We start from the raw sequence: 60,948 nt of genomic DNA on the forward strand, positions 1-60,948 counted from the left end.
CAATAGCCAGACAGACAAGACGGGGCATCCCATGGTAACAGCCCACCTTTCTCCAGGTCCTTCCTGAGCTATCTCAGTGTACCCGTGTACGATTCAGACACAGTGTGGCCAGAACCAAGCTGTGTCTCCAACACATAGACTCAGCTTCACCAAGCCTACTGGGCTTGTGCCAACATAGCTTACCTGTTATCAGCAGAAACATTAAAGACCTAATATGTCACCCCTCCACAGTGGACCCCAAACCCCCTGGTGTCAGGTGGGTTCCACTGGACTCGTACCAGCATGGGGGGAGCATGGCTTAGCCTCACCAACAAGCACAGGACATAAGAGTCCAGGAAGGCAAAGAGTGGCCCTCTCCCCATGGTATTCATTTCACCCATAGTATTGATTTCTGTGGCCACTGCAGTGAGTCACTTTAAACTTGGTGGCTTGAAACAACAATAGATTCTCTCACAGCTCTGGAGGGCAAAGGTCAGTTTCACTAGGTCTCAGCCAAGGTGTGGGTTCTCCCTGCAGAGCCTGAGGGGAGAACCCGGACTTCCAGCTGATGGCTGGTAGCAGCCTCGCCTCTGTGTCTGTCCTCAAATCACCTGCTCTTTTGTGTGCTCGATCTCTCCTCTGCCTTTCTCTTAAAAAAGACACTCATAAGACTGGAGGCCTGCCTTAGGGGCCAAGTGCTTGCCTGGTATGTGAGGGGGGCCCTGGGATTTTATTCTTAGCAGTACCACTATCTCATCAAAATGAACAAACATACAAAATGTTTTTAGGATTATATTCAAGGCCTATCTCTAACAAAGGATGGTTTTCTCCTGTCAGGGTCCTTAATCACAGGCTATAAATCCCAGCATTAGGGAGGCTGAGGCAAGACAATCAAGAGTTTGAGGCCTTGGGGCTGGGGATTTAGCTCAGTGGTAGAGCGCTTGCCTAGCAAGCACAAGGCCCTGGGTTCGGTCCCCAGCTCTGAAAAAAGAAAGAAAGAAAAGAAAAGAAAAAAAAGAGTTTGAGACCTTGGGAGAGAGAGATGGCTCAGGGGGTAAAGGCACTTGCCACCAAGCCTGACGACCTTATTTCAAACCTCAGGCCCCACATGGTGGAGGGAGACTACTGTAATTTGTCCTCTGACTTTTGCAAGCATACTGTGGATGGGGTGTTTGCATTTGTGTTCGTACACATCAATAAGTGGAGGGTTTTGGTTTTTAAAAGTCTTGAAAGTCTGAGGCCACCCTGGGCTATGCAGTAAGCTTGCCTCAGGAAAAAATAATAAACAAAAAAATCTTAATTTAATATACCCTCCCTCCCTCTTCCTTATGAGGTGAAAATCTACAGAGATGAAAAGTTCTCCTTTTTAGTGACTATTATTCAACCTGTACACACACTGACCAAGCTTTCGCATTTGGCTCCTGTAACGTTGGCCCCTGATACATTGGAAGTCTTCATCTTCGGGGGAAGAAATGAGTTTGTAACGCATTTTACCTCCTCATTGCCACATAACTGGCAATCAAAGGAAGAGGTGATGTCCTGGAGCATGGACTCACTCCCTATTAATAGGGAAGCTGAGTTGCTGCACATCAGGGCAGGGTGGAATCCAGGGGATGCTCTAAGGCTCATCTTAACAGTCAGCCCTCCATCCTCCATATCTGTGGGCTCTGCATTCATACTTCCAACCAACTATGGAGACAGATGATGTATGGGTAAGTAGATGGATGGATGGATGGATGGATGGATGGATGGATGGATGGATGGATGGTTGGAGACGGCAAATGGATGACGAATAAATAGATAACAGGTATATAGGTGGTAGCCTATAGATTTATAGACAGATATTAGATCTAGATGATGGATGGAAGATGATAGATAGAGAGATGCATATATACATACATACACACATACACACATATATACATGCATACATACATACACACATGCATACACACATACACACATGCATACATACACACATGCATACATACACACATGCATACACACACATACACACATGCATACATACACACGTGCATACATACACACACACATACATAGATACACACACACATAGATACACACGTGCACACATACACACACATACATACATACACACATACACAGATACACACGTGCATACATACATGCATACATACACATACATGCATACATAATACACACATACACACATACACATGCATACATACACACATACATGCATACATACACATATGAATACATACAGACACACATGCAAACATACATACATGCATACAAAAGGATAGATAAATGACAGTGGATGCTGTCTGGACACTGCTTTTATACTGGCCAGGTTCTAGCTTTTCTCTCACTGTTACTCCTAAACAATATGGTATAACAGCGACTTCATGCGGCATCTACACTGTGTTCCGGGATTATACGGTAGAGGTGATTTAAGGCATGCAGGAGGGTATGCATCAGCTAGGCTACATTCTTTTATAAAGAAAATGAAGTTTCCACAGTTTTAGTCTCTATAGCGGACCCTGCACCAACCTTCCATGTTTACTTTACTTCCACGGACAACAATAAAAGTTAATGAAAAACTACAGCACCCCAAAAACTATAACACCTCAAACCATGCAGGGGCACTAAGGAAGAGAGAGTAGCCCCTGCACCTTGACTGTGAATCAGGGAAGAGCTGTGTGCGTGTGTATGCGTGTGTGTGTGTGTGTGTGTGTGTGTGTGTGTGTGTGTGTGTGTTGGGGGGGGTGGTGCCTGTGAACCTGTCCTGTCCTGAGGGTGTGAGAGTGGGAGAGCTGGCAGGCTGACCACTCTCCCTCAGGCCCAGATCCAGGGCTTTGAATTGGCCCACCCCAACATCCACCCCATCGATGAACTGCTGGGGTGCATGAAGGGGCTGATCCTACAGATCCAAGACACCAGGATCTCCATGACACAGGGCGACAACGGGAGATCCAAAAAGAGTCCCAGTGAGGTTCCAGTGTTGATAGTGTAGCGGAAGCCAGAGGCCTGGAACCAGACCAAAGAGTCATTGCAATGGACATTTGCAAGCAAAGAAGTGTGGACAAACGGGTACACTGTGGGACACACTGTGACACACTACAGCTTCCACGAGATTTTTCTCCCTGTTGAGGGGAGGCTGCAAGGGTGGAGGGTAGGTACAAGGGAAGAGGAGGATGTGTAGGATTGGGGAGCATGACCTGAAGTTCAAAAAGGACCAATAAAAAGATCTTCTTTAGGGCTGTAGAGATGACTCAGCAGTTAAGAGCACCAACTGCTCTTCCAGAGGTCCTGAGTTCAAATCCCAGAAACCACATGGTGGCTCACAACCATCTGGAATGAGATCCAATGCCCTCTTCTGGTGTGTCTGAAGACAGCTACAGTGTACTCATATACACAAAATAAATAAATCTTTAAAATTAAAAAAATAGTTTTTTAGATGGGTGTGAGTAAGGAGAAATATCATATACCAGTTATGGTCTATTTTGCACAAAGAAGCATGTATTTATGAAAGACCAGTAACCACAAAAAATAAAAGTCTGCTTTCTCCTTTGCTTGGCTTGTTGTGGCATTATTTTTTCTTTTTCTTTTTGGATTTGGAATTTCAATAGCATTAATTTTTCCTGCCCCCCCCCCCATTTTATGAACTAAAGTTCCTTTTAAAAAGCCACATCTGTGTTGAACAGTCTGCAGAGTGATTGACTAGAACTCGGATTGTGCAGATCAGAATGCGGCAGATCAAGAGCCACAATTATCCTGTGCTATCTTTGGTCTCTTTAATCACCATTTATTACTGTTAGGGTTTGAATGTAAATGCCCTGCACAAGCTCGTGTGCTTGAACACTTGGTCCAGAGGGTGGCGCTGTTTCAGGAGGTTGTGAAACTGGATTTGGAGCCTAGCTGGCAGACACGCGTGGCCGCAGAACCAGAGCTTGAGAGGTATAAGCTATATAGGTTCTAAGACCTCCCTCAGCCACGTGAACTCCACCAAACCTTCCCTACCAGGGTGGACTACATGTGTGACACCATGAGCCAAGATAAATCCTTCCTCTTCTAAGTTGCTCTGTCAGGTGCTGTTAAAAGGATGAGAACCATTAGTTGCTGCCCTCTGGGCCCGGGATGTAATTCCACTGGCAGAATGCTTATCAGGCACACAGGACATGTTAGGATTGATTACTGGCACCTTATGGACTGAGTCTAGTGAGCATCCTTAGAGGTGGTGGTAGGAGAAACAGAAAGGTCTCTGTCAGTCTTAGCCCCTGGTTCTCAACCTGTGGGTCATGAGTGACCCCTTTGGGGACCAGGTATCAGATATTTACATAACAACTCTTAACAGTAGCACCATTACAGTTATGAGGTAGCAACGAAATAATTTTATGGTTGGGGGTCACCACGACGTGAGGAACTGCATTAAAGAGCTGCAGCATTAGGAAGGTTGGGACACTCAGCTATGAGTTTGAGCCCAAGCTGGGACACATGAAACCCTGGGGACAGGAGTGAGGAGGGGAGGGACAAGGAAGAAAGGGGAGAGGGAGAGGGAAGGGCAGAAAAGACGGGGAACAGGGAGAGAGAATGGGGAGAGAGGGGGAGGGAGCAGGGGAAGGAGAGGTAGAGAAATTGAGAGAGTAGAAAGAAAGAAAAAGATCGACACAAAAGTTGAGAATGACGTCAGATCAGATCAGATCTGAAACTTGTGCAAAGATGTTCCCGCTTTGCTGTATCCATCCACCTACCCCGTCCCTAGCAACATATTTAGAAAACGCGTTGATTTATGGCTGTCTTTTGGTCTATGACTATAAAAGCTGTAACCGTTTCCACAATAAAGATGTCATTCGGGACAACCTGAACTCGTATCCCTGAGCAACGGCCACTCATACTTGGCTCAGAAGAAGCCCCTTTTCCCTTTGGAGCAAGAGTGAGTGGTCCTCTTGCAGACATTTTTTTTCCAGGAGACTGTAGTGTGAAGTGAATGTTTGGCTGTACATCGGATGGCCACTGAGTCAGAAGAATGGCTAACACATCCCAGGAAGGATTGGCTGGATGGTTCCTGGATAGAAGTGCTTTTGTTAGCCTGAGACTTGGGGCCTGGAGACACGATAGCTCAGTGGTTAGTGTGTGCACTGCTCTTCCAAAGGACCCGAGGTCACCTTCTAGCACCCATATCTGTCTGTTGGCTCACAACTACCTCCGGGGTTGGGGAGGGGGTTGTCTGAAGTCTCTCCCCTCTGAGGGGCCTTCCCATGCACATACCCACACAGAGACATGTCCATACACATAGTTAAAAGTAACACAAATAAAATATTTTTAGAGGCTGTGGGACTGTGTGTCCCCCCCCCCTTTTGCAGGGAGAGAGTCAGAAGGACCTTGTTTGTATGATGCATAGATCCCTTGTATTTGCTGGGAGACAATTGCTGTCATTACATGGATGTGAGTTGATATGTACGGCCACTGCCTGTTCAGGGGCTCTGTGGTCATCAGGAGATTTCCAGAGCATCTGTGATACTGTGGCTTTAACAAAAAGGAATACCAGGGAGAGATCAGAAGCAGCTGTGGAAACTTTCAAACTTTCCTTCCCATTTAGATCAGCAAGGCTGTGGGGGTGGCAACATTCGGGGTGCACACCTAGGCAGGCCTCACAGATCCCCAGACTTCTCGCCCTCCATCCCCCCCCCCTCTGTTTGTGCTAGGGATTGAGGTGGGACTTTGCACCTGCCCAGCAAGAGCCCCACCATGGGGCCACATCCCAGCACCAACCTCATGAGTTTTGATGGTCCCAGTGGCTTCCTGCCTTCTTGCAGTTCCAGGAAAGACTGCTGTGTTCGGCAACTTTCTTTTGGTTACCCTGGGTTTTCTGTTCTTTTGTGTTTCCTGCAGCACTGTGTGTTTCCCACTCCCCACTGTAAATCCTCTGTGTTGCCATACCCATTCTGGGTCTGGTGTGAATTTAGAAGAAACATTCCATCTCTCCAGTCATCTGGACTACACTGATGGCTAGAGAGTAGTGGGTACAGACCCAGAGGAAGCCCTCTGGGTGGTAAGGATCATTTGACAGGATCCACAAATGTCAGGGTAGCGCTTCCCAGGTGGCTCAGATTTAAATGAGACCTTTGCTTATATGAAGAAGGGTAAGGACAAGTGATCTTCCTACCACCGAGCCTTTTTGGAGAATCACTGAAATGTTGACAATGAGTTGGAAGATTAATGCCTTTTAATTCCTGCTCTGTCCCTACCGCAGGAGAATCACATGGCTAAGGAGCCCTAGGTATACAGGAAACCTCCCTAGGAGTTGAGGTTGATGCTTCCAGAGTCAACGGAACAAAAGGCTGTGCTGGGCAGTGACCGCACTTAAGATCATGGCATGTTTGGGGCCAGCCTGGGCTACACAGCAACACCATGTCTAGAAGAACACAGGGCTCAGTGCACTGCTGTCACGATGCTAAATATGCAGTCACATTCTTTTCTTCTCACTACCAGTGTTTCTGTGTGTAAATGAACAAAAGCAACTAACTGTTGGAAATTAAAAGGAAAAACCTATGGCTATATAAGGCTGAGATCAGTACCACTTCCAGTTCAAGGCCAGCTATAGGCTATGGACAGAGATTATCTCAAAAAAAAAAAAACAAAAAAACAAAAAAAACAAGGGGTTGGGGATTTAGCTCAGTGGTAGAGCCCTTGCCTAGGAAGCGCAAGGCCCTGGGTTCGGTCCCCAGCTCCAAAAAAAAAACAAAAAAAAAAAAAACAAAAAAACAAAAAACAAAACAAAAAACAAAAAACCCTACAAACAAAATGTCATTGTTTCTGGTTTCCTCACAGGATGAACCACCAGGAAATTGGTATCCATTTTTCACTGGTTCTCACAAGAGCTCAACCAGCCTGTGAGGCGGGCAGAGCAGACAACAGGTTAGCATGTGTTTGAGCACCTAGATGTACCTGTCCGTGAAGCCAAATTCATCTCCTAGACGCTTTAGTTATCTAGGACAATGTGTCTGTCTCTTCTTTTCCCTTGAGTCAGATGGAGCTGGGCTTTTATGGTTTACAATAAATCCAAATCTCCTTCCCACCATCAAAGCGGGAGCCTCAGCCCTCAGCCACTGAGCACAGCCAAGACCAATCGCTTCCTACTGAAAACTTTAATGAAACCCATAAGTTAATTAAGTTAACAAAGTGAGGTACTTGCATATCTGAGAACCGGGTTGGTGGGGGACCCTCGGTCGTGGAAGTGGGGGGCTTCTTCCCATGTCTCCTTTGGTCACAGGATAACCTTATTCTCCACACCCTCTGTACAACTCCATCTCTGAGGTGGTGGAGGGGCTCCCCAGGGGGCAATACAATGCGAGTGAAGTGAGAGCCAGGATGGGCTCCCTCCAGGGCATGATGGTACATGCAGATGGCAGGGCAGAGATTGGGCACCATAGGGTTGAGCAGAATTCAACCCAAGCCCTGGCACTGGTACATGCAGGTCCCAGTATGAGATGCAGACAGTTCGGCCTCAACCCCTTATTCCCATCACCCCCCAGAGTGTTGTCATTGGAACCCCACCCCTCACTCTCTTGACACCTGCATTAGCTTAGCAGGAGAGGGACAGAAGGGTAGGAACCTAAAACGGGTGATGGGGCCTGCAGTGTTTGAGCATTTGTGCCAATATGCTGTGCTGCCAATAGAAACGAGAAAGTGGGGCAGAGACCGGTGCCCATGAGAGCCAGGTGCAGTGGCTGTAGCACTGGATGCATGTGTCCTCGCTGAGACTAGGCCTGAGTTACACTGTGGGGACACCAAGGTAGTCCTTAGGGCAACCAGAGGACTCCTGGAACCTTTTTTTGAGGAGGGGAGCAAGTCAAACTCTGAGGCAGGGCCTGGGGAGACATGTGGATGCTCTAAATCCTCCTGTCCTTCCCGGGAAAGATCAAGTGGCTTTGTGTTCACGCCTTCAAGTGTGTGTGGTGTCGTGTGCATCGGAGTGCGTGGTGTCGTGTGCATCGGTGTGCGTGGTGTCGTGTGCATCGGTGTGCGTGGTGTCGTGTGCATCGGTGTGTGCGACATTCTGCTGGAGAAATAAAAGGGCCATGCTTGTGGTTTCTGGTGGTCGGCCACTGTCTGGTAGGTTTGGAGAAAATACAGGAACTAGTGCTGTCAAAACGGTTTGGAGGGCCGATGGGAATGGACATCCAGCAGCAAGAGGAAGCCCCTGAGGTGACACCTCCAAAGGGGCAGAAGGGCCCGGGTACTGCCCTCGGGAGAGGACAGAGAGGTTTAGGCCCCATGCTGGGTGAGGATGGATGATAAGTCAAAGAATGGGGGTGGAGTATGGCCAAGCAGCCTGAGACCAGCTACTGCTGGGGTCCATCTCCCAGTGAGGGAGGGGCAGAGGAACCCCATGGGGGTCCCTAAAGTTGCATATTTAACATAGTTTGCATATATGATGCCCATCTACCTTATGGCAGAGTCCTGTGCTTTGTGGGCACCTGTGGGGGCACCTTGGGCCCGTCCCCGGGTGGGGCGGGGCTTGGCAGGAGGGCTTCCCTGCTCTGCCTGGAAGGGCGGGCCTGGAGACCTCACCTTGCATAGCTAGAAGCTGGGTCGGGGACGCGGCCCCAGAGCTCTGCTCACATTCCTAGGGCAGAGCCCCTGCCAGGCGGGCCACATTGTGCCTTGATGGAGTAGGCAGGGTCCGGGACCGCCCAGAGGCCTCCGGTCAGCCATTGCTGTGGCCCACCACGTGGCCTGGCATTTCATGCTCCTGGGGCGCTGGCACCCGGCATCGGGTATCTCGCCCACCCAGACAGCTCAATACTGCGTATGGCCTCTCTCCCTGGCAGGGAGCGAGTTCAAGTAAGAGAGGAGTCCAGAGGCCTCCGGGTGAGTCCGAGGGGCAAACCGAAGGCTGCCCCGCCCCTGAGAAGCCCTTCAGTCCATGTTGGTGCTGACTGAGCGAGAGATGCTGAGCGTCTGTGCCGAGACAGAGATGTCCTCGTGGTCTACAGGGCTGTGGTAGTCCGAGGTGATGTCGGGGTCGAAGAGCGGCACTTGCACGGTGCCCAGGCTGGCCGAGGTGCCAGAGCGTAGGCAGCGCGAGTAGAAGCCCAGCAGCAGATCAAGCTTGTGCTCGATGGACTGCACCTGGTGGGCGGAGCGGGACGAGGCTGGGAGGTGACGTTGAACCCAGGAGCCGGTAGCCCCTAAGGAAGGAAGTTGGCCTAGACGGGGCGGGGCTTGGAAACCGTAGGGATGCTAGGTAGGAGGCGTGCTTAGGACAGGCTTACCCGTGAGATTCTTCAGGAATGATTGATTGTGAGTGGGCTTTCTTGGAGTCGGGCTTGTTTGTAGGGTGGAGCTTGACGGAGCAGAACTGAGCACGTGAGCCCTACTAGGCCAAGGCTCTGCACTACAGCAGTGCCGAACCCCTTGACAGCTATTTCAGCCATTGGGTAGAAGTCCTTCCCACACTCACCTGCTTTTCCACCTTGACTACGCGCCCCATCATGCTGATTTCATCCACTGCCTCCGTGTCTGATGGACCCTTATCGCCCTTCTCCCTAGTCTTGCGGTCCCCCGGCCCTCGACCCACAATTTGGTCCACCCTGTGGGGGAAAGAAACCATCCAAGAGGCTGAGTTAACACTGCACCTCCTCCCACCAGAACCCTAGGTTGACTTCTGACCAGGAAGACAGAATGCACTAATGGGAAGAAGCCACTTCCCCACCCAAGGGAGGTGAGCCTGGAAGACACCAAGCCCTGCTCTGAAAGGTCTCCACATAACAAGCAGAGCCTCCGAGGTGGAAAAACCGGCTGGGAAAGAGAACGTTAGATGGTGGACAAGGCCAGAGATGACCCCACCCTATCGTGCTCTCTGCCTGCAGTCCTGCTTCTTTTCCCTATAGTCACTGTAGTCAGCCTTCCCCTCACCCAACAGAACTCTACATGGCTAAATCCAGTGATCAACTCAGTCAGTCCTAAGCACAGCAGAGGTCACATCAGATCACTCCTTCCCACAATACTTGTCCTTTTTTCCCCTTTAGACAGGCTCTCTTGTAACCAGCTGTCTAAACCGCCAGTTGGACTCCTCCTGCCTCTAATCCACCACCTACTACCTACCCCAACGCTGTGGTGATCGTTGAGACTGAGCCTCCTTACATCACCTTGGCTGACTTGGAACTCTCCGTGTAGACCAGGCTAGCCTCAAACTTAGAGATCTCTTGCTTCTGCCTCTTCGATGCTGTGCACCAACCGTGCCCCACCTTAACTGTTACTTTCTTAAGTTTGTGAATGAACATTTGATGAGAGGGTACAGGAGAGGGAACACTCTAGGCATCTAAGACTTGATATAAAGGCCCTCCCTCATTCCTGGACCTAGTGGATATGCAGGGTTCTAGAGAAGCAAAGGGTGCCTTGCTTCACTTCACACTGCTACTTGGGGAACGGGAAGCTAGTGATTACTATACCCCAGTTACTTTAGGCCCTGGAGACAGGCACTGGACTTAGCCAGGGCACTATAGCTGAGCTCATTTTGGTTTTCAGCCTCCAAGCAGCCTGTACACTGGAAGACAGGGTTTGAGTTTGATTTCTGATGATTTCTTTGTTCTTTTGAAGTAGAGTCTCATAGCCTAAAACTTGTGGTCTTCCCTCCTCTGTCTCCCCAGTGCTGAGATCACAGGTGTACCACCAGGCAACACCCCTAACAGCACAGATGGCCTTAGCTCCCTCACCTGGGCCAGGACCCTCAACTCCCCAGCCCTCCCTCCTCAAAGCCCGAATACCCACCGAGCTTGCAGGCTCTTGATCCGCCCCAGCATATCCAGGTGTCCCGCTGAATACTGCTCGATGACGTCCTTCACATCGTATGGCCGAAGTGTCTCCTTGAATTTCCTTTTGGCTACCAGGAACTTCAGAATCCTGTTAGGGGAGGGGGATCTTGGGCAGATGCTCCTGTTCCCGTGGGGGACTCTTCTAGTCCCTTCTCTTCATCTTTGTCTAGGTCCAGGTTATGTGCCTGGACCACTCTCTCCAACTCTCTCTGCTGGGTCCCTAGCTCTTTAACTAACCACCATGTTCCCCTTTGCCCTGCACATCCAGAGGCTGGCTTGGTGTTTTGTTTTGTTTTGTTTTTAAAGATTTATTTGTTTATTATATATGAGTACACTGTAGCTGTCTTCAAACAACACCAGAAGAGAGCATCAGATCTCATTACAGATGGTTGTGAGCCACCATGTGGTTGCTGGGAATTGAACTCAGGACCTCTGGAAGAGCAGTCAGCGCTCTTAACCACTGAGCCATCTCTCTCCAGCCCCTTGGTGTTTTCTCAAATGCCTCTATGGTGGCGTTAACCTAGGAGGCAGGAAATGGCCCTGCTGTCTCTGAGCTCAGTGGGACATGGAGCTTCTAGAACACCAACTACTGCTGCTGGCTTAGGGGGAGAAATGCCGTATTCACTCTATGCATCCTTGGCAATTGGGTGCATGTTCTTGGACACCCAATGGGAGTTATATCCAACCTCTGGCTACAGGGAGGCCAGGTGTAGAGAGAATCTCTTATAAGCATTACCTACCCCCCCCCAAAAAAAACCCAACCTGGCTCTAGGGTTGGGAGGTAAGTGTAGGGTGACAAGAGCCAGGTTCAAGGATAGGAAAGGAGAGCTGAGGGCCATGAGAAGGGCCACAGTAGGTAGAGCCTTGGGTGGTATTTTTCAGCCAGGGGCAAGAGAGCTTTTCTTGCTCTGAAGAAAGGGGCCTCCCAGAAACAGGCTTGGAAGTGTGAAAAGGCAGAGCTCTGAGGGGTGGGAGAAAGGGGACAATGCCCGGGAGTGGTGGGCAGTGTGAGAAGCCAGGAGTAACCGTGAGGAAGGGCTGGGGTGGGGGCACCACCACCCCACTTCGGCTTGCTTGCTTTGCCAACTTCTAGAATGTGTTGGGGTGCTCCATGCTCTAAGCACTAAGACAAGTTCTTGGGATGGGCCTGAGTTGGGAGGGGACAGATTCAAGCAACTCAGAGTTTAGACAAGAGACTTGAATCCAAATCCAAGTTGACTCCTATGGCTGGAGCCAGGGCAGACAGTGGTACTGACTGCCTGACTTGGGGAGGTTGGCAGAGGAGCAGTTTGGCAGCATTCTGGGTGTATGGGGGCCATGGGGATGTTAAGGAGAGCTATCCTGGCCTTCACAACTCAGAGACTGTGTCCAAGATGGTGGCCACAGAAAGGGAGAGATGGGACGTATAGAAAGCGGGGAGGAGAGGCCTGACTGGGGGGGGGGGAGGAGGAGCCCAGCTGGCTGATCTCAAAGGAATACAGGAAAGAGGCTGGGGTCAGGTGCGGGAGCCAGGGAACCGAGTCCAAGGAGCTGAGCTCCAGTGGCCTCAGCAGCCCAGCTGCAGGCTGGAAGTGGAGACCCAGCCAGGACTCCTCGCCAGGAAGCTGGGGCCAGATCCACACACAGCTACAGGGTTTGGAGATCAACACCTACTTAATTATCACAGCAGCCAGTAATAAATATATCATGGCTTTCAAACTGTTTGACCAAGACATAAGAAATGCATCTTATCCTGCAAACCAGTACTCATTCACACACAGATTAAAATACACACTTCATAAACATAATCACCCTTAGGGGCTGGGGATTTAGCTCAGTGGTAGAGCGCTTACCTAGGAAGCGCAAGGCCCTGGGTTCGGTCCCCAGCTCCGAAAAAAAGAACCAAAAAAAAAAAAAAAAAAAAACCAAACAAACAAAAAAAAAAAAAACATAATCACCCTTAGTGTGAGACATTTAGTCTCACACATTTTTCCTTTTGTATTTTGAAGCAGGAGGTCAGTAGCTCAGGAGACCCTTAAACTGTCTGTGTAGCCAAGGTTGATCTTGAATCCCCAATCCTCCTGTTTCTACCTCCCAAGTGTTAGAATCACAGAAGTGCCACTCTGCCCAACTTCACTTCCTTTTTATGCTGACCATGACACCCTGACTTAGTTTCACTGAGTTCTTGACCTACGGTTTGAAGAGTACTGCTCTTAAGGATGTCCTAGGAGAAAGAGAGCGAGGCCAAGACACCCAGGGAGAAAGACTTCGTGATATGGAGACAAAAGAAGCTTGGGACTGAGACAGATACAGAAGAAAAGCACATGTGGAGTAGGCAGAGACTACAGCAGAAGCCACCTCTGCCTCTGGCGCAGCTAGGGAGAGAGAAGGAAAGAGGCCACCGCAAAGTGTGAGAAGGAAAAGCGGGAGGGAGGCAGAGAGCCTGAATTAGAATGAAGGGGAGTACACTGTATGTGAAGGACAGAGACCCCGACGGGCAGCTATGCCACTGGCCACCGGCCACCAGAGCCAGGGCCTCTGGATGTGAGGTGTGCTGTGTAGGAGCAAACGGGCCTGGGAGCCATATGCTTCCTGTCCACACCTCCTGCACTCCAGGCAGGTAGCAGCTGGCACCCTGGGACCTGTGCCAGGGCCGGCCATGAGGGCAGGCCCAGATGGGGAACAGTGACGGGTGGCAGGTGGGACGGAGGGCTGCTTACCTTGGGTCTTAGCCTCACCTGACAGAACGGATGACCGTCTTCACAGCGGGCATGACATCATCCACCGTGAGCTCACACTGGTAGCTCTTCTCCTCAGCTACTTCCTCCGAGGGGCCCTCTGGAAATACAGGAATGGCACATGAGGGCCAAGAGTGATAGCAGAAAACACTCTCAGCCCCCACCTCCATTAGTAGTACTCGATCTAGAAAGAGCCCAGAACCTTCCTGAGGCTCAAGGCAGACAGGAATCCTGCCACACTGGCTGTTGCCTTTCAGTGTCCTGTGTTACATGTCATCCGTTTGCCTCTTCCATGGCTGGGCAGAGCAGACATCTGCCTGGTGACAGGTGAGTGCCAGCTGCTTTAGAGGACATATGGTCTAGCCTAGGACAGTGATGGTGCATGCAGCCTTTGAGGACATGCTATGTGTTACCCCTTACAGAGCAGGAAGCCCCAGGGAAAAGGCATTTATTTGGTGCTCTTCATGGAGTCTTTGTGTGGTCTCCTCTTCCAGTTAGGAGCAAGAGGGGTTTGGAGGGAGGCACTCCAGCTAGTGCCAGATCTGCTACAAGGAAGGCCCTTAAAGCGAGGATGGAGAAAAGCTCTGAGGCTGCTCCCCTGTGCTTGAAGAGGGTGATATTTTCCTCACCGCACCGGAGGATCCCAGGCACCATCAGGCCGAGGCTTCCATGACTCAGGACCTCCCAAAGAACCACTGATCTATGATGTTCAGTAACTTTCCAGGAAACGGCTGAGTTCTCAGGCCTCGGCATCTTGGCACAGTACAGGCAGAAGCTCTGAGCCGGGCTCTCTCTCCAAGAACAAAGGGAGCATCCTGTCCTCATCCTCACTGGACCTACTGACCCTTTCTACCCTCTTGCCTACCAAGAGCCTGCAGCACGTTTAACAGAGGCAAGGGGTCTCTTAGGAGACCCCATCCAGCCCTCCCATTTTCCAGAAGAGGCGCAGAACAGGGCCGCTCCTCGCCCAAGTCCTGGTGAAGAACTTGAACTCAAAGGGACCATCTTCCTCTAGCAATGGAGAAACGGTCCCTGCCAGACCCTCAGCCACAGTGACAGCAGACTGGGCTGGTACAAGGTGACAGCAGAGCGCACCATCTTCAGAGCTGGCCAGCCTTGCTTCAGGCTAAGAGTGTTCCCACTCACGTGCTGGAAGTCTCAATCTGCAGGTCTACTGGAGGCAAATAACAGGGTAGCTAGGAGAAACAATGGAGACTGTCCAGAGGACAGTTGCACACAGGACTCCTTCCAGAGGGCCCTCTGCTGAGCTCCTACCATGCTGTGGCCTATCCCACTACGGATTCTTCAGAATCTTTATCTGAAATAGATACTATTGTTGCCTCCATTTTACAGATGGGGAAAGTGAGACCCAGAGAGATGTGGTCCTTATCTAAAAAGAAAAGGGACAGAGGCCTTGTGTGACTCAGTAGCTAAGAGTGCTTGGTGTGAAGGCTGATGATTAGAGTTTGATCCCTGGACCCGTGTGGTAGCGGGAGGGAGCCAACTCTTACAGCTTGTTCTCTGACTTCCACCAGCACAGGCATGGACACTTTACACACACAAAATAAGTAAGAGAGGGGACTGGAGACATGGCTCAGTGGTTAAGAGCACTGTCTGCTCTTCCAAGGTTCCGAGTTCAATTCCCAGCAACCACATGGTGGGTCACAGCCATTTGTAATGGGATCTGATGCCCTCTTCTGGCCTGCAGGCATAAGTGCAAGTAGAGCACTCACGTATAAAATAAGTAAAATCTCTTAAAAAATAAGATATAATTAGAAAACATTAAAAAGGCAGAATCAGAAATCTGAGTCCTATGCTCTTACCACCAACCAGTCCCCCCCCCCAAATTCTCATTATATTTGTCATCAGTCTGGAGGCTGGATTATAGTAAAGGAGAAATCAGGATGCCCGTTTCCTAGGGCAGGTGATCTGAGCCAGTCCCCACCCATGCTTCCTCCAGCAGATGCACAGCCCGTGACCTCGGGGTCTTACCCTCAGTAGAGCAGCGGGGCTTGAGTCTTAGAGAGGCCCGGAAGCGGGTGCGGTCATTGAAGCTCCAGCTTTTCTGCACCTTGCTGGGGCTGGATGCTTCACCCACCTGCTCACTGCTTGGAGAGGTGGGAATCGGTGGGGGTGCCAGATGCTGCTTGGAAGGGCCTGTCCGCTTCTGGGAGCTGCTCATTCGGATCCGGTCTTTGATGCCCATCCGGCTGCTGCCAGGGTGGGGCACGGCAGAGAAAGAATCAAGTGAGCTGGCTTGGAGTAGGTAGGTGAGGACAGAGCTGACCTAGCTGATCTAGGGGGTTGATATTGGGTCTTGGTTTCCATCAGTTATTTCCTTGGGTGTTCCCGGAGGGCCCTGATGCCTACGGGAAACTAGATAGGTCAATGGGGACATATCCCCTCCCCATCCCCGCCTCCCATCCTCATCCCCAGACAGATAAGGGGTACACAGGAGACAGATGTCAGAGTGAAAGCAGTGAGAGAAACCGGAAGGGAGTCAGAGACAGGAGGACGAGGATCCAGGACCAGCCCAGGTAGGTGGGGGGAAGGGGGAGGCAGCAACCCCTGTGGACATGGACAACGCTGTAGGAGGAGGAGCTCACCCAGTCAGGCACACACAGTGTGGTTCTGGGCCTCACCGTACACAGGGGTTGGCTTTGTGGAATCGAGAAAGTGTGTGTACCAAATAACTGGGTACGTAGGCACCCATGTGTATACACAATGTGCATACATGTGTTGACTTTACGCTTCCCCGACCCCCCACCGCATTACACTTCCCTCCTCCCCACTCTGCTGGAGCTATCTTGTCCCACACTGGTCAGGTCACGGTTTTAGGATCTGGCACAGCTGTATAAATAGACCACTCTGACCTATGGTCTCAATCACACAGCTGCGTGTGTTGGTAACTGTGGGGCTTCGTGATATGATGGGCTGCTGAGCCTCTGAATGTCCAGGACACCGAAATGCCAGCTCCCACAGTGAGAATCCGTGTGTAGCAGCCTGTTCTCCTGTGGTTTTCCCTGTCTGAGTTCTATTCTCCAAGACTGATGTCCTATCCACATGGTCTTCCACAGCACCTAGAAGGCCCGCCTTTCTGCCTACTCACCTGTGTGCTTGTGAACACATATGTATGTAAGGAGACTTGCTCCTGTACCCAGTTCCCCACCACATCTCCAAACCTTGGAGGAAGAGAAGCCAAGGGAGGCCTCCATTCCCCTGGGACAGGCCCCGGTTAACCAGCACCTGGTAGAGTAACTCTGTGTCTAAGAGGTTCAAGAACCACGCTGTGCTGTTAGTAAGGCTTCAGCCAATATCCCCTGCCCCACACCCTGCGGCATTACCACCATCTGCCCTGATGGAGGTCCTTACTCTGCACAGAAAAATAGCACCCAGGTTCAGATAAGGCTTGCGAAGGGGCAGAGGTGAAGAAAGGGTCATAGTACCTGCCTGGGGGCTTTCAGATCAAAGGCTGAGCAGATGACAGAATCTGGTTTCCATGATCAGGTGGGAGGCAGCCCCACCCCATGCCCAGGAGGTGAGGAGAGAAGCAGAGGTAGGATGGTGAGGTAGGGGGAGATTACAAAACCAGGGACACCTTTGGAGAGGTACCCCAGATATAGGGCCATCCTGAGGGATGGGCCCCTGCCCCAGAGGGAGAGGTTATAGGTCACAGGTCGGGAACCCAAGACTGTCAGGAAGAAATCCCTCATGTTCTTCACTGACCTGGGATCTCCTTGACACACCCCAAAGATTCCAAGTGACGTTTGAGTGTGGCTTTCCCAAACCTCTGTAGCCCTGTTCCTGTGGGCTCTCCTCATGCTAGCAAGCACCACACACACCCTAGGCCGCGCAAGGCCACCCTGTCCTCTGTAACTGCAGTGGGGAAAGAAGGAGAGGAGCCTGGAGAAACCCTTGTGCTTTGGTTCAAGGACTGGAACTCCAGACTTCTCCTTGGTGTTCTGGAGAATGGGTGGCCTCCCTGTCACTGAAGTGTGCAGCAAGGCTACGCTCGTACCCAGCAGGCTATGCTCTCAGAGAACGGGGGCTCAGGCTTGCTTCTGGTTCTGATTCTGCGGTGGCAGAGGGAGCTTCTGGCCTGATTTAGGGATTCTGTAACTTTCCAGTCAGTCAAAGGCCCTGGCTCCTCCTGAATGCAAGAAGACACTGTTTTCACCCAGAGCAGCCCTGGATTCTAACTCCTTGGGCAAGGACCAGAAAAAGGCTCACGTCAGCCTCTCTGGAGCCTGAAAGCTCAAAGAAAATGGAAAGAAACCTGGCACATGGTAGGCACCAAAATCTCTTTTCTTCCTCAGCTCCTTAGAGCACACAGGGCCTATCTGCAGGCCTGGGTGTTTTGGGCCTCTGAGTGCCCTCTTGTAGGGTCTCTAAATTGCCACCCCTCTTTTATAAATGCAGAGAGAAATGGTTTGCCTAAAATCAGAACAAGGTCGGATTCCATTTTCTCTGTCTTTGGAGACTGTCTTTTTCTGGAACAAGGGCTTGGTATGTGAACTATGGCAGTAGTTCTCAGCTGGGGGCGATCTTGCCCACCAGAGGACATCTGACACTGGAGACACTGGGGGCTATCATTCTGTAAAGGCGCTCTCCTGGGACGTCTTGGATGGAAGTCAGAAATTCTATCATCCCAAGATGCATGCTGTAGGCACCACCAAAAGGATCATCAGATTTAGAATGTCAACGGGGTTGAGGTAGGGGAAAGTGGAGGCTGGCGGGTGGATAGATGTGGGAGAAGGGAAAGGACGGAGTAACCCTGTATTAGCTGCTCTCGAACTGCCCTGAAAACCCAGTCAGCCCCTGTACTCACAGTCACAGGGAACTCTGCCCACCACAGCCCATGCTGGGAAAGGCAGACACCCAGCCCCGTGCTATCCCACACAGCCCTGCTTCAGGGACTATGGGGATGGGGGCGGGGCGGGGAGGCTTTCCATTGGCCTTTGATCCTTCCTGCCCTTGACCCTATACTTGAATAGGAGCAGGTCTAACCCAGTCTCCTCAGTGCCACCCTCAGGCAGTCCCCTATTTCCTACAGACATGTTCCCAAGCTTTTGGACTCTCTTTTTTCTTTTCTTTTCTTTCCTTTCCTTTCCTTTCCTTTTCTTTTCTTTTCTTTTCTTTTCTTTTTCAGGATTAGGGATAGCTTTCTTGGGACCTACCATAAAGCTACATCCACCTCAGCTTCCAAACTGCTTTTCAAAAGAATGCTTTTTATTTTATTTATTTGCTTGTTTGTTTGTTTATAGACGGGATCTCATGTAGCACAGGCTGGCCTGAAACTTGATATGTAACCGAGGATAACCTTGAACTTCTGATCCTCCTGCCTCTCCCTCCTGTGTGCTATGACTATAAGCATGCACCATCATACCCGGTTTATGCAGTGCTAGGAAGCAAACGCATGCATTCTAGGCAAGCACTTTACCAACCGAGCCACACCCCACAGGCCTCCTTAACTGACAAACACAGTAAACAGAATGAGGGGCCAGTCAGTTTTAGCGGAAGCAAGTCCCATTAGCACCTGTACTTTACATGGAAGGAAACTGAGGCATAGAAAGCTAGGTGCTGTGTCCAAGGACACATAGCTAGCAAATTGGAGCTAGATGGTGGCCTGAAACTAGATTTCTAAAATGGGCTGCCTCTCAACAGAAGCATACAGACAATTTGGGGCCCTGACCCTCATTCCCAACCACAAGGCTCCACTGGCACCTTGGGAAGCCAGGCGCTCCAGGCCACCTATATGCCAATAGAATGAGGCTCTTACTGGGCTTGGGTTCTTTGTGACCCAGTCCTGCCCCAACCTTGGCTCCAGCAAGCCACTCTCAGGTCAGGCCATCCCAAGCTACCGGTTCATTTCCCACAGCCATGCTCTCTCTTCCTTTCCCTCTAAGTTTGATCTAGCAGCTCTCTGGCCTGAGTACCCTCCCCCTCTTGCCACCTCTTGCAGGACTGCTTCTGGGCTAAATGCCTTTCCTCAGCTGCACAGCCCCTCTGCTTCCCTCTTGTGTTGTATTCAATGCAATGAACCACAATTACTCTTTGCAACTCTCCGGGGGCCATGTTTTATTCATTACCATCTCCCCAGTGCACAGAGCCAGGCCTGGCACAGGGCAGGTACCACAAATGTAGTCGTGATGCAGCTGAAAGAGCCAGGGCTCTGAAATTGGTGACGGAAGTGCCGGGCACAGCCCCCCAGACACCTGTGGGCTTCAAGGCAGATGGTGGAGAGTCAGGAAACTACTTCCAAAGTTGGCACAGGTCAGAGTGGGAAGGACCCTCAGACAGCCTCCAGCTCATCCTGCCCACTCCACAGAAGGGAAAAGGTCCAAAGGAGGGATGTAGTTTGGCCACGATAACACAGGGGTCAGCAGCATAGCCAGCACACCCTCAAAGCTCCTAGGAGTATCTCTTCTGACACACTGGGCTCATGCCCTAAACCTGGCAAAGGCATCCCCAGGAAGGCAAGGGGGCTCATTAGGGCCCCAAGGCAGATTGCAGGCGGCAGGCACATGCACCTTGTCCTTGACCCATCCTGTCCCCCTCTCCAGCCCTTAAAGTGGGAGGAGAAAGGAAGAGAGGGGACAGGAGGAGCAGACGAGGGGGTACCTCGGTCTCCAGCTGGCGTGGATCCGAAAGAAACTCCGCTTATTACTAAACATCTGGCTGGAAAGTTGAGAACAAGACACGAACAGAGGTTAGTGACGAAGAGACAGCTGGATAGAGGGTGGAGTGCTGCCAGGATGGGACTGGCCTCCTGTGGCTGGAGGGAGAGAAGGACCCCCACTCGAGTCGTCTTCCAGTCCCACCCCCAGGATGCAGAGGTGCTAGACCCTGCATACGATCCCTCGGGTGTATGGCAAGCCTGCAGAGCTCAGGTCCCTGCTCCAGAGACTGAGTCTGAGGGATGGAGACGTCCGTCCTTTTCATTTTGAGTGCATGCTTCATGGGATGTGGATACAGGCAGTCAGGAGGCCAGGCTTTTAGAGACTCATCCCATAACCCTCAAAGGGAGGTACTGGCGCTGGGAATGCCATTTCCAGAAGTCCTGCTCCTCCTTGGAGTCCCGCTTCCTGAAAACATGCTCAGTGTGGGCCATCTCCAAGTTCCGTGTGGCCAATCCAGGGTGGGGTATATGGGTCATAAGCGTGTACACATGTGTGAATACACATGTCTACGTACACACGTGTTTGGGCATATTCTAGCAGGAGTTACACCCCATCTCCCAGGGTCAGATAGCCAAGATTAAGGGCATGGCCCCTTGGCTTGAGCCTGGTTAACAGATCCAAAAGTCACAGCTCAACACCCTCCCAATCTACCCAGGTTCCTGAGTCATCCACCATCAGACACACAGAGTAGACAGACACTTTAGAGCAGACAGATACAGTGTTAATAATGCCAGGCTTTCAATATCCACGTGTTCCCAGGCCTCTGAGGACTCAGGGACCCAGAATCATTAAGGGCACGGGTTCTATGCTCCCTTCTACCCCTAGTATCTTCTGATTCAGCTGAAGGGATATGAGAGTGAACGGGAAGCTCAAAGCCCATATTTGGCCCTGCTCAGTGTTGCCAAAATGCCAAACCCTGTGAATTTCTGGCTCTAAGTTGTGGTTTGGCAGGCCTGGTGCCTCTAGGCAGTGATGGAGAACCCAAGCCAGGTTATACCAGGGGCTTCTCTTCAAAGGAGCTCCCAGTCTAGCTTGGCCAATCTTTCCGCTTCCCGAAGTTCCAGACTTATTTAGCCCTTGCCCAGTGAGAGCCCTTACTGTGAAGAAAGAAAAGACCCTGATCCCAATTAACCCATCGATCCATCCCCCAAGCCTCTTCAGCTCCAAAAGAGAGAACCTAGGGCCCCCTGAGCAGCCTAAACACTGTCCATGCTTTCCCAGGAGCAGAGCTGCTTGATGACTTTCTCCAGGACACACAGCAGAGGTGAGCTTCCATGTGTGCCTCTTCCCTGATTGCTAATGTTGGACCTGGGCTTACCTCAAGGAACAGATGCCCACCTGACTAGTTCAAGGATGATGTGTAGGATGAGGTAAAGCAAAGCGATGGGCAAAGAGGAGGAGAGCATGAGGGGACCGAACTGGCCCTTGACTTTAAAAGGGTTGAAGCAACCGCAGGGAACCTCTTCTCCCTAAGACGTGAGGAGGGGTTTCCCTTATCCTAACTGCCTCGGATTCCTCCAGTTAGGAACGTGTAGACGAAGCAAGCTCTGTTCTGTCTTGATTCTTCTTTCAATAGGCAAAAGCTCCAGGTCAAGTTGGGAGAGAGGGTTGGGGACAGCAAAGAGTACCTCAGTACAGAAGGAGAGAGCCCCAAGAGACGACACCCCCCCCTCTAGCAAAGCTGCAGACAAGAGCTGCAAAGTTAAGCTTGTTAGTTATTGGTGGAGTTTATGAAGGTCCTAGTCACGGTGGTCTTAGTCACAGAGTTCTCTTTCCAGCAGGAAACTGCTTCCTGGGAGGTGCGTTCAGCATGTTCTGTGAGCATGCTGGGGGCGGGGATCCCTGCCCTCACATCCCAGAACAGAAGGCACCCTCGATTACCTGAGCCGTAAGCACCTGGGGCCAGCGGCCTCCTCCTCTCTCCAGCTTCCCAGGAGGGATGGGGGTGCAGGGAAGGAAGAATGGGAGGGGGTACGTGGAAACAGAGAAAGAAAGGACAATGGTATGAACGGTGGAGATGACAGGAAGGAATGGTGCAGACAGCTGTCCCTCTCAGACCCTGAGAGACCCAGAGAACGGAAAGGTAAGTCCACTGTGGCCTCTCTCTCGAGAGGGTCCTTGGTCTGTACCTGTCTGACGACAACTACCAGGCCTCACAACAATGCCAGTGTATCCCCCAAACAGGTCCATATACCCATGTGGTGGCTGGAGGAGGTCTGAGAGAGGGTGAGACAGAAAACGGAAGAGGAAGGGAAGCAAGAGGTGGTGGTGGCCTCACGGGGCCCCTACCTTTCCCCAGGGCAGAAGGAGGCACTGCCCGGCCGGTGGCAGGTGGCAACGGGCGGGTAGCGGGAGGCTGCTCCATCAGGTACTGGCGCCCGCCTCACCTCCAGGGGCCGTAGGCCCCCATTGCGGGCCCGTTGTATATGCTCAAACAAGAGGGCCAGCTCTCTGCAGGAGAGGGCGCCGTCAGCCTCAGTCAGGGCCTTGAGGACACCACCCGCCTCACCCAGTGGGCCCAGAGCTACAGAGCTGAGGTCCGGCCAAGTCTTGAGCTACCCTCTAAGGGTGCTTACAAACACCACGGGCCAGAACAGGCAGGGTGGAGAGACTAGCTTTCTCCCCCTCTGCAGAAGGTTCTGGGGGGAATCGGAAGGAATCTAGGTACGGATATGCAGGTTGGGCATAAGTCCAGAGCACCCACAGAAAGAGGGAGCTCAAATCTAGCTGACTCTGCTCCTCACTGTGGAGCTGTGCCTACAGAGCGGCCGTCAGCAGCTCGGAGATCCTTAGTCTCCTGACCTGGCTTGGGTTTTAGGAGGAGATTGGAGCTAATGACAGCTTTGATAGGGTGGCCAGCCCAGCTTCCCTACCCTGTAGTGTTCCTCCTCTCATGGAGTTCCTGGAGACAGTGTCAGGTTGGCTGTCCACTAACTCTCCAGGTCATTTCCTACTGCCATAACCGGGAAGGTACCCACCCTTCACCCACCTTTCCAAATGGACCCCAAATCTTCAGACCAAGCTCTGTTCCTCTTACCAGGGAACCCAGGCCACCCCATCTAGAGTCCTCCCCACCCCTATCACACACTTCCATGCCAATTCCTAAGCATCCAGTCCCTACTCCCTTTCTGGCTTGGCCTTGATTCCTTAAAATCACCCCTCCTCCGTAAAGGGGCCGCTTCAAATCCAGCCTCCGGCCCCACCTCTGTGGTAGGAACTTGCCTCTGTCAGGTGTGGAGATGGAGAGAGGGAGGGGTGATGTGGGGAGCCCCCTTTCCAGACCCTACCTCCTGCTCCTCCCCTGGGAAGCCTGAGGGACTGGGGGGAGCAGGAGGGGGCCAGGTGCAGGTGCGGGCAAGTGGGATCACGCAACAGCTGCACAAGGGTAACTAATGAGGCAGTGGCTGTGGAGAGAAGCGCTGAGCACAGCAGCCTGGACTAGCACGCACTCTATGCCATCCTGCCCATGGGACTGAGCCAACCAAGCCGGCTCTGCAGTCTTCATTCCTGCCCCAGGGCCTGGCCAGGCACCTGGCTTCACACACCTTGATGATGCTATTAATAACTTCCAGCACGGAGCCACCCCCATTCAGTCTCAACCCAGCCTAGGGCCAACAGAGCAGACCCACGGCTGGCCTCAGAGGCTGCCACCCACAACAGTAACAAGGGCCACACAGTCACACACGGGGGTTCGGGGGCAAGCACACATATTTCCACATAGCACCCTCTCTAACCAGCTGCGGCACACTGGTCGGTACAAGCTAATATGTCCCCGTCTCAGGACAGAGGGGAGATGAGCTGGTTTGGTTTCCCTGGGTGGCATCATCTTTGGCTGAGCATGTACACTGCCAGCACTCCATGAGTGCAGATCCGCTTCAGGGATACTCTGGGGCCAGGGGACAGAGAAGAGTTGGGGAGAGGATGAGCCAAGCTCCCAGTTATGCAGGACCTGAAGAGCCAGTCCCAAATGCTCCACTGGGAGCCAGCCCCTACCCACTCCCACTCCAGCAGCACCTACCTGAAAGATGGGAGAATACTGTCATAGTAATACCAGGTGGCTGTCAAATAGGCCCGGCTCGTGTCAGTGGAATACAGGCGCCACGCAGCCTGGAGGCACAGGGAGAATGGGGTATCATAGAAGTCCTTAACCACCCACCAGCCCTCTGCTCCTGAAGGAACCCAGTCCCAGGCCAGCCGAGAGTGATGCCAGGTCCAGAGGCCAAGTCTAATTCCGTAGCTACCAGCAGGGACAGCCAAGAAGCCAAGACCTAGAGAGAAACGACTTCCTCAAGGTGACCCAGTAAATAGGTACCAGAGCCAGGGGCCCACAAGCACTAGGGTCTGTGGTCAGATAGGCATGGGCTTCCAACCCATTTTCCCATTCAGAATAAACTGACCATTGTTGACCCAACAGAGTGTTGTGCGGTCAAGATGAATAGATATCTGCCCAGGGCTAAGCTTGGTGCCTGGCGCTCATGACCAGGCTCCTGTAAACCCTCCCATTAGCTCCCTTAGCTGAGTACACAGCCACAGTGTCTGGTTAGTGTCTTCCTTCATAAGTTGCATCATGGGCACCCCTGCATCCTCAGTGCCAAGTACAGTATCTGGCACGAGTAGGTGGTTCTGCAAATGTTTGGGGAGGGAATGTTGACTAAGCGAATGGCTTTACAAACAGCCTCCATGGGACTACTAGGGCCCATGTAAGAGCAACAAAGATTATTGACACTGGAGCAGAAGGAACTACGGTCAAATGAGAAGCAAAACTGTCCCCCATCCTCCAGAAAAAGAGGAATCTGGGAAGGATCCACCAGGGTACGGAAACAGGCAGGACAAAGCAGAATCAGACCAACCCTGGATGCTCCCCTCCTTTGGGTGCCTCTTGTCCTTAAGGGGTTGCCACGAGTGACCTCACCAGCCTGGCGCCTTCCTAAGACAGAAATATTTTTATTTCCTGCTTGCCTGGGTCCCTGGCATGGGCAGGGGAACAGCTGCCAGAGCGCTCATTAATTATGGGTACCACAATACCAGCTGTCTCTCAGCATGGACAGTGCCAGCTGCCTGCCCCTACAATGCCCCTCGGGAGGCCAGCTCCCAGAGGACAGTGGCCATTGTGCCCCAAGGGATGCTAAGAAGGAAAGGCCGGGCTGGTGGTTGGAGATAGCAAGGATGGAGAAAGGGTTATACCCTGGGAACAAGAGATAAGGAGGAGCCGAGTCAGGCTTGGGTCTGGGGGGTCAGAGAGTGGTGTTCTGGGAAGCAGGCAGAGGTGTGCTGTGTCAGTATTCTTCAACCATTTCCTACAGGGGCTTCTCCTGCATGCCCCTATGCTGGAGAGGAGCCAAGGCAACGGTGAGAGACCCACAGATCAGAGTCCACTCAGATCGTCCATCACACTGAAGGAAACAGAGATAACATGCTCCTGGCTTCCTACACCTGTTCCCACCTCTGGCCACTCCCCCTTTATTTCCTTGACTGGTTCCCTTTTCAGCTGCCCATTGAATGCTGGCAATCTAAAAGTCTAGCCCTGGACCATCTTCTTGCATGACTTGCTGAGGCCACAGCGATGGTATCAAGGTGCTGGGAGTGGATCAGAATGACAGTTTCAGGATAGCTGAGTCAGGTCTCCACCATGACAAGGGGGCCTTTTGCCCCAGGTTCTCCCCATCCCACATTAGGGCAAGAGCTGGCAACAGGGAGGCTCTGGAGAGTTTGAAACCAGGTATTTGCTGCAGGGGTTGGGGACATGACTGATATTACAGTCAACACCCCAGCACTGTCTATAATGTGACACGAGCCCCCTCACAAAGTCTCCACCCTCTCTGAACTTTGAAGGAGAGTTGTAGTTCTGAAGTTTGGAACCCGTAGGTCAGCACACAGGGCTGACACAGAGCTGGCTTTCGTAAGCATCGTGTACCTGGATGAGGTTAGCTGCTGGCATCCTCCGCTTCTCAAAGTGTTTTTGCCTATGCTGCTCCTGGACCTTCAGGGCAAAGCCAGAGCCCAGGATCCCCTGTGGGGATAAGGCATGGTGTCAGGTAGTGTAGCAAGGAGGACAAGGGACTACTGGGCTGTTCCCATACCTGTCCATCTGCGACAGCCCAGGCTGCCCAAGGTAAATTTAGGACTACGCTGGTCAGGTCTTAGTCCCAGCCTCCCTCAACAACCAGCGGAGAACTCACGGCAGGCAGGGCAAAGAAGGAGATGCCCAGTAAGGCGAAGCCGGCAGCCAGAACCCTGCCCAGCCATGTATGTGGAGTCTTGTCGCCATAGCCAATGGTCGTCAGTGTAATCTGGAGAGACAAACAGGTTACCCATAGGAGTGGGCACAGGGACCTGACACAGGGACTTGCCTGTGGTATAGCAAATACAAATGGAAAACTAGAAACAAGAGAAGGACTTCCTCTCCGAACTCCTACAGTAGATTGATTGACATTAAGGACTTCTCAGAGAGACTGGAGGGGTTCAGATGGATTCCGTTTTCCAAGACAAGGAAAAGCAGCACCAGTCACAGGGGCTAAGTGTAGGGCTGGATATGAGGGCACAGACAAGTCCCACAGAGTGGGTAGGACGAGCATAGGGACTGGTCACAGGAGCCCCAACCTTAGTGCGAAGAGACAAGGACGGGCCAACCCTGAGTGGGGCATCCAAAGAGGACAGAGCCGGGGAAGGGTCCAGGGATGTTCCTAGGCGGAAGGGCAGCCCTGCACAGACCCTCACGCACCGTCCCCCACCAGAGCGAGTCGGCATAGGAGGAGAAGTCAGAGTTGGCATCCTTCTCAGCCAGGTAAACGAGGAAAGAGGCGAAGATGAGCACCAGGAACCCGATGTACCAGGCGGTGATCAGCTCCTGGGGGAAGGAGGAGGGGCACCTACCTGTCAGGGGATAAGGCTACACACACTTCTCCAGTTGCCTCCTTCTTCAAGGAAGGAGCCCCACTGTCTATAATGTGACACGAGGCCCTTCTTTGAAACCCCAAAAGCCAGATCCCCCAGGCCTGTCCTTAACCATGGCGGCTCAGGCCTCCTCCTCCAGGCCCATGGTGGCCTGACCTTCTAGCTCCACTTTTCAGGTTTCAACTCAGGAGCCCCGTCTGATCCCTTCCCAGTCTCCTTAGGACCCATCCAATTCTCCACTCCATTGGCAACAGTCATCTCCTAACCTAGGGGCTTCCAGACGTGACCTTTAAGCCCAACCTCTCAGGCCTTCTCAGAGCCCCGCCCCTGCTGGCTCCAGCCGCCTCGACCCCTAACGTAGACCCCCTCCTCCAGTTTCTATTAGGTCTCACCCCTGCTAAGCTCCAGCCCCATACCTCAGACAAGCCACGCCCATGTCACACTCTAACTGTATTTGCCCCACTGTATGCCTCGTCCCCCACTAACTGCCCCCATCAGTGCCTGACAGGGCCAGCCTGGCCTGGCTCCAATCCCTACATGCCCGCCCCAATTTGACCCCGCCCCAGCTCCGCCTCTCGCTTGTGCCTAGAGTAGTATCTCCTCACCTTTCTCCAGCCTCACCTTACTGTGCGCGTAGACCACCGATCCCAACAGCTTCCAGGTGCCACCGCGGCGGTCCATACGCACCATGCGCAGGATCTGCAGGAAGCGCATACTGCGCAGCGCAGACGTAGCAAAGATGTTGCCCTGTGTGCCTGCGGCGATCACCGCCACCGAGGCCACGAACACGATGAAGTCTGTAGGGCAAGATGTCGAAGTCACCAGCCCACTCCACCCTGGGGTCTGGGACTCCCGGGGCATTAAGTAGGTGGGGTGCAGCTAGGGAAGGTCCATTAAAATTCTTGAGAAACCAGGGTCGGGGTCAAGGCTGAGATCAAAATGCCTCCTTGAGGTTTGGAGTGGGGCAGAGTAGGGAAGGCTTTGTACCGATGACACAGAAGGGTTTCCTGGCGAAGCGGAAGCGGCCCTGCCATCCTCTGTAGCGACAACAGCATCCAGCTGACCAGACACGGATTATATACTCCAAACCAAAGACCACGATCATCACGAATTCCTGTGGGGAACCAGGACCCAGATCAGAGGCCAATCCTGAGTTAGGAATACCAACTCTTAGGTTCCTCTTATACCTGGAAAGTTTTGAGACTGTTCCAGCAGGGAGGCTACCCTCTCTTTGTCCTCTAGGAAGAACAGAAGCCCAAGTTTGCCCTCACACACAAGTGTCTAGCTTCACAAGATGCTGGGTTTTTGTTTTCTTCTCCCCGCCCTCAGCCTCCTGCCATTCTAGACTCAGTGACATGGAGAATGGCTCTCCGTTGGTGGAAGGCCTTCTGTTGGTGAGATTTGTTTCTGTTGGGGGCCTAGGGGGGGGGGCAGATTGGACTAAACGCTGTTCTCCCTTGAAGGAGAATCTAAGGGGGAACTCCCAGCACTCACCAAGATAAGGAGACACTCGTTGGCAAGTTCCTGGTGCTCCTGGATGGTGGACAGCACAGACAGCACCAGGCAGCTGAAGACTAGCAAAAATCTGCAATTGGAGCATAACCAGGAAGGTTAGATGGCAGGGGGGGACGACGGTGACAGAGCAATGCTAAGCTCAGACACCTCCCAGGCCCTCTCCAGAGGACCTTGGTGTGACTCCCAATTTTTCCTGGGCTGGCAAGAGAACATAGAGGCTCTGTGTTACCCCAGGCTCAGCCGCCCACTCGCCTTGGCCCTGGACTCCATTTTAAGGTCTGGATAAGGTGTTCCAGCAGAGCTCAGAAGCTGTGGCCTCAACTGAAGACTAGGGACAGCCGCTCTGCCTCCATGTTTCTACGGAATCCATGAGTCAGCTACAGAGTAAAGGGGCTGGGGAGGTGGCTCAACGGTAAGAGAACCCACTGCATCTGAATCCCAGATACGCATATAAAAAGGCTGCGCGTGACCACATGTGTCTGTAACCCTAGTACTGGCATCAGAGACAGGCAGACCACAGAAGCTCATGGGCCAGCCAATCCACTCAGTCCAAACAATGAGGTTTGGGACAACTGGAGGCCCTGTCTCAGGGCAATAAGGCAGACAGCAATATCACAGGGCGCAAATGTCCTCCTCTGGCCACCACGAGTACAGATACTCATACCCATGACCACACGCATGCTCGTGTGCATACACACACATACACACACCACCACCACCACCACCACCACCACCACCACCACCACCACCATTACCGCCCCATAAATAAAAAGAAGCAGGCCAGGGTAGGCAGGGAAGTAGCAACATGGGAGTGAAGGAAGAGAAAAGTGGGACCAGGCAGTGAGGAGCTAGAGACTAAGGCTTGAAACCACCCTTTGAGCAATGGGAAGCTACTAAGTGGCCATTTTGGAAAGAACTAGAACCTAACTCATCCAACACTTTCCTTGTCAGTTCCACATGAAGAAACAACGGCCCGCAGCAGGAAATGGGCTTCACTTAAGGCTGCTGTATATTTCCAGGGCTGCCCTGAAGTTGGAGCCAGGAGTCCAAACTTCCCAGCAGAAGGGAAGTGGGGAGAGGTCATAAGCAGGTGCCTTGAGGCACGTATACACATGGGAGAGCCACAGATACGGCAAGGGGAAGGTGGACTCTTTGGAACAAGGTGTGCTAAGCACCACACTTCCCTAGAAAACACCAGAAGGGATGAGCTTCTTCCCTGGAAATGCATCACTGTGCACCGACCCACCAGTCTTCCCGTGTGTTCTTAGATCTCCACTGCTGAGACCCATCTGATGCTTGCACACCCCTCAGCCCTAGACAAACATGTTCTCCTGAACCTGGCTCCCTCTTCAAGCTCTCTTTAAGAGCCTGCTTTCTTGTACGTGTCCAGAGGTTGTTCTTTCTTTTGTTAATTTTTTGAGGTAGGATCCTACTACGTAGCCCAGGCTGGCCTTGAACTCCAGACTCCAGTCCCTGCTCCACAAGGCAGAGGATTACAAGTCTGCAACACTATGTCCACCCCAGTCTCTTTCTACTTATCTTTATTTCTGTTCAAGCATGCGTGCGCATCGTGTGTGTGTGTGGGGGTGGGGTGGGGTGGGTGTGTGTGTGTGTACACCTAGGAAAATCACTGACTTCTTCTGGCCAGCCTCCTCCTCTGTAAGAGGCGATGGACAGTTGAGAGTAAGACTTGGCTGTGCCCTGGCCCACTTACATCTCCTTGGAGGTCAGGATCTGAGGCTGCATCACAGGAAATGCTCCTGGATCAAGGGGGCAAGAAGCAGCTGTCGGGAAAGGGTCCCGGATGAATGAGTGAGCCGGAGGCCTCTGCGGCCAGTTCCAGGCCAGAGCTGAGTCAGCAGAGCGCGAGGCAAGTGCAGAGGGAAATGTGTGCCCCAGTCCTGAGATTCAGTCACTAACCACAGGACCAACAGCAGCCGGGCTACCTGGAATGGGGGCTGCAGCCCACACAGGGTTGGTATTGCCTTTCTCAGCTGCCCAAGACCTCAGGCAGCTGTGGGCACACATAGCTTTCTGATGAGCACTTCTAGAATTCTTTTCCTTCATCTTTTTTTTCTTGCCACTTCAACAGTTACACAGGTATCAACTATCCACAAGAGACTCAAGTGAAAAGAGCTGATTAGGAAACCTCAAGGGCCATGTGATCCCGAGGGCGAAGAAGAGATTCCTCTTAGGGATGCACGGATAGTGGCAGGCAAGGAGGAAGGGATTTGGCTTTTCTTTGTTTGTTTGTTTGTTTGTTTGTTTGTTTTTGCTTATCTCTGTTTCCTAAATTTTTTTTTAGAATGAGTGTGTATTACTTAGATAATTACAAGCTAATGTGCCTTCATTTATCTGTTCCACAGTGCTGAGGATCAAACCCAGGGCTTTCTAGGCAAGGGCTCAGTTATTCAGCTCCTAGGTCTTGTGGTAGTTTGAGATTGGCTCCCATGGGCTCATATGTTTGAATGCTTGGTTCCCAATTGGTAAAGCTGTTTTGGAAGGACTAGGAGGGATGGCCTTGTTGGAGGAGGTGTGTCACTGGAGGTGGCCTTTGAGTTTCAGAAGGTCAGGAAACTCCCAATCCTGGTTAGTCTGTTTCTCTCCCTTCCCCTCCCTTTACCCTCCCCCTCCCCTCCTCTCCCTACCCCACGCTGTCTGCCTACTGTCTGTGGATCAGGATTTAGGGCTCAGCTAGCTCTCCATCTCCATGCCTGCTTGCATGCTGCCAGGCCCCCTCCATGATAAGAATAGATTAACCTTGAAACTGCAAGCAAGCCCCCAGTTAAGTGCTTTCTTTTATAAGAGTCGCCTTGGTCTTGGTATCTCTTCACAGGAGTAGACAAGGCTCTAACATTTTAAAAAATTTATTTGTGATCTTATATATGTGGGGTGACAGAGTATGTGCACATGAGTGCAGATGCCTGTGGCAGCCAGAAGGGGTGCTAGGTCCCCCAGAACATGACTTATAGGTGGTTGCCTGATGTGGGCAATGGAAAGTGAATTTGGGGTCTCTACTAGGGTAGTACGTGTACAGGTATCTTGCCTGCAAGTTTGTCTGTGCACCATGTGCATACAGTTGCAGAGGGGGCCAGAAGAAGATGTTGGTTCCTCTGGAACTGGAGTTATAAACAGCCATTAGTCACCATGTGGATGTTGGAATGGAATGTGGATTTTCTTAAAGAGCATAGCTCTTAACCAATGAGCCATCTTTTCCAGTCCCACCCCCCCCTACCCCCATCTCTTTGGAGAAGCGGTCTTTGCTATATTAACAGGGAGAGTCTCAAATGCCTAAACTAAAGAGATCCTTCCATCTCACGCCTCAAGTGGAGGGGGCTACAGGCATGCAACACTGTCTCCAAGTTGTTTAAATAATTTTACATGTGATTATATATATTGTACATGAGTGTGTGTGTGTGCGTGTATATGTGTATGTATGTGTGTGTGAGTATGTATATGTTTGTGTTTGTGAGTGTGTGTGTTTGTGTGTACGTGTGTGTGTGTGCGTGTGACTGTGTGTGAATGTGTGTATGTGTATGTGTGTTTGTGTGTTTTGTGTGTATGTATATGTGTGTATGTGACTGAATTGTGTGTATGTGTTTGTGTTTGTGTGTATGTGTGTAAGTCTGTATGTACATGTATGTGTGCATGAGTGTATGTATGTGTGTATATGTGTGTGAGTGTGTTTGTGTATATGTGTGTGCATGAGTGTGCGTGAGTGTGTGTGAGTGTGTGAGTGTGTGTATATGTGTGTGCGTGAGTGTGTGTGTATATGTGAGTGTGTGTATATGTGTGTGCATGAGTATGTGTGTGTATATGTGTGTGTATGTGTGTATGTGTGTGAATGTGTGTGAGTGTGTGTATATGTGAGTGTGTGTTTATGTGTGTGCATGAGTATGTGTGTATGTGTGTGAGTGTGTGTGTATATGTGTGTATGTGTGTGAATGTGTGTGAGTGTGTGTATATGTGAATGTGTGTATATGTGTGTGCATGAGTGTGTGAGTGTGTGTGTATGTGTGTGCATGAGTATGTGTGTGAGTGTGTGTATATATGTGTTTGTGAATGTGTGTGTGAGTGTGTGTGCGTGTGTGTGAGTGTGTGTGTATATATGTGTGTGTATATGTGTGTGAGTGTGTGTATGTGTGTGTGAATGTGTGTGAGTGTGTGTGAGTATTGTGTGTGTATGTGTGTGTGTATGTGTGTGAGTGTGAGTGTGTGTGAGTGTGTGTGTGTGTGTGTGTGTGTGTGTGCCAGGCTTGACGGCAAGTACTCGTTGAACCCATTGAGCCATCCCACTGGTTCCCACTATCACCAATATTAAAATAATTAATATTGTGTTATGTATTCATTTGTTTGTTTATATAGGGCTTCTCTACATTGCTTTGGCTCAAAGCAATGTGATTCTCCTGCCGTTGGACTAGTAAGGATTATAGGCCTGAGCTACTGTGTCCAGCACCACTAACATATTTTTAAATGCAGTTTTCTGAAAAACACAAACAAGAAAAAAATATCCCCTTCAGTGCTACCCCCAGCCCTCACTATATTCACCTCGGTACCTAGCAGGTGTAAGACTGTGGCAGGCTTTCCAGAGGGCCCAGCTCAAAGGTTCTTCCTGGATATCTGCAGGCCCTTGGAACCAAACATGTCCTCAGCTAGAATCCCAAGGTGCCATAAGATCTCCTTTTCTCCAGGAAAGCTCGGTGAAGGTACCTGGGTACTAAGGCCGACCATCTGAGCCAGCTGTGTGTGATTCTGTTGTCTAGTACGTCCTACCTCCAGCTCCACAGCAAGTTCAGTTGGTGTGTGTGTATCAGCGTGTATCAGACCAGCTCCCTCGTCCTGACCAAACCCCACCATCCGGCCCCCTGGGAGCTCCACCCATCACCCACCTGCCCACCCCTGCATCTAATCCTCTCTGCTCTCCCTCTCTGTGCACCTCCACCATCCCTGAGCCTGCCAGTTGTTCATCTAAGTTTTTCCACCCACAGGCTGTGCTAGTTTGCTTGGTTGCTTGTTCCCTTACTCACTGAGGTGCCTGCTCACACACTACTTCCTTCCTGAGGCCTTTCCCAAGCATCCTCTCCAAAACAGTGGCCTCAGACACCACCCTTCTTCCCTTTCCCGACTGATTTCATAGCACCGAGAAAACAGCATCAGAACACCCCATCTCTAAACCAAAGGGCCCATTTTGAACCAACTGACAAATCCCCTAACACTCAGCCCACCCATCCAGACTGAACAGACTTCCCAGCATCTTCCATAAGTTGCCCCTAACCTTGACCAGCTTCATTGGGCAAACACTACTTACAGATCCCTTGAATTGGCCGGGAGTGGCAATGTAAAACTGTAGTCCCAGCACTTTTGAAGGTGGAAGGACCACCACAAGTTAGAGGCCAGCCTGATGTACCTAGTAAGTTCCATGCCAGCCTAGGCTACATAGCAAGACTCCGTCTAAAGCAGCAACGGAAACCTGAATTTCACCTTCTCCTCCTTCAATCAATGGCATGGAAGGGAATCTCCTTATCCTAGGCCTTCAAGTCATATGAAAGGATCAGTTAGCTCTGATGATGAACAGCACACTGGTCCTGGCACCTGAAGAATCATTCCTACCTTCAAGATGAAGACTCGAGACCCAGGACTGACACACGTGCTTAAGATCCCACTCAGAGGCTCAGTTGGGTCTAGAACCTTTACAGCCTCTGGCTTCGAGGCTGCCATGGCTGTAGCCATCACAGAGATGCTCTCAGAGGAAACACAAGCTCAGATGATTACAGCTGAGGAGACAGAGAAAGCCTGGGTGTGTCTGCCACACTGGCTTATGACTTCATCATATGACAAACAGGATTGCTCGGTGATTGTCTCCAACCCTCTAGGGCCTCAGTTTCTCCAGCTAGGTGGTATGCTGGTGCTGGCTGGCCTGGGACTTTTGCGATCTCCCTAGCAGAACACCATACTAGAGGTTCCTTCTACTAAATCCGTATGCATCCCATTTTGGGCAAGTGGGCCTATGTACTACCTTGGCCAACCAGGAGTTAGAGGTGTGGCAGGTGGGGACAGTGTGCAGGCTAGCCAGGAGGTCTAGAACAGTCTTTCCTGTCCCCTATACCTACCCCCATTCTGCAGCTATCCCCCTACTTTTTCAGGAAGATGAGGGAGGAAAAGGTAAATAGGTGCTTAGATCCATGCGCATCAAACTACAGAGGACATCAGAACCCCTGGAAGACTTGTCAATGGTGGCACTTGCCTGTAATCCCAGCACTCACGTGGTGGAAACAAAACTCCGAAACTCAAGGTCATCCCTGAGTACACTGAGACCTTGTCCTTTTTTTTAAAAGTGCTGATTTCTGGGTACTTCCTTGACAATGTCTGATTCAGTAAGTTCAAGGTGGAAATGGGGCTCAGTTACTAACCAACGCAGGGTTTTGTCTGTTTTTGCTTTAGCCACTGTATATCCAAACTAACCTGGAACCGAAGATTCCCTCCCAAAACCTCACAAGCGCTAGGATCACAGGCATGCGCTCCCACACTTGGCGCCAAATCAGCACCTTTAAAACAACGGCAATTCTTACCGTCTCCCCATCTGTACCTCCTCAGATCACTACCAGAAAGGGCCAGGAACGGGGGCTGTCGGGGAGGCAGGTGTTCTGTCAACATCAGCTTCACCACTAGTCTGATGTGCAATCCCAAATTATAACTGTAACTGCTCCAGGTGGCCCAGGGCTTCCCGTCAGTACGACACAATACCAAACCCTCCAAACACATAATCTCCATAAAATCCCCCAATCCCCACCATAATTTCCCAGGCACACAAGTGAGGTTACAGGCTACGCCAGTCTGGGAGTCCAGAAGTATACACGTTAATAGGAGTCACGCTATGGAATAGGACGTACTTTTTGACAAAACTGTCATTTAAAAACAAGGGGGAGGGCGTTAACTTTTCTAAAGTCATAATCAAAACCTGAGCCCAAGACCACCTGGACCTCAAGGTCAAAGACTTCCTCTGGGCTTCAAGTTCCCTCCCTGCCCACAACACGAAGGTAGGGGACCCTGAATGGTCACATCACTGACGGGTCACATCAGCTTGGCAATTCTTCAGTAGTGGGATGGGAAAGGAGAAGATCAGCTCAGTTCCAGGTACCCTAGAAACACACCCTGAAGGATGGCGGGAATCTCACAGGGAGAAAAGAGGTTGCTTCGAACTTCTCCGAGCCACACTCACTTCAGAAACACTAACCTCATATACGGTTGAATTTAGTAAATAATCCAGATCCCAAGACTTGGCAAGTGTAACAGTGGGGACACAGCTGGTGACTGTCCTAAAGAAGTTTAGGCTGCTGCGAGATGTCAGCTCAGCTTAAGTGGAGAGGTGACCAGACAGGCAGGGGTGACGCAGACAGAAGAAGGAGGGTATGCGAAAATGTGGTTGTCTGTGGGAAGCCAGCCCAGAAGGTTCTTGAGCCAGTGGGGAGGGAGCACAGAGAGGGTCAGATTCACGTTAGCACCCTCTGATAGTTGAATGTGATCTTAGAGGCAATGGGAGCCAATGGGGAGTTCAGAGAAAGGAAATGTCAACGTCCCACTTGTGTTTCAGGACCAGCACCTGAACTAAACCGTGGCCTAGGACTGGCATGCAGGTCAGGCACTGACAAGGAGATCCAGGAAACTCATCTGGGAAATGATGGAGACCTGGACCAGCAGCAACAGAGAGCAGAGAGGAGTGAATGGGCCGATGGTATCATAGCAAGCAGAACTTAGGGGCGATGAGGACAAATGAATGCCCTCTCTGTTGTGGGCAAGGACACTGGGCTGGTGAAAGTGCTCAGTAACACATGGGAACTGCAGTGAAGCCAGAGGAGGACCCAGTATCACGACAGTGTGAAGAGAGAAGCCCTCTGCCCAGACCGAAAAGAGTACATCCAGGGGGACGGGAAGCAAACAGAAGAGAAAGCACAGAAGTCAAGAGAAGCAAGTGTGGATGACAGCAAGGGGGGAGGAGGGGACGGCAGTATCCAATCCCTGATGACGTCTATTGGATTTGGTGGCATGTTGGTCCCTTGGTCCGAGGAGCCTCGAGGGCAGAGAAGGACCTGAGCCAGCCCAGGTGGAGAGAGACAGCACAGGGTGGGAATGGAGAGGGACACTGGAACCTTTCTCACCTGAGAGAGCAGGGGTAGGAGGAACCAAGAGAACAGAGAGCTGAAGCCTGGACTGTGGATTAAGTTAAGATGGATTCCCAGGCTGACAGGGTGAAGGGGAGAGAGGTAGAAGGGAGTTCAGTCAGACCAGGCAGGGTCAGGAGAGGGAGCTGAGCATGGGCACCCGGCAACTCAGAGGAGGTGGGGTTTTGTCAGAGCTGAAGAGGCAGTTTGGTTTCTCTGTTTTGTTGTTGTTTTCTTTTCTCTTTTCTTTTCTTTTCTTTCCTTTTGTCTTCTGGTTTGATTATCCAGTGAGGAAGCGGCCATGTGTGTGGAATGAAGGGATGCTTCCCTCACCAAGTCAAACCCAGGCCCTTTGTCTTCCTTGCTCCAGGACCTCCTCCCACCCTCCATGCTTCCAGGGTCCAGCCTGAGCCTTGCCAGTCAGTCCCTGAGGTCCCTGATATTTGCCTCTGGCCTGGGGAATATGTGACTCCTTCGCTCTCCAGATTAGGACCCCCAAAGCAGGGCTGCTCTGTTTCCCTCAGCTGGGAGACCCCGCTGCCAGTATGCCAGGACTCAGCCAAGACTCCTGAAGGGCAGAGGTCATGGCGCTCATTTCCTGCCTACTGAAAAGTATTTCTTGAGCTCCGAACAGAGCTGATGCTGAAAAAAGGACTTCAATTAGACTTGACAGGCACATCCTGACTAGGAGATGGGGGTGGGGGTGCAGAAAAGCCTAGAGGGTCCCACAGTCCTCTAAGGAGAGAGGACACTTACTTCCTCTTGTGGGTTGGGGCTCTGATGGGGGGCGGCATTAAACTTGCCTCAGAGCGAGGCTCTTTCCAAGAATCCTCAAGGGCTGGGAGGAGAGTTTCCCCTGATCCAGCGATTCTAAATATGGCAGAGGGAGTAAGAACACGTGATCCAGGGCCCCATACAAGGCTGCTTCTGGCAAAGCTGCATCTCTGGGCCAGAGGTCCAGAGTGGGACTCAGGGATGGGACGAGGTCTTAAAGGAGCCTTAGTTTCCCTGCCTGTAACACGAAGGAGAGACGATCCAAAAGGCGCCGTCAGCTTTATGACTGTCCAGCAGGGCAGTGGGAGGGAGAGGCTTAGCTCAGTTCTACTTTCTCCAAGGATGTCCCTGGAGGGACAGCAGCTGCCAGCACATAGTGCAAACTATGAAAAAAAAAATGTCTCCTATCGAAGGACCAATTAGAAAATGCATTCCCTTTCGCTGAACAAGTTGCAAAAACTTGACCCCTTGAGCTGGTTCCATTAGAAACTGGAATTGCTTGCTGTGGGCTGACCCACCTCTAAGTCACTGGAGCCCTCTCAGCCCAGCAGGGCACCTGATAGAAGGTCCAGGGATGATTCCATGCCCCTTCCTGGCTGGAGTGTGAACCAAGAAGGGTCCACCAGCTGGGCATGGTGGCACATGACTTAATCCAGGAGGATCTGGAACCCAAGGCCAGCCACATAACCAACAAGTCCAAAGCCATTGAAGCAAGCACATGAGACCCTGTCTCTAAAAACCAAAACCATTGTGTGCTCTCTCTCCCTCTCCCTCTCCCTCTCCCTCTCCCTCTCCCTCTCTCTCTCTCTCTCTCTCTCTCTCTCTCTCTCTTCTCTCTCTCTCTCTCTCTCTCTCTCTCTCTCTCTCTCTGTGTGTGTGTGTGTGTGTGTGTGTGTGTGTGTGTGTGTGTGTGTGTGTGTGGTTACAACAGACATTGGGCAGAGCCAACAGGATTCGTTTTTTAGGGTGTTTGTGGGAAGGTGTGCACATGAGTGTATGTGCCCATTCAGGTTCACATGTGCATAGGTCAAAGGACATTTCCAATGTCCTACCTGTCATTCTCCACTTTAATCCCTTGAAACAGGGTCTCTCACCGACCCTACCTAGAGCTCACCATCTTTCAGCTAGGCGGGCTGCTAGCAGGCCCTTAAAGTCCCTCCCATCTCTGCGCCCGTCCCCCAGCACTGGGGTCACAGACACATGTGGCCTTGCCCACTTTTCTCCATGGGTGTTGAGCATCCAAACTCAGGCCCTTGTGTTTGTGCAGCAAGCACTCCTACTGACAGAACTGTCTTGCCAGCCCCCAGTCAGCTTCTCTCTCCACAGGAACCATGAGCCATGAGGTAAGGGGCGATGTACAGAGAGCAGTGTTGTTGGCCCTGAAGTTTTCCTGCCCCTTCTCTAGTCCACGAACCCCGAATGTACTCCTCGCTGTGAAGACTCCATAACATCCCCTTTTCTTAGTGTTCTCCACCTCCTACGCCAATCTTTCCTGAGCCAGATCCTCTAAAACATGCGACATGGACATCGGTGTCTTCTGGACAAGGCACTTGAGTGCTATGGTTTACATGTGGCCATCCCCAAGCTTCGTGGCAGGAAGCTTGATCCCCAGTGTGGCAATAATATGAGGTGGATCCTGATGGGAGGTTGCTAGATCGTTGAGGGCATGACCTCAGAGGCGTTAGCATAGTTCTTGAACTGTCTTTGGCCACATCCTATCATGTGACCACACACACACACACACATACACACACAAGATTGTGATATTATTATCCATGAGGCCTTCACTAGACCTGAGCTAATGCTACTGCCACTCCCTTAAACTTCCAGAATTATGAGCTAAATATACAGCTCTTTCTTTTTATGAAGCACCTAGCCTCCGGTATATTGGTATAGTAACAGAGAATGGGTTAATAATTAAATGAGTAGCCTCTTTTTCTCCCAGCTTGTCCAGCCTCCAAACCTCCACTTGTTCTCTCTGCTTCTATCAGTCAGACTGCCTTCTGCAGCCCTCAAGGGAGTTGCGTGGTATGTCAACACAAACCGGTGATGACCAAGCAGGAGAAGACTGTCTGTCTGTGGGGCTAGCAGGCAACGCCGACTTCTTAGCTAGCTGCTAAGGCCTAGTGAAGGGGAACTAAGGGCTGGGATACAAGCTGCCCAGATTTGAGAAACATAAGCAAGATGGCCAGTAGAAACTCTCCCTTGGCCCCACTAAACAGTCCGACGTGTATTCAGCTGGCTCAGTTCCACGAGCTGGGTCTCACACAAGATTTTACTTGCACCCAAATCTCTGCTGTTTTGCTTTTGTTTCTTCAGTGTGAAATCCACCGATATGACTCCGGTTCAAGTGTGGTGTGCAAGGAAGGTCCTGGCACAGGCCACTCTGTTAGCACTCTCCCCTGCACCACCACAGTACCCAGGGCTTTGCTTGTTCTCCACATCATTTTTGTTCTGCCTCTCCATCTTTGCATGTGTGTGCACCCCTATTCTGGCTGGTTAGGTGGGACGCACCTCATGCTCCCTTGACCCTCCACCCCATCTCTTTGCTAACTTCCATAGTGGAATGAAAACCTTTGTTGTAATAACTGCCACCACAGCTCCAAAGGTCTGTCCTTTTTACCGTGCATGTCCTGCGCCTGACTCAGATATTGGGTAAGTTTCCTGAGGAAAGGTATACCCCTCCTCCCTAGCACATTGGAGCTCCTGACGCCATACCTCAACCCTCCCTGAAGCAGGAGAGACTGTGGGGAAATGACATAGCCTAGAACCACAAAGTATTTATTCATTCACCATTCATTCATTCATCCATTCATTCATTCAGTAACCATTTCCTATCCATTCATTGACCATTTACTAAAGACTCTTCACCAGCCAAGCCCAAAGTCATACAATAGCCCTGCCTTCAGAGAGCTTACATTCTTGGTAGAAGGCGATAATAAATGAGGCATTAAATGATGATGGAGAAAAACTAAAGGACAAAAGGACACAGAGACCCAGTGTGTGGGAGTGGGGAGACTATTGTGGTCAGGAAGGCGGCATCTGGCCACAGGGGAGCAGGTAGAGCACCACGCAAGCATCTGAGCAGGGGGAAGCCGTGCAGCAAGCCTGAGGCAGAGGACGCCTGGCGTGTTCCAGACCATCCGGGAAGAAGTGGGATAAACCAGGGAGGGAAGGAGGTGGAAGTGGATGTGAGGTAGCTGAGGATGTGGTCCTTCACTCCCAGGAGAGACACAGGATGTGAGCAGGAGCAGCATGGGAAACGGGGATGCACTGGGAGAAGAGTAACATTAGCCCCTCCTCGAGGTAGGAAGATAAAGGCACGATCCCAGCAGGAGACTTGCTCCAGAGGTAGAGATGGCGAGATCAGATCCGGGTTGATTTTTGGCACTAACGATCTCTTAAACATCTACCAATCTTCTCCTTTCAGGTGGGGAAACTGAGTCCCAGAAGGAGGCCTGCCTCCCTGCGCTCATACATTAGATCACACTGGGTACTGGGCCTGGCCTTGAATCTCTCAGTCACGAGGGTAATGTTCTTTTGTTTGCCTGCAGAAGTAAGATTCAGCACCCGCTTGCCCCCCCACGCCCCCTTTTCTAAAAGTCAAGGGACCAGGATGGAACCTGCTTTGTCCCTTCCTGCATGTGACCCAGTGGCCCTGTGTTCGAGGATTCCCCATTGCCCCAGCTACTTAAGCCTGATGGGGTCAGGGTCACCTCTAAGGAGCCTTCCGTTCTCTGAGTCAGCAGGCTTGTGTTGAGGGGGAGGGGCAGGATTTTAGTCCCAGCCACTTGGTTCTCAGCACTTCCAGAGCCTGAGAGGGAACTGGCGAGAGCTGACAGGGTGGGACAGGAGCGTTGGGGAGGGCAGGGCCCCCTGGGGAGCTCAGGTGCCAACACTGATCCCAGCCTGGGAATTCTGCCGACTCAGCCACTAAGGACCCCACCCAGAGTGAGGTCTGTGGGTCTGAAAAAGCAAAACAGTATGCAAACTCACAGGCCAACAGCTGGGGCAGCTGAGTGCCCCCCTAGGAACCCCAAACCCAGATTCAACCCTGACTGAAGCTACTCAACCCTGCAAACTGGACCAGACTTGTGAGCTCAGGCCGGAGCTGTTCCATAGCCCCACTTAAGGTGGGAGCTAGGAGGTTATCTGCAGATTCTCTCTCCGTTTCTTCTGTTTATTAAAGGAGGGCTGCCCAGCCAATAATTCCAGCAGACCAGAGTCCTCTAAAAGGCAAAATCCTGCCTGTTGGCTCTAAGAAGTGTAAGGACTTGGGGTACCTAGGAGGCATGACACAGGGGCATAAGCAGCACTAGGAACCTAGATGGGCAGCTTCTCTACCCTTTCTTGGCCAAGTGTCAGTATAGTCCTCTGCAGAAGCCAGGACCAGAAGAGCCTTATTTTTGGCTGGTCCAGCTGGCTACTCTGGCTTCCGGGACAGGAAGTGAGGCTCTGGACAGCTTCTAAAGCTGCCCATTGCTTGTTCTCTAGGAAGTCAGTGAATGCCCAGGAGTCATCCAGAAGAGGGTCTTTTACTCGATTTACTCGGAGAATCTTCTGCCTCTAGAACTCTCCCATTTCTGAATAAAGGCATCAAAGAGGAGTCAGAGTAGAACTTCATTAGCTGTGCAGATCAGAGAAGAAGGGGACAACACGCATCTCTGGTTCTGCTGCCCTGTCTTCTGTTGATAGACCCTGCTCTTATCATGGCCAGAACAAGTTTGAATTCAGCTCGGCCTTAGCTGGTGGGCGTAAGGCGCAGGATCTGTTCCACTCTAGGACTCAATTTCTCCCTCTCTCTAACAGGATCAAGAATCCCATGTGCTGCAGCCTGGAGGAAGGGGTCTTCTGGCATGAAGCCTGAGCAAGGTTAGGTTCACCTGGGGACACAAGAGGCTGACAGCAGGCGGGCTCCTCCGGAGAGGAAAATGTTCTTGGGGAAAGCTCCTAGGGACCCCTCCCTGGCGCAGCCTTTGGCTCAAGCCGGTTTTCCACCACAAGGAATTCTCCCATTTCTAAGGTGCGAGCCACCAGACCCCAAATCCCGGCCTGGGCGGGGGCATAGTGGAAGGGGCGTGGTTTGTGGGCGGGGTAGTATGAGGTGGGGCTTTGCCATTGCAAGCTCGAAGAGCGGCGGCTCCGGTTACCTCTCCGCGGCCTCCCCGCCCGGCCGGCTTATTTTTCGTTTCCAAATTAACAATTGAAAACGCTGCGGCCTGAAAGGCGAGCAGCGGGCCAAGCGGAAAGTGTGAAGGTGCTGCGGCGTCACCAAGGCCGGGGGTGGAGAGAGTGCATTCGACACCCCGAAGGGCCACGATTGCCCACCCACGAAGGCCGACGGCGCGAGGGAGGGGGAGAGGAACGACGGAATCTTGGCCTGATGTAGCCTTCCCTGTGCTGCTCTGGCTAGGGTCGCCGGACCCAGTGCTCAGGCTCGGGATGATGCCAGCCTCTGCGAGGACGAAAGGGGGAAAGGGGAGAGCGCGCTAGGGCTAGGTTTCCACTCACAGGCTGAGTGCCCAGGCGGACAGCAGGTGCCAGGCAGCACCTCATAGCACCGTCCTTAAAGGCTCCTAGTGTCAAGGAGTTTTACGTGTGGCCTCAAGCAAGTCACTTCAGCTTGCCAAGACTCGATTTCCTCATCTGGAAAATGGAGAGAAAATAAGCACCTTCCAAATAGATAAAGGAGGCTGGCTCATAGAGAAACCTTTTATCGTCGCAGCTATTACCTGTGTTGTCAGTGATGTGGTAGTATTGACTCCTAGGTACCCCTCTTCCTCCCACCATAGCCAAAGTTACTTATCACCCTCCTCGGGGCCTTCTTGATCCCGGTAAGGGGCTCAAAAACTAGGTGAGTGAGAAGACCTGGGCTCCTCCTTCAAAGGGGGCGGTGCCAGGCCTGCATCATGAATACCCTTGTTGCCCAGTGTATGAAGGATAATAGATAAACTCCCTGTTCCCTGTCACCTAGGCACAGGGAGACAGGTGTTAGCCCTCCTGCCCCTGTAGCACATAAAGTGCATTCTGTATTCTGTGAATACAGAAGCTTTGTCTTTTTCATGGTCTCTCTCCAACACCTAGGACAAGCACAGTGCAATGTAGGTTCCCAATGAATAACTATTGAGTGAGAGAATGAACAAGCAGGCCAGTCAACCTGGGAAAGTCTCTAGTGGCACCTTTATAAAGGGAGCAGGGAGAACCCTCCCATCCAGAAACACAGGGCAAGTGACATGGCAGGAGGTGGGAGACATAGGGAGACAGAGAAGAGAGACAACATTCTCAGGAGGCAGAATAAAGATAATCTGTCTCCTGTTCCCCCACTACCCACTCCTGGTCAGCCTAGGACCCAGCCTGGTTCTTCTAGTTGGGTCTTCACAACTTCCTAGGAGTCAGGCCTGGCCCCACACCCGGTCTACCTGGAACCCAGTGCGAGTGCCCCGTCCCACGTCTGTCAGTCCTACGGCCTCGATCCACTTCCCACACTGATTCCTATGCTGTCTCCCATGCTTGGCACCCTCCTCCAGTCCCAGGCATCCCTGTTCAACTTTGGGAAGCAGTACCCCGCCAGTCCCTTAGGATTCCAAAGTCCTAGCTGGGCACCCTCAGAAACCTTTGTCACTGTCTCCTCTGTCTGGTCTGTGCCGTGTCCCACTGTCCCACTGCCCCACTCCCTCTGTCCCACTCCACTGACACTCATTTTCTAAAGCAACTCAGACTTGCTCCTTCACGTCCACTAGGCTGGTCCAAGTGGGTGCCAAGGGCTTGAACCCTGGTGACTTGGGACTTTGCCAGCCTTGTGAAGCCTGAGGAGTCTGGAGAAAGTTGTCTTGGGGTTACTTGGAGAAGCCTGGGCAGAGGGAGGGAGGGCCAGTACCCAAACACCTCTGATGCTGGCAGGACAGGGCAGAGTTCAAATGGAGACCCACCTATGGGAAGTCTAAATATTTAAAAGTTTAAATCAAGTTAACAAGCTGTTAAATAAAATGTGTTCTGTTCTTCCTGGCACATCTACCTTCATGATGACCTGAACGACCAAGGTTGAATTTCAGTGCTGGGACTCTTGGGTCCTGGGCTGGAATGTGGCAGGGTATGACCTTGTGATCCTTAGCCCAGGATCTAGCCCCATTCTCTTCCCTCATTCAACCTATCCCATGAGCCTCTGCTTTTGCTCGCTGTGAATTCACAGTCCCCGGTTTCTCACCCTGGGTTACCTGGAAGGAGAACAGCATGCAGGTTTTCAGGGCTACACAGGAAGAGTAGACAGGATCCTCGCCCCTATCCTGAACTCCACCCAAACCAGCCCTGCTTTGGTCTGCTATATATATGCACCATGCTTCTGAGTCAGGATCCTATTCCAGAACCAGGTCTACTGCTTCCAAGCGACTGGAAAGCTCTGATCTAGGCCCTCCCCTATTGAAGGCAGCGAGGAGTAAGGACTGGGGAACCACAGCAAGCAACAGGCAGACACAAACTCAGGGCACATCCCAGCACTCGTGCCTCGAAGCTAGACCAAACTCTGGGAGCATGTTTCTGATTGATAAGTCCCAGGGCTACCAGAACAAGAAGTCATCGACAGTGTGAGTGGTGCAAGGGTGAGCTGGCACCTGGAACCTTGACATGGACTTCAACTCTGATTGCCCAGCTCAGGGACACATTCAAGAGCCAGACCAGGCTCCAGAGAAGGAAGGGAGCCCTGGTATAAATAACAGTGGGGGGCCGGGATGTTTGGGCCCATCTCCCAGGCGACGGCTGTGTTTACTGCCCAGCAAGGGGGGGGGGGGCAACCCACACATTTGCCTCCCTGACTTGTAGCCAAATTTCTCCAGGAAGGGGTGGCCCAGGATTAGCCCCAAACACTCCAATTTACACCCCAACCAAAGGATCATCTACTGGACATAGGCCCTAAACCTCCCTGCCATTGCTGGCCTCCTCTAGCCCCAAATGCTGCAGAGTGCACCTCTCTCCACCCCCAAGTATTCAAGCACTTCCCCACCCAAGACCTACTTCTACTCAAAGACTGGAAGGGTGGGGAGCATGAGAAGGACAGAGAGGGCCATGAGCAGAGAGCTGGGTGTGTGCCAGCATCTAGCTGGGGCCACTGGGCACAGGGCAGAGACAAACCTCTCCCACGGCCCTAGCCAAGACATGGGGAGGGCTGCAGCCCCCAGATTAGGAGCGTGCAAATCCCTTTCCTCAGCCCACAGTTCATCCCATGCCTGTCATGTGAGAGCATTAGATGGGGAGGGCTGGCAGGTGCCTGCTTGATCACGCACTGGCAGTCACACACACCAAGGGAAAGACCACTGATGCAAGGCAAGTGGGAAGGTCCTTCCCCCATGGGGCAGCAGCTGCATCAAGGCTGGGCTGGGCATGGGGTTGAGGTTGAGTTCTAGCCAGCCTAACACACACACACACACACACACACACACACACACACACACACACACACACACACAGAGGGAGGGGGGGGGAGGGAGAGAGAACTCTGCTCAGCTGTCTGATGAGTCTTGCCTGGGACAACAGCTAATTCATACTCAAAACTGGGGCAGTGTGTTCATCCCAGCTAGATACCTGGGCATGCACACATGTATGTGCTTATGTGTGAAGGTCAACCTCAGAGTCAGCCTCTCTGCTGGGGCCCTCCCTGCCTGTCTCATGCTCCCCACCCTTCCAGTCTTTGAGCAGTAAGAAAAATGCTGGAGTATTTGGGGTGAATAGAGGTGCTCTCTGTAGCATTTGGAGTGAGAATGAGGGCAGGTCTAGAGAGGCTAGAGCCTCCTAAGCCATCTGCCTCTTTTTATTACAAGGTCTCTCTCACTGGGCCTGGGGTCCACTGACTGGGCAAGGCCTGCAGGCATCCTCAGAGTTCTGCCTCTGCAACCCTGGAATTCCAAAATTGTACTGATACTGGATTTTCACCCATGTGCTGGGGATCAAACTTAGATCTTCATGCTTGGGTGGTACTCATTTTGTTGACCAGGTTATCACCTCAGACAGACAGACAGACAGACAGACAGACACAGACACACACACACACACACACACACACACACACACACACACATGCACACTTTGCTTGTTTGTTTGTTTGTTTGTTTGTTTTTGCAGTGGTGAGAAACACAGGACCCTCCACATCATAAGCAAACGTCCTACCCTTGAGCTACCTTCCTTGCCCAGCCGCAGTATGGAATGGTGTAACATTTCCTCCAGGGGGGATTACCATGAGGATTCCTGTGACAAGGACTCAGCGAGATTATTTGAACACAGAAACTAAAGTCCACACTGGGACAGGTGTGCTGTAAAGTACTCTGTGGACCAACACGTGGGAGAGGGAAGCTCCTTTCCAGCACAATGACAAGGCTCGGAGGGTGTGACAGCTCACCCATGGATTTGCGTTTACTCTCTGCCCAGTTCAGAGCCATGGCCTCTTTATTAGTAGTGTGGCAGTGTAGGGTTATGGCAGGAAGAGGTCTTATGACTGGTGATTTCTAAACCCTACTGAGCTGACAGGAGGGAAAGAGGAGCTGGGCTCTGACTCTTTCTCCTGACCGACATCTTGGTCTCAGTCAGTCCTTGCACGTTCTCATGGGGCTGTTCTACATCACTACTCTGGGGGCACCCACATACCCCGATCCCAAACCCTCCGACCCTTTCCACCAGCCTTTGGGCCTGGTTTCACACTCCCTGCTTCCAAGCATACCCCCAGCTTGGCTGCCTCTCCCAGGGCAGGCTTTGCATACAAGCCTTGAGCTTTCCCTACAGGCAAAGTTCCTGGGCTGCAGGCCAGGTGGGGACAGCCAGGCTCAGGGCAGAGTTAGGAGGGCCGTGGAAGGACGCTCTGGGATGCAGGTCTTGGGATAGCAGGGGAACAACTGAGTCCTTCCCCCATCAAGGTCCTGCTCTGTCCTAGAAAGGCATTACTAACAGAAATCTGCTGTCACCCACACTCAGTCCCTTCTATTGCCTTCTCCAGGAAGCCACTCTGCCCAGCCAGCTTGGGCTGGGTAGACACTTGACCACTCTCTGGGATCCCGCAAGATCTGCAGTTCCTAAAGACTTATCTCACAGTGTAGAAGCCCGTCCGTGTTCCCCCAGGGAACGGGGCTTGGGTCCTGACTCACTGCTCTGTCCTCAGCTTCTGGCTTAGGGGGCACCCCCAGGGACTGCCAGGGAAGCTTCCAGAATGAGAGCAGAACAAAGGGTGAGGAAGAGTGGACCAGGTAGGACCACGAGGTGGGAGCAGTGTCCTGAACTTGGTGGATGAAGTTTTATTTAGGATAGTCTCCCTGAGCAACAGGTGCCACGAGGATGAAGAACTTTCACCAGGCTGTAGCCTCCCATGCTGGACCTCAGCTGGTTTGGGTCTTGTCTCAGCTACTAACATCCAAGCATGCGGCTTAAGTAACTTGGGCCTCAGCCTCATCGGAAAAAATGGGCCCACTGGCAGGATCCACATCATAGGGCTGCTGAGAGGCAAGTTCCCAGAGCAGCGTCTGTCTGGCTTTTGGTAAGCACTCAATAAACACTCGCTATTATTATCTTTACTGTTACTGAGAGCTGGAATAGGGGGAGGAGCCTCAGGAAGGGAGGGGCTGCTGGTCGCCACCCACAGGCATGCTTTCCTTCCCATTGCAAGCCTGACCTGCAGCAGCCATGTGCAAGGTTCCTACCCAGATAAAGCACGGGCTCCCTGCACACTCAGAGTCTCGGCACTGTCTGGACTGAATCTAGAAAATTCTCATTCTCCAGACACTACTTCCTGCCACTTCCTCTTATCAATGACAAGGGCTTGTGCTTAACCAGCAAGCTGCAGCTTCCGTTTCTAAACAGCTGGCACAGTGGTGTATCTACCTTATAGGGATCTTGGTGGGATCCACGAAGTACTGTGTGGAAACCAGTTAGCACAATTCCAGATACAGATCTGGTGAAAAGCTCCTTACTAAATACGGGCTCTGAGTGTTCTTAGGACCTCAGTCCGGTACATCTCTGAGCTTTGGTCCAGGGCTTCCCAAGAAAGGAATTGCCATGCTGGCTAGCCTGTTCTTTCAGGGCCAATTTGCTCCTCCATAGCTGAATCTCAGGGCTCAAACTAGAATCAGCAAGAGAGAGGGAGATGAGGGCCCCAAGGCTCCAAGGAAGTGGCAGCCTATGATGGGATGACAAAAATAAGAAAACCAGCATACTGGCCTGTTCTTCCAAACACTTCCCAATTCACCAAAACTTCACACAGCAGATGGCCCAAGAGGTGGGCAGGATGAAACTAGAGTTCTATGGTGGGAAAAGACCGGCACCTCAGTGAGGTTGGTCCTGCCCAGTTTTACACAGGAAGCAGGGGCAAGAGCGATTCCCAGCTTGGAAACCCCTGGGCCAGTGTTCCTGATTTGAGCTAGCCCAACCCCCCAAGGCCAGTCTTAGGAAACAGCCCACAGTGAGGGGGGGGGACAAGACCTGGCTCCTCTGTTCCCCAATAATCCTTTCAACCGGGAGCCAGGACAGGCCCCCAGCTCTTGGGGATTTTATATTTTGGATGAATTTCCAAAAGCACTTCAGGGACTCCATAAGGTTTTCAAACTTTGTATTTTGCCAAAGTAAGGACATTTTTTTAAAATCCCTGCCTTATCACTTCACAAAAGAAAGCACATAATTTCATACTTTATGACGGTTTTGAAGTGGACTGCATTTAGCCTAAAGAAAAAGTCACCATGATGTCCTTAATTTCCTCAGTTTTTCCCCCCGGCCTCTGCTTATGCATCTGAGAAGCGCTTGGAGCTTGAGGGTCTCATATATGTGGGTTCGAATCCTGCTCTGCAACAGACTGGCTGCATGACTTGGTTTGCCTCCTTGTCCTGTCAGCAGAATGGGGACAATAGCAGTGCCAGCCACAGGGGAAAAAACTAGGTAGCTGTGTGTGCAGAGCAGTCAATCAGGAAGCATGGTGGTTTCCTTCCCCCATCTGTCCTACCTACAGCTCCTGCAGGCAAAAGGGTAGGGGCTCCCTGCATAGCTCAATGGCCAAGGGCTCTGTAGAACCTGTTGCAAAGGGACCCCTGCCTCGAAACCTTCACCTTGGCTATTCCTGTCCATCTGCACTCAGGATATAGGCAGAGAGAACTTCCAGACTTGGAGGACCAAGGAGTGCTCTCTCCACTTCTCTCCAGAGGGTAAAACCCTTCTCCTCTTAAAACCTGGCCACCACCACTCTCTCATGCCTATACCTATATAGTAGCCACGTATAGTGCTCACCCTTTCCTACGGAGGTCTGACGGTTCATTGAGAAAGAACCAAGAGTAACACATGGGGCAGAAGGTTAAATTCTGGGACACTGCGGGGTCTCCAGTAGAGCCTGAAGTAAAGTGGGCAGAGAATGCTTCTGAGAAGAGCCGATGTTCAAACAGGGCTTTGAAGGATCAATAGGAGTTGGTGACCCAGCAGTGGGTGTGAAGAGGAAGTATGTGACCAGCCTAAGGAAAAGAACAGTGAGCACTAGTGCATTGTGGGCCATTGCCAAGAGGAGGCACAAAGGGTGTCTGAAGGAAGAGCTTCCTGGGGTTTGGAGGTGGGGAAGCCACCGGATTCAGAAAGGAGGACAGTTTTGGAGAGATAGGCTGGGGTGTTCACTATCTGGATATTATCTGGGACTTCAGAGATAAAACCTTTTCCTCAAAAAGATCACATAACGTCACAGGATTGTGAGTGCACCATGAAACTATGAGGAAAGGGCCCATGCTGAAAGCCCAGAATTTAAGGACAGAAAGAGGAGGCACAGGGGAAAGGCAGGAGGCTTGAGCCTCCTTCCCCCGGAAACGAGGGTGCTAGTGGCAGAGTGCTTGCCTAACAGCACAAGGTCCTGAGTTCAATCTTCTGCATCCTCAGGGGACTGAACATAGGTAGGAGGGCCCTGTAAATTCAGACCCCTGCTAAGACAGAGAATAGCAGGAATCTTGTTCTGGGTTCAAATGCTGCTTCTACGATGCGGCTTCTTCCCATGCTAGTTGTGTTGATGTTAGACAAGTCATTTAACTTCTTTTTGTGTGTTGTTTGTTTGTTTTTAGACAGGGTATCACTGTGTAGCTCTGGCTGTCCTAGAACTCATAATGTAGACCAAGCTGACCTTGAACTCACCAACATCTGCCTGCTTATATGCCTCCTGGGTGTGAGCCACTCTAGCAGTCATTTAACTTCTCTCTCTCTCTCTCTCTCTCTCTCTCTCTCTCTCTCTCTCCCCCCTCTGGTGTGTGTGTGAGTGAGTGATGTGTGTGTGTGTGTGTGTGTGTGTACATGAGTCTGAGCCTGCATGTGCAGTAGCGGATACAGTTCCTTGATAGAGTGCCTGCGTAGCATCCACAAGGCCCTGGGTTACATCTCTATCACCACTACAAAAAACTCCCAGATGTGGTGATGTCAGTGCTTGAAATAAGGGTGGATGAGAATGCGGAGTGTAGGGTTGGTCTAGGTCAATTAGAAAGGAACTGCGCATACACACACACACACACACACACACACACACACACACACACACACACACCAAAATAAAAGAGGGCCCGAAGGAGTTGCTGACATGTCCACTCAGCCTTATCCCATTCCCAGGCTGTGTGCCTTCTGCTGGACCAAGGGTCCCCCCTTCCTCCCTATCTTACTTCTCCCACTCTGAGGCCCCCAATCGGAGACTGGCAGGAGAAATGGGTGAATGCATTCAGGGACTGGCTGTTCCCTGGGCCTATATGGCACACAGCATAACAATGTCTATCTGTTGAACTGCGTCCTGGGCCATCTGATCCTGTCTCCTGACTCGGTTTCCTTCTCTGCCCAGGCTTTGAGGCCTCTGGAGCTCTGAGGTCTCTGCTCTGACTCTCGGCAGGAAGGATGGACTAGACAGAGAAGCTGTGTGGGTCCCACCCAGCCCATCCCTGAAGGAGGATTCTCCCTGGAGCTCAGGATCCTGACTGCACCTGGGTGAGGGCTGTCCCTTCTGCAGAGGGTGGCAGTCAGGCCCAGATGGGTCAGAAGCACCTGGATTGTGCTGACGAAGCCACTCTTTCTTGTTCTCCTTCTTTCCCCAACCCCTAGAGACAGCCAAGCCCAGCAAAAAATAAACCCAAAGGCAGAGACCTGGACACTCCAAGGAGGGGCTGCAAGGAAGGAAGGGAAAGGAGATGCAGAGAGAGCCCTTCCTTCCCTCACCCCAGAGCCAGCAGATCCTGATTTATTTCCTTCCCAACGCTGGGCTCTGAGGAAGCACATATCTACCCTCTGCCCTCCATGATGTGGAGGGGTGCCATACCTTTGCCTGAAGGGGATGGTTAGAGTAAATCATGGTTAGCTCTGTTAGACAGGGTTTCCCACATTTTGGAAAGAGTATCCCACAGAATCCCTCTCTAGCTCTTGGCTATTTTGACAGTCCTTCTTGCTATCTGACCTCCATCCCTTCAGTTTCTGTGAGAACTGAACTTTATGGCCTCCAGCAAGCTTGCTCCTGTACCACCAGCCTGGACTAGGGTCTGAGGAGCCAGGTGATTTCCCCGCAGCTCCTAGGCCCGAGACCCCACACCACACGCCATTCACAGTTCTGAAGGAAGAATGACTGCTCTCTGCTCTCTCTGCCTGCCTCCCTCAGGCGCTGCCCACGGATTCTTAGCCCAATTAGTCTGCCGCCTGGAGCTGCCCCCCCCTCACCTCCAGGTGCCAAGCTCCAGGGCACACAGACCTGCCTTGGGCACAGAGTTACCCAGTCTGCCTGGAATCCTGGTGGGTTCCATCAAGCCTCAGAGGCCAGAGCATGCCTTCTCCCCAGCCCCAGGGAGCCTTCGTGGGCCTGGCAGCTTCCTGAGTAGCCCTCTAAATGTTTCCCCTTGTTTTGAAGGGCCTTAGCAGAAGTTTCTATGAGATTTCCCTCTCCCATTCCAACTCTTGAGTCAGCAGTACCTCTCCCATAGGCTTAGCTCTGCGTTTGCAATCCTGAGTAAGTGGGGTTCTCTTTCTAGTTAGGCCCATCTGGCAGAAGAGAACACTGAGGCTGAGGAAGGGTGGATGCACATCTCCCCAGGATTGTTCCAGAGACCCCTGGTGCTGGGTTACCTCTCTGTGTGAGCTAGTGGTGGGGGGCGAAGTGTTGGGGGAGTGTCGGGGGGGTGGTAAAAACAACATGAACCATGAAACCCAAACCTCAACCCCACAATGGCACCCTGATGTGCGCGCATGCACATGCGCGTGTGTGTGCGCGCGCGCGCGCACACACACACACACACACACACACACACACACATACACACACACAGCCAGAGCCAGGGCCCCAGGAGACTTAGAGAGCAGTGTTCTTAGAGACTGGGCAGCCTCCCCACAGCTGACACCCCCTCCCCCATCTGCTCCCTGCAGGCAAGGCTCTGGTTCTCCAAGCCTGGCAAAGCACTGCGCTGGCTGATGTCATTTGTGACACAATGGAAGAAACAAATCCATAAGCAGCCCAGAGACTCAGGTCAGTGACTCCAGGCACTAGCTGTGCGACAATCCCCTGCCCAATGTGAAGTGAAGGTGACTGTCCCCTGATACCGTGGCTGTGAGGTCTAAATGAGAAGGTGCGAGGAAGAAGTTGAGGTTAGCCTGGGCTACATTAGGGAGATGCGCTCTGAAAGTTCAGAGGAGCCTGCAGGTTACTCCACAGAAGGCCACAAAGACAGTGTCAGGCTCCTGGCAGACACACAGGTGACACAGGCAATACCACCCCCACTATTTCCTCAGGACTCACACTCCCCTGCCGAGCCCAGGACCCTGTCAGACAAGGACTCAAGCTTGGAGCAGCACTGACTTCTCTCCTTCCTCGGCCCTGGTCATCTGGAGGTAGGTAGCTGTGATTCCTGCTATTCAGACTAGACAGCCAGAGCTCAGAGACACTACAAGACTTTCATAGCAGCTAAGGGCAGCTGCAGAAATGAACCCCATCTAAAGCCCAAGTCCACACACTTAGGTCCCTGTGGAACTAGCTCTGGGGAAATGGAAGCCTCCCCTCTCCCTCCTACCCCTCAGTCTTCACAATAGGGCTGTCTTGGTCTAGCACTTGAGAACCATGGTGGGGAGAGTTCCCCATGGCGTTCCTTTGAGGCAGGCCCCAAAGCCTCCTGCCTCCACTACCAGGCCACTTCAGTGATTCTGAGAACTTAAAATTAATCACCCACTCCAAGTGCTGCCTCCAGGCAAGAATAATCGCCCCCTAAAGCACGCCTGGTTCCAACGTTGTGTGGCTATGGGCTTCTTCAGCAGCAGGGTTTGTAGACAGACATCCAGAAGGGCTTCCTCCGTGAGGAGGAGAAATGTGCTAAGAGCTGGAGAGGGACAGACAGACAATGGCCTGACCCGGAAGGATGGAGCGGCAGGTGCCAGGGGAAGCGGAAGGGCAGAGAGGCCATTGAAGAATTGACGTCTTCACTTTCCCACTCCTTATAAAGGAAAAACAGAAGCACGAGAGTGCCACGGGCCACACACTCCAAGTCCTTCCCAGTCACATCGTGAAGGTGTTGGAGCATCAGGTTTCTGCAGTGCTGTCTGGGAGGCTGAGTGTCACCTTGGAGGAGAACGTGTCCGTTCTATGCCTGATAGATCCAGCCACACACAGCAGGGTTGGGCAAAGGGGCTCAGGGGGCCCTATGGGAGGGTCCCAAGCCGTCCCCACTGTATCCAAAGTCCCCAGGCTGCTCAGAAGGCAGCCTGTACCCTGGGGAAGGAAAGGCAGACACTGCGTTAGGGGAGGATTCCCCCGTGATCTGACATGGCCTAGTCTACGAAGCTAGTGAGAAGGTGGAGCCTCAGTTCCCTCTCCTGGATGATAGCACGTGTGCGAGTGTGACGTCTGTGGTCACCTGTGTCAGGGCTGTGGCGAGTACCACAGCGGGGCTATTCTATGCTACGGAAGCTTGACTGCCCCCCAGCAGCAGCAGAGCAGTTTCTACTCAATCCTATAAAAATCGTATCACTGCCCCCTGACTGCAGGTGTGCTGGGCACTAGGGACACAGATGCTCTGGGCGGTCTGGGGCCTGACCCAGCTAAGGTCAGTGGATGACAGGCAGCTCTGGGTTGAGGCTCTTCCTTGTGAACTGCTCCGCCTTTCCTGGGCTTCCCTTCCCTCATCTGTTGATCAGGGAGGATAACAGGGCCTGCCTCACCAGGCTGGGAAAGGATTCGCGCCTGCACAGAGTCAGAAATCTCGGTTTGAACTCTGAGGGCCACACTGGTCAGGCTTCAGTGAGCAGAGGGAGTCTGGACAGGGAGTCTGGACTCAAGGCCTGGCCCTTTGCTTCTGCTACCATTAATTTGTCACATGACTTTGGTCTCAGAGGCAGGATGGGGACCATCAGAATGTGAGAACTGACCTGCTCTGGTCAAGGTGTCTGGTGCTGGGGTAACTTCTAGCCCAGGCTATGTTCTGTCTCGAAAGCTTGGGGTAGGAGGTTGGGACCTGGCGGGGGTGGGGGTTGGGGGGGAACTCCAAGGTTAAAAGTGTACAGGCCGGGAGAGCTGTGGCTACCCTCCTCCTCATCCCATTCCCACAGTTTCTGACCCCAGGGACAAGGCTGAGAGAGGATGTTTACAGAGCTGTAAACCTTCACTTAGAGAAGTTTGCTGAGGGCTGGGAGCAAGGGTTGAGTGGTAAGCACATAACAGTGGCCAGGGAAGCGTAGTGGACATGGGGGAGGGGCATGCTCTGTTGCAGCCCCCTCCATGTTTGGGACTCCCAAGGTGCCCGTGTGGTCTGAGGGGGTACCACAAGGAGTGAGTCTGCCCCTAGGGACTTAGTCACGAGGACTTGGTAAATTGCTGAGTGTAAGGCCTTGGGAAGTGGGGAGGGGGTACACGCCAGTAGCAGGGGCACTGGGGTGAAAAGAGCAAACTGGTAGGACTAAAGGCGTAGAGACAGAGAGAGCCCAGACAGGTCCAGTGACCCTTCATTCTGGTTTTTACAAGAAGACAGGACTAGCTTCGTTCATTTCCCAGAGGCACGGCTGAGAGCAAGAGAGGCTCAATTCTCCACCCCTAGAGGTCCTGGAAGGTGTGGATCTTGGGAGGCCAGCTGACCAGTGTGAGGGAGGAATCTCAGCGTCTTCCTTCCCGAATCCACTCTCTTAGGCTCTTCTGTGGGGACCCCACCTGGGACTCTAAAGACAGGTCCTGACTAAGGCTCTTAACTGATGCTCCATGCATGGGAACCCCACCCCACACAACTTGAAGGGGACTAGAAATGCTACTCTAAGCACTTGGCAAGAGCATACAAGACCCTACTGTGAGAGGCTGAGAAAGTCCATATTCGGAACTCAAAGAAAACAGGAGACACTTCCGTGTAGGCTACCTCCCCCGGCCCTGGTACTAACACCCAGTCCTATTCCTCCCACCATACAGCTCCTAGCTGTTCAGTCAGCTCTTTCCCACCCATTAGCCCATCCATGAAGAAGTCCCAAAATATGGGCTTTCTGCCCACTCTAATGACCCACAAATCTAATGCTCAGAGAGGTTCTCAGCTAACACAATGTCACACAGCCCTCAGTAGGAAGGGGCTCCTGGCATCTCAGTCTCCTTGACCTCCAAGATCCACTCTGAGATCCCCAAACATCCAGACACTGTCACACCGTGTTTCTTCCCCTCAGACTCCAATTAATGCTTCTACCCTGAGCTCCTGGAGACAAGTGTTCAGGACATGGGTGCCCCTAGCCAGGGCATTCCTGGCATCCGGAAAGAACAGGATGTGGGGCAAAGGTGTTATCCGATTTAGCTCCTGGGAGGAAGGGGAGGCCCCTCTAAAGGAGCTACAGTAGTGGTTGGTCTGGGTTAGGCTGCTCTCATCTCCACTGGACTGTCCTGTGGCTGGGGCTGAGGCCAAGGAACCAAGTTAGGAGCCAACTGACTTCTCCAGACCCAGCCATGCCTTGGAAAAGTCACCTCCAGGGGAGCCTGTGGAAAGCACAGCTGTGCCCTGTGTTTTAACCTCCTTGCACACATAAGGAGTCTGCCGTACAATTCGTGTGTGTGTATATGTGTGTGTGTATGTGTGTATATGTGTATGTGTGTGTATGTGTATGTATGTCTATATGCATATGTATGTGTGTATGTATATTTGTGTGTATGTGTGTATATGTATGCATATGTATATGTATATATATATATATATATATATATATATATATATATATGTATATACAGTCTTTCTTTTCTTTTTTGATGATGGCACCCAGGGCTCTGTCTGTCTAGTGCATTAACTTTCGATGAACGCCAGAGCCTCTAGCCCACCAGCACTGAACTATTCCCCTCCACTGAAGCTACATCTGACAGACATCTACCCAGGTCCTTTTGGGCACACTGAGACATGGGCTGCTCCTGACTAGTCACTGAGATCCAAAGCCTGACCTCACACCCTGCAGAGTCTCGACCTGAGGGATCTCTGCACAAAGCCACAGCTGCCACCTCTGGGTACTTAACAGTTGGGCCATAGAAAGTTCCCTCCCTCTGCTCTTCCTGGTATCACTGAGATTCTGTGGTCCCCATTCATGTGAAGCAGAGGCAGGAGAGCACTCATATGTGGACAAGCAGAGAGACACAGACAGGGAAAGCCAGAGGTGGCCAGGCAGGTGGACGGGTAGATGGACACACAGGCATCAAAATTTATAAAAGGATAGGCAACAGAGCGTGGAGACAGACCAACAGAAAGGCTGTGAGACAGACAGGAGGAGAGATGAACAAACTCGCTAACACACACAAAGGGAAACTCAAGTCTAGCAGAGGACAGACAGACAGATCGTCAAGTGACTATCAGGTGAACAAAGTGGGCTGCCCAGGAGACCCTGAAGCTGGCAGTGGGAAAAGCAGCTCATTCTCTCTCAAAGGCATCTCAGCACCGGGCCCAGCCCATTAACCGATACGGTCTGGGCCTCTCATGTTCCTGGCCTGGCCAGGCCTTCTCCAAGACTGCCTTCTGAGCTGCCAAAATTCACTCTTTACATCCAAGAGGGGTCAGTGTTTTTCTGAAAGTTGTAGGAGCCTGCTGAGGGGAGGAGGGGCCCCACAGCGGCATTGTTTCCAAACATACCCCTCTCTTCTTTCTTTTTCCCCATGCCCAGAGCCAGGCCTAGCACAGCTGGCCAGCAAGGCAGGAGAGCTGGGCCCAGCCTTGGGGCAAGGCAGGACAGGGCAGGGCAGGCAGGGCAGCCTGCTGCCTGGGCTACTTCGAAGTTGAGGGTACATGGCAAGACTAATAGAGACACAGATAAAGTTGGAAACAGAACACAGGCCTGTCAGGGCCATGGGGACCCTGGACACCTAGACAATCAGAGGCCAGCCCTGAGCTGGGGACAGCCTGTTTCTGAAGAGAGAAATCTCCAAGGGGACCAGGTGGGAGCACAACATAGCTACAGAGCCTAAGAGGAGAAAAAAAATATAGGGGCTAGGGACACAGGGAGGGTGAGGTGAACAAAAGAAAAGGGAACCCCACTTTTGTGGCTTCGGACTTGGTAAAGCAGAGAAACTGAATGCTCGGCCAGAGTCCTGGGGCTCTGCGAGCACGATAAAAGTAAGGAGCTCAGGTAGAAGAGGTTAGACGCGAGGGCAACAGGGGTCAAGGCTGTTAGATCAGGGGATGGGACAGGCTGGGAGACCGAAAAGGAGGCGCAGGTCCGAGAGGGAGGACTGAGGGTCGGCCCGGTGGGCAGGAGGGTTAGAGGGGTGGAGCCAACACGGAGTGGCGGTCCCCAAGGAGGCTGGCTTACGAGGGGTCAGCGCCGGGGCACGCGAAGGTGTGCGGGGTCCCCAACTCACATGAAGACGTGGTAGACGAAGGCCCACCCACGGGGCCGCTCCAGCACGTTGTAGACCCAGTTCTGCAGGCGGCGGTAGCGCTTGTGCGCGGCGGAGGAGCGCTGGCCGCAGGCGGAGCCCGAGCCCGAGCCCGGCCCAGGGAGGGGCGCGCCCGGCGGCAGGGGGCTGCCCAGAAGGCCCAGGCGACGCGGAGAGCCGCCCCCGCCCGCCTCACCCTGTTCACTCTGCACGGCCGTGAGCGCCACCAACTCCGCGCGGGGGGCGTCCCCGGGCGGGGGGCCCAGGCCGAGGCGGCGCGGGGGGGCCTCGGCCATGGGCGGCGCCGGGCGGGGGGCCGGGGCGTTGCGGGGCGGGGGCGCGCTCCGGCGGCTCAGAGTCGCATGGCTGGAACCCTGGGCCGGCGAGGCGACCCTGGGCGCTCACGCAGGCGGCGGGGGCTAGGGACCAGGTCGGGTCCACGCAGGGTCCGGAGGCGGTCGCTCGGAGCCTCGGGGCCGCGGGAGCCCGTACTGACCGCCCGCTTCCCCGGCGACTGGGGCGGCTCTTTCCGACTCCAACTCTCTTATTACGCGCTCCATGCCGCTCGCCTTTCCACCTGCCGCCGGCGCGCTGCTCACATGTCACCCTCCCCCGCCCCGCCCCGCCCCTCCCCCGCCCGCCCCACGGCCGCCTTCCCAAATCGGGAGGGAGCGAGAGAGGAGAGCACCGGGAGGGGGACCCGCGCCCGACACGGCGGGGCCCGGCGCGCGGACCGCCCAGTCGGTGTGTCCCGGCCCAGAGCGCGTGGAGCTGGCAGCGCGCGGGGCCCGGAGGCCGGGCGTGTACCAGTGGTGGCCCTGGTGGCTAGCTCTGGGGAAGGAGGTTGGGATGCCTGACGAGTAGTTGTGGAAAGTGGGGCGTGGAGTGTGGAGTTGTGGCCGCGGTCGCTCGAGGGACATTCATAGTGTGGAGTCTGTGTCCAGAGAAGTGCCTACTTGTGCGAGTTGGCTGACCAGCCGTGGGTCTGCGTGTGTTCAGTGTGAGTGGGTGGGCGGGTGGGTGGGTGGATGGATGGATGGATGGATGGATGGATGGGAATGAAGAAGGGTGTGCAGAGTCGGGCAGTGTGTGTGACCGGTGGTGTAAGCGAGGAGGTGTGTCTGTCGGGTCGTGCCCTTCGTTTCTTGTGCCGGGTGTTTAAAAAGCGCTGAGCGCTGAGTGAAGTTGGTACAGCAGCTTCCGTTCCTCCTGCTGCTACCTGAAGGACCTGGTGCCCTCCAGCTACCAAGATGTATAGGACAGCTGAGCCCAAATGCGTCTCTCCTCGAAGTTTCCCGTCTTGTTGATGAAGGAGATCACCCTGAACAGAGGGAACGTTCCCTCCCTGATTATGGACCTGCCTTCATCTCCCCACCCCGTCTTCGCCTCCATGGGATCCCTCCTGCCCCTTCTCCCACTCTCCAGTCAGGAAAGCTTGGTTAGGGAAAACTGGAAGTATAGAAGTAAACGCTGAGCCAGTATTAGGGGAACAGACAGAGCCCTCCCAAAGGCCCTACCCGGGCTTTCTCTACGAGCACCCCTCTCCAGCAAAAAGTTCTCGGTGCCTGACATCCGTCTCCAGCTGTGAGCTGGCTGGCCCCTTTCCTTCGCCCTCCTGGCCCTTTGCTAGGTGATGATTCGGGTTTGCTGGTCCTCCTTCCCTCTCTCCCAGCCTAAAGCGATGACCAAACCAGATGCTCCCTCCGCAGGCCCTGCCCCAGGGTGAAGCGCTTCCGCAGCAAACTCTTCTCCACTCCTCGGGGAGGATCTCGGGGGACACAGACTAGCCGGAGGGGCGGGGGAGGGGGCGGGCTGCAAGCTCGATTCTCAGCTGTCAGCAAAGGCAGCATTGATCTGCTGAGCGGGAGAGCAGGAGGGCTGGAGGGAGGGCCGAGAGGGTGTGCAGGATCCGAGGTCCCCAAGCTAGGTTTGGCAGCCAGCCACACCCCAACCCCTAGCGACCCTTTCCTCTCCTGCCCAGGTGGGATGCCTTCTGATGTCTGACCTGAATTTCTCCACTGCTGCTGGTGCTGGAAGTGCACAGGCCCTGGTGCTCCTGCATAGGTCATGCCCTGACCTACTGAGAACTGGAGATTTCTAGACCTCAGGGCCCCACTATGGTTGCAGTGCCAGGGCTAGATATAGATATATCTTCTCCCTATAAGCTGAAGCCAGTATCCCCCCAACCCATATTTGGCATTGCCTCTCCTGACTGGTAAATTGCAGTACTCCATCAGAGGCACAGGGATGGGACTCAAGTCAAGAATTCAAATTACACAATGGAAAACGGCTGCTGGGGTCTTTTGAGGCTTTGATCGTAGCTGAAATGGAACTTGAATTCGGGTTGCCCTTATCAGCGCTCAGAATATCTAAAATTGAGTCTGTTCTGGGAAATCTGATCCTATGAGCCCATGCTCCTCTTCCCATGTGGGAGACTGCCAAGCTTCCTTTCCCTTTGTGGATGGAACTTTGCAGGGAGAGGGTCTCATTGTCTTTTCCAATCCGTGCTCTGTTATTACCCCATCAAAGGCTGGGGGGGCAGGGAAGAGACCGTAGTTCCTGTAGGGATGGAAGCTAGATTTCAGAAGCACCTACAAAGGTCCCAGAGGCCAT

At 52.5% G+C, this 60,948-nt stretch overlaps 1 protein-coding gene and 1 long non-coding RNA gene across 5 annotated transcripts; one reads left to right on the top strand and one right to left on the bottom strand.

The window, feature by feature from the left end:
• Nucleotides 1–7,097: 7,097 nt before the first annotated feature.
• On the bottom strand, nucleotides 7,098–58,914 carry Kcnq4 (potassium voltage-gated channel subfamily Q member 4). 4 transcript variants are annotated; one of them, XM_087548309.1, is made up of 14 exons: nucleotides 58,318–58,914; nucleotides 28,570–28,660; nucleotides 28,063–28,189; nucleotides 27,697–27,872; nucleotides 26,903–27,028; nucleotides 26,361–26,471; nucleotides 26,096–26,191; nucleotides 24,200–24,288; nucleotides 20,123–20,179; nucleotides 15,494–15,714; nucleotides 13,502–13,601; nucleotides 10,741–10,872; nucleotides 9,431–9,560; nucleotides 7,098–9,099 (listed from the first exon to the last, which is right to left on the bottom strand). In XM_087548309.1, the coding sequence occupies exons 1-14, from the start codon at nucleotides 58,629–58,631 to the stop codon at nucleotides 8,887–8,889; spliced, it is 1,983 nt and encodes a 660-aa protein (XP_087404435.1). In that variant the 5' UTR covers nucleotides 58,632–58,914; the 3' UTR covers nucleotides 7,098–8,886.
• Nucleotides 36,211–42,546, top strand: LOC120102968 (uncharacterized). Its single transcript, XR_015620470.1, has 3 exons — nucleotides 36,211–36,555; nucleotides 40,954–41,052; nucleotides 42,333–42,546. It is a non-coding gene; the product is annotated as an uncharacterized LOC120102968 (long non-coding RNA).
• Nucleotides 58,915–60,948: the final 2,034 nt, after the last annotated feature.

Source organism: Rattus norvegicus, chromosome 5 (genome assembly GCF_021556685.1).
Source record: "Rattus norvegicus strain SHRSP/BbbUtx chromosome 5, alternate assembly SHRSP_T2T, whole genome shotgun sequence".
Lineage (NCBI taxonomy): Eukaryota > Metazoa > Chordata > Mammalia > Rodentia > Muridae > Rattus > Rattus norvegicus.

Bases quoted from the DNA above. Each gene is read 5' to 3' on its own strand.
- Kcnq4 (XM_087548309.1), bottom strand. From the start codon at position 58,631: ATGGCCGAGGCCCCCCCGCGCCGCCTCGGCCTGGGCCCCCCGCCCGGG. The intron at 15,715-20,122 runs GTACCCCCTCGT...CCACCCTGGCAG, and splicing joins CACGCCAGCTGGAGACCGAG to CAGCCGGATGGGCATCAAAG. The intron at 9,100-9,430 runs GTGAGTGTGGGA...TCCGCCCACCAG, and splicing joins TAGTCAAGGTGGAAAAGCAG to GTGCAGTCCATCGAGCACAA.